Source organism: Nicotiana tomentosiformis, chromosome 3 (genome assembly GCF_000390325.3).
Source record: "Nicotiana tomentosiformis chromosome 3, ASM39032v3, whole genome shotgun sequence".
NCBI classification, from domain to species: Eukaryota; Viridiplantae; Streptophyta; class Magnoliopsida; order Solanales; family Solanaceae; genus Nicotiana; species Nicotiana tomentosiformis.
The window spans coordinates 99,686,597-99,758,685 of record NC_090814.1 but is presented as its reverse complement, the minus strand read 5'-3'; the positions used below and the strand labels follow the sequence as shown (position 1 = coordinate 99,758,685).

General features: G+C 37.5%; 4 protein-coding genes and 1 long non-coding RNA gene across 13 annotated transcripts; 1 reads left to right on the top strand and 4 right to left on the bottom strand.

The window, feature by feature from the left end:
• Window positions 1–28,135: 28,135 nt before the first annotated feature.
• Window positions 28,136–28,495, bottom strand: LOC138908242 (uncharacterized). Its single transcript, XM_070198896.1, has one exon. The coding sequence runs from the start codon at window positions 28,493–28,495 to the stop codon at window positions 28,136–28,138; it is 360 nt and encodes a 119-aa protein (XP_070054997.1).
• A 3,326-nt stretch (window positions 28,496–31,821) lies between these two features.
• LOC138891465 (F-box/kelch-repeat protein At3g23880-like) lies at window positions 31,822–33,367 on the bottom strand. Its single transcript, XM_070198895.1, has one exon. It carries the CDS (start codon window positions 32,938–32,940, stop codon window positions 31,822–31,824), a length of 1,119 nt encoding a protein of 372 aa, XP_070054996.1. The 5' UTR covers window positions 32,941–33,367.
• Window positions 33,368–44,679: 11,312 nt separating this feature from the next.
• On the top strand, window positions 44,680–54,246 carry LOC104103404 (F-box/kelch-repeat protein At3g23880-like). Its single transcript, XM_070198894.1, has 2 exons — window positions 44,680–44,712; window positions 53,149–54,246. Exons 1-2 carry the CDS (start codon window positions 44,680–44,682, stop codon window positions 54,244–54,246), a joined length of 1,131 nt encoding a protein of 376 aa, XP_070054995.1.
• Window positions 45,783–48,302, bottom strand: LOC104098092 (uncharacterized). Its single transcript, XR_686692.4, has 3 exons — window positions 47,896–48,302; window positions 46,646–46,695; window positions 45,783–46,043 (listed from the first exon to the last, which is right to left on the bottom strand). It is a non-coding gene; the product is annotated as an uncharacterized lncRNA (long non-coding RNA).
• Window positions 54,247–55,095: 849 nt separating the features above from the next.
• LOC108945464 (uncharacterized) lies at window positions 55,096–59,798 on the bottom strand. 9 transcript variants are annotated; one of them, XM_070197329.1, is made up of 5 exons: window positions 59,617–59,798; window positions 58,838–58,864; window positions 57,730–57,820; window positions 57,563–57,606; window positions 55,096–57,299 (listed from the first exon to the last, which is right to left on the bottom strand). In XM_070197329.1, exon 5 carries the CDS (start codon window positions 56,770–56,772, stop codon window positions 55,321–55,323), a length of 1,452 nt encoding a protein of 483 aa, XP_070053430.1. In that variant the 5' UTR covers window positions 56,773–57,299; window positions 57,563–57,606; window positions 57,730–57,820; window positions 58,838–58,864; window positions 59,617–59,798; the 3' UTR covers window positions 55,096–55,320. The 9 variants fall into 9 exon arrangements, with proteins under 9 accessions (XP_070053430.1, XP_070053431.1, XP_018626955.1 ...); XM_070197330.1 differs by having other exon boundaries at window positions 58,843–58,864; XM_018771439.3 differs by lacking the exon at window positions 59,617–59,798 and adding an exon at window positions 58,968–59,587.
• Window positions 59,799–72,089: the final 12,291 nt, after the last annotated feature.

The window sequence follows — 72,089 nt, the reverse complement described above, 5'->3', positions numbered from 1 at the left end:
CTACCACGGGCTGGAGCCCTCCCTCGGCCTCTACCTCGGCCTCTAGCAACTGGGAGTAGCTCTTCCCTGGTCTAGAACTTCATTCGAGCGCGTTCTCACCATCTGTGAGAAAATAAGAGAAGGATTTTTAGTGCTACATTAATTGCACAATGGAATGTGAAGAAAAGTAATTTCCTAACACCCTATAGCCTCTCGAAGATAAGTACAGACGTCTTTCTACCGATCCGCAAGACTCTATTAGGTCTGCTCATAACTTGTGAGACCTACGTGAACCTAGTGCTCTGATACCATGTTGTCACGACCCATTCACCTGTAGGTCGTGATGGCACCCAACACTACAGTTTGGCAAGCCAACTAATAAATTAAGCATACATTGATAAAATTTAAAACCAAGAAAATATAAACCCAAACTCTACCAATGTGTGTGCCAAGACCTCATATCACAAGTGAATGAGCATCTAGTAGATTATACAAAACTCCAAATACTGTCTGAAATAAAATAGACAGAATGTAAATATAAGAAGAGACACTGGTAACTGCAGAACGGCTCAGAAAGGCAGCTCACCACTATGCCTCGGGATGACGTGGGTATGTGATGATAGGTCTTCCACTAGTGCTTGTCTCAGATCCTGCACAAAAGGTGCAGCAAGTGTAGTATGAGTACGTAAACAACGTGTACCCAGTAAGTATCAAGCCTAATCTCAAAGTGGTAGAGACGAGATGGCTGACTTCGACACTCACTATGGATCAATAATAACTTAAATAAAACTAGGATATTTAAATCAGCATGATTTACAGAATTTACAATAATTTGTTTAATCAGCGAAAATAATCAAATTCCATTAAATGTAACAATTCTCAATATATTAATTAAATTCCTTGAATTCAAATAATTTCTAATTTATCAAATAAATCTCATTTACAGGAGTAAAAATTAATTCCTTAACGAGCAAGAATAATAATTCATTAAATTCCAAGGATTTTCCAATTTATTAATTAGCTTCACAAGCTGAAATAAATTATTAAAGTATCGTATAATTATTATTATTATTAAGTACGATTTCAGCTGAGGACGTACGGCCTGATCCAGAGTGTCGTGTACACTGCCGAGGGACGTGCAGCGCGATCCATAGATGCATCTATCATGCCGAGGCGTTCGGTCCGCTCCACAAGAAAGGAGGATATTTTCTTATGTGCCTCCGGAAGGAGAGTATATTTATTATAAGATAAATTCGGGAGAAGAATAATTTCTTTTAATAATTAATTGATTTAAACAGAAAATCAAGCCTATGAGATTTTCATCCTTTAATATCTTTACCTAACAATTCACAATATATTCATATATATTAATTAATATTAATTAATCAAAGAATACTATTTATACAAGTAATGCATGCTTTGAGTCCTAAACTACCCGGACTTTAGAATTAATAGTAGCTACGCACGGACTCTCGTCACCTCGTGCGTACGTAGCCCCCACAATTAGCAATAATTATTTAATTTTAATCACCTATGAGGTAATTTTTCCCTCACAAGATTAGACAAGAGACTTACCTCGCCTTGCTCTAATTTAATCCACTATAAGGCCTTTTCCACGATTATCCAACTCTCTCTGGCTCGAATCTAGCCAAAATAATTCGATACAATCACTAAAAATAATAGGAATCAATTCTATAAGAAAATACTACATTTTTTATAAAAATTCTGAAATTAATAAAAAATTCGTCCGTGGGGGCCACGTCTCGGAATCTGGCAAAAGTTACGAAATCCGATAACCCATTCAATTACGAGTCCAACCATACCAGTTTCACTCAAATCCGACTCCGAATCGATACCGAAATCTCAAAAATTCGTTTCTATGTGATTTCTAAAACGTTTTCAAAATCAAATCTCAAAACACTAATTTATGGTGAAAACAATGATATACTTGTATATGTAGACCAAATCCGAGTTAGAATCACTTACCCCAATGTTTTTCCTTGAAAATCTGCCAAAAGTCGCCTCTGCTCAAGCTCAAGTTCGTTAAAAATGGCAAATGGGACGAATGTCCTCTTTTATAAACTACCCAGGCAGCCTTCGGAATTGGGCATCGATCGTGGCTTCGATTGTGGCCCTCGATCCTGGGCTTCGGTCATGGCCTCGATCATGGCCTCAAGCCTGGGACTGGGTCATGGCCTCGATTAGGCCTCGTGTCTGTGACATGGTCATGGCCTCGATCAAGTTCGATCTTGGGTCTTGATCCTGGCCCTCGAGCCTTGCCTTCGATCATGGCCCTCGAGATGGATCTTCGATCGTGGCTTCGATACTGAGCCTCGTCCTTGGCTTCAACTCAAGCCTCGATCGTGGGCTCGATATCTGGGTTCGATCTGGGGCTCGATCACAACCCAGAATATAGAACAGAAAGGAAAATTGCAGCAGCTTTTTAAGTCCAACCTTTGATCCGTTAACCATCCGAAACTCACCCGAGGCCCTCGGGACCTCAACCAAATATACCAACAAGTCCTAAAACATCATACGAACTTAGTCGAACCTCTAAATCACATCAAACAACGCTAAAACCATGAATCATACCCCAATTCAAGCTTAATGAAACTAAGAGTTTTCAATTTCTAGGTTCGACGTCGGAACCTATCAAATCAACTTCGATTGACATCAAATTTTAAACACAAGTCATAAATGACATAACGGAGCTATAAAAATTTTCGGAACTGGATTCCGACTCCAGTATCAAAAAGTCAACTCATCGGTCAAACTTTCAAATTTAAATTCTTATTTTTAGCCATTTCAAGCTAATTTAACTACGGACTTTCAAATAAAATTTAGAACACGCTCCTAAGTCCAAAATCACCATACGGAGCTGTTGGAATCATCAAAATTCTATTCCAGGGTCGTTTCTCAAAATGTTGACCGAAGTCAAACTTAGCACTTTAAGGCCAACTTAAGGAACCAAGTGTTCCGGTTTCATCCCAAACACTTCCAAATCCCGAACCAACCATCCGCGCATGTCATAAATTATTACAAGCACCTACGTAAAGTTTTATTTTAGGGAACGGGGTTCTAAAAGTTAAAATGACTGGTTGAGTCATTACATTTTTGTTAGATTTTCACATGCATGTCAGTGACTTTATCCAATTTGCATACTGGTGAGCTGGGGGTGCTCGATTAAATGACTAAATCAACTGAATTTATTTTAGTTTTCTTATTTTGTTTCTGATCTTATTTTGGTATGTCTTTGTTTCTGGTGAGCTTTCTATTGCTTCTTTTTTCCTCTCTAGTCTCTAACTGTTGTTATAGTTTTGAGTACATTTTTTGGGTAAATTCTATTTGAGTTGAGAGGTACAGAATTTTGATCCTATATCTTCTCCTTTTAAATGTTGTTTACTATTATGCCAACATTTTTCTTTTTGAAATTGGGTGTAATTTTGAGCTTTACTTTCCTCCTGTTCTATTTCTATTTCTACTTCTTTTTGCGTCTTCTTTGGATTTGCTATTTTTTCTCAATTATTCTATCCCCTTCTGCAAATGTATGTTCTGATTTACCACGTATGTTGCAGCTCGCCTATCCAGTAGTTTCGGAGTGTCAATATGTCTTTGCTTTTATTTTCCTCGAGAGTCATTCCACGAAATTGTAGGATTAAGTAGAGGTGTTCATAACACGCAGCGGAAGACAATAATAATCCTAGGCAGAATTTTTCGTGTTTAAAAATTATTTTGCATGTCAAAAATCGGATCTAAGACGTACCTGGTGAAGGGAGTCTTGTTTTATATTTCTTCGATAGTGTGAAGACTCTATGCGTATCCACACCGAGACTGATCCTTGCTATCAACTCTTTGATCAATAAAATTCCGCGAACAAATTGAATGAAAATATTGTGTTGAAATTTTTCTCAGATATCTCAACTCAAAGGTAGAAGAACAAGAAATAATTTTTTTGTACTAGTATTTTCTATCTTGGCTTTGTATTGTACTATTACTTTCTCAAAGCAATTTTCTTCTCATGGTTTTTACAATATGTATAAGATTTATATCACTCTAATTCTTAATTAGGATTCACACACACACACACACACACACACACACACACACACACACACACACATATATATATATATATATATATATATATATATATATACACACACACACACATAATTTTCATTGGAAAATACAAATCACATGCTTTATGGTAAATATTTAAAAAATATGTAACTCATTTATGAAATTCAATTCTAAATTGAATTCTACAACTTAGTTATACTTTTAAAATAAAAACATGTAACTCATTTATGGAATTCAATTCTAAATTGAATTCTATAAATATTAATTATAATTACCAAGTGCATATATATCAACCAAGAGATGTAATTTTAATTTTCTTATTTAAAATAGAAAATTTTAACTTATTCACAATATTAATTATATCCTCTGTGCTAGCAAAGAATATTATAATATTTCATTTGGACTAATAACTAAATTTATTTGACTAATTAAATTCTTTAATTTAATTATCAAATAATAAAGTAATTAATCCTTTAGCAAAGATCAGAACACTCGTTAGTGTGCGATCCCATAGGTTCAATACTAAACCGGTAGTAAATTGATCACATCAATATACTAATCAAGGGTGGCGTCTAGCATGAAGTATACAATTTACTCTCAAGAACCAGTAGAAGAATAATGTATTAATTCCTTCTGTCTTTATAGCTCTGGGTCACCCTAGGATATGGTTCAACTGTCAAATCCTAATAGGCGACCGACTATGTGTTCGTGTAAAAAATAATCGACCATTGAATGACCTAAGAAACTCTTTTCTTCTTTCATTCAATCGCCCTGGCCAGGGTCTTAATTTGGTCGGTTATAATTTATGACAACATGGAGCTTAAAATCATTACCAAGAGTTGACAGATTCTATCTTGATCAATCACTAATTCTACAAGTATTTAATCATACCAATATCCTTTCAACTATCGCCCTAGGGCCATAGGTGTCTAGTATCAAAGCACAATAAATAACTTGTCAATTACTATGATGATATCAGGTCAAAGGAAACTCTTACATCACATTCTTCAAGAAAATATCATATTGATAGTTTATGATAATTCTAACCATTAGGAATTATCCAATGCAAATGTATGTTCTCATTTACCGCGTATGTTGCAGCTCGCCTGTCCAGTAGTTTCGGAGCATCAATATGTCTTTGCTTTTATTTGCCTCGAGATTCGTTCCACGAAATTCCTCAATGGAAGTAACTAAACAAGTATTTTCGCAAAAAGAGTTCGGCTTCAAAGAATTATCAAAGCTAAGCTAAAGAGGTTGGTTACGGCCTCAGTTATTGTGACTATGTGCATATGTCTCAATGGTGTATGATGGTGTTGTTAGGTTAGAAGCTTGTTAACTATGGCGGAAACGACGGAAGAAAACCCTAGAAGGGTTGAGAGAAGAAGAGAGAGAGGAGTGAGTCGGTCAATGTCTAATTGACCAAAACTGATTTTCTTATTTAGTAAAAACTATTTATATTTACAGGTATCAAAAAGGAAAAAATAATTGTGAAAAAATAGTTACATGTCTAAACTATAAGAGTTATAAAAAGGGCCTTCTTCTTTCCCTTATCCGATTGGGCCTGTGACAATTGGGCCTGAGATGTATTTGGGCTGACACCCCCCTCAAGCTTGAGGGTGAGAACACACCAAGCTTGCAAAGTAAACCATGATGAACTTGACCAGGAAGAACTTTGGTCATGATGTCTGCCAACTGGTTGGAGCTGGAGATAAAATGCAAAGAAATCAGACCAGTCTGCAAGCAAGTGCGCACATAATGACAGTCAATCTCAATATGTTTGGTGCGCTCGTGAAAAACTGGGTTTTTGGCAATATGAAGAGCTGCCTGTGTCACAACCTAATTTCACCTATAGGTCGTGATGGCGCCCAACACTACAACTAGGCAAGCCAACTAATAAATTAAACATATATTGATTAAACTTTTAATCCAAGAATAAAATAAAATACCAAATTCTACCAATGTGTGTGCCAAGACCTGGTGTCACAAGTGTATGAGCATCTAGTAGATTATACAAAACTCCAAATACTGTCTAAAATAAAATAGACAGAAATGTAAAATACAAAGAGAGGCACTGGTAACTGCAGGACGGCTAAGAAAGACAGCTCACCACTACGCCTCTGGATAATGAGGATGTGCGATAAAAGGTCCTCCACAAGTATCTGTCTCAGATCCTGCACAAAAAGTGCAGCAAGTGTAGTATGAGTACGTAAACAACGTGTACCCAGTAAGTATCAAGCATAATCTCGAAGCGGTAGAGACGAGATAGTTGACTTTGACACTTACTAAGGGTCAATAATAATAAATAGGATGGAATAGGATTTATTTAATTCAGCATAATTCATAGAGTTAACAAATTGTTTTTTAATCAGCAGAAATAATCAAATTCTTCCAAATGCAACAATTCTCAATGTATTAATTAAATTCCTTCAAGCCTAATAAAATTTTAATTTATCAATTAGCTTCACAAGCTGCAATAAACTATCAAAGTATCGTGTATTTATTATTATTATTATTAAGCACGATTTCTGTCGAGGACGTACGGCCCGATCCAGAGTGTCGTGTACACTACCGAGAGACGTGCGGCATGATCCATAGATGCATCTATCCTGCCGAGGCGTTCGACCCGATCCACAAGAAAGGAAGACATTTTCTTATGTACCTCCGGAATAAGAGTATTTATTGAAAAGTTTATTCGAGAGGATAACAATTTATTTCAATAATTAATTAATCTAAACAAAAATTTAAGCATATGAAAATTTCATCTTTTACTACCTTTCATAACAATTCACAATATATACCTCAAATAATTTAATTAATAAGGAATACAATTTACACAAGTAATTCATGTTTTGAGTCCTAAACTACACAAGTAAATTATGAATTTTTTTAGATAATTCGTCACCTCGTGTGTACGTAGCCCCCGCAATTAGCAATAATTATTTAATTTAATCCTTATGGGGTAAATTTCTCCCTCACAAGATTAGACAAGAGACTTACCTCAATTTGCTCCAATTTAATCCACTAGAAGGCCTTTTTCACGATTTTCCAACTCTGTCTGGCTCGAATCTAGCCAAAATAATTCGATACAATCACTACAAATTATAGGGAATCAATTCTATAAGAAAATACTATATTTTTCAATAAAAATCCGAAATTAATTCAAAAATCGTTCGTGGGGCACACTGTAATGACCCAACCGATCATTTTAACTTTTATAAATCCATTCCCAAAAAGAAATAAAACACCCCGAACATACTTTTATTGATTTATGACTCGCGGGGATGGTTGATTCGGGATTTGGGAGTGTCTGGGTTGAAATCGAAACACTTGGTTCCTTAAGTTGGCTTTAAATGGCCAAGTTTTACTTCGGTCAACAGTTTTAAGAAAACGACCTCGAAATCGGGATATGACTGTTCCAATAGGTTCGTACGATGATTTTGGACTTGGGCATATGTCCGGGTTTTGGATAACCCGGGAGCGTTTTGGCGCTTAATAGTAAAAACTTAATTATTTGAAGGTTTAAACTTCTTTAAATTTGGTTTGGAGTAGGTTTTTGAGTAATTAAAGTCTGTTTGGAGTTATGAGTTTGGGAATAGTTCCGTATAGTGAATTAAAACTTGCACGCAAAATTTCAAGTCATTCCGAGTAGTTTAAATATATTTGGGCGCGTTGGAAGTAAATTGAAAAACTTGAAGTTCTTAAGTTTGAATCAATTTGGTTTGGGGTATGATTATTAGATTTGATGTTGTTTTACACGTTCCGAGACTTCGAGTGAGTGCGTTTTATGATTTCAAACTTGTTGGTATGTTCGGGCAGGGCCCCGGGGGTCCCGAGCTTTAATCGGTCAAGGCTCGGATCAATATTTGAACCTTGGTCACAGCTGAAGCTTTCCGCTTCTGATATTATAGCACCTGCACTTGGCCAGCCGCAGGTGCAAACCTCGCAAGTGCGTGAAGAGCACCGCAGAAGCGGAAAGGGCGCATATGCGCAGGTACAAGCGCAGAAGCGCATCGCAGGTGCGATGTACAAGCCGCATAAGCGGACTCGCAGAAGCGAGCCGCTGACCGCAGGTGCAAACGAAACCGGTAAAGGGAAAATCGCATCTGCGAGGGAATTGCCGCAGATGCGGAGCCGCAGAAGCAGCTTATGAGCCGCAGATGTGATTTTCACTATTGGACAGAATGGTTAAAAGTCGGGGTTCAGACATTTTGAGCCCATTTTCCCTCCATTTTCGGGAGATTTCAGAGCTTTTGAGAGGGGGATTTCGACTAGCAATTTAAGTTAAGTTAATTCTAGACCCCTTGAGTTAAATACATAGATTATGGGTCGATTTTAACTGGTATATCTTAGAAATCAAGAGTTTAGGAGAAAAACCTAGATTTTTATAAAAATGCAATTTTTACCATGAAAATGGTTATGGAATTGGATAAAAATTATATATTTGAGTTCTTGAAATTTTGAGTGACGTTTTCATCCAAATATTTTCAGAATCCGGGCGCATTGGCCCAAGGTGAATTTTAGGAATTTTATCATTTTGGATAGGGTAATTTATTTAATAAATGAATTTCGAGTTATTGAGCATATATTAATTATTTTGTATAATATTTGGATAGTTTCGGATTTTTCGGCGTCAAATCGAGAATTTTACGCGACGCAGTAATCGGAAAGTGGACTTTGAGACAATGTAAGTCTCTTGTCTAATCTTGTGAGGGGAAAATTACCCCATAGGGATTAAATTAAATAATTGTTGCTAATTGCGGGGGGGCTACGTACGCACGAGGTGACGAGAGTCCGTGCGTAGCTACTATTAATGCTAAAGTCCAGGTAGTTTAGGACTCAAAGCATGAATTACTTGTGTAAATTGTATTCTTTATTTATTAAATCATTTGATGTATATATTGTGAATTTTTTAAAAGGTAGAAAAAGATGAAATTTTCATATGCTTAAATTTTGGTTTAAATTAATTAATTGTTGAAATAAATTGTTTATCCTCTCGAATAAATCTTGCAATAAATACTCTCATTCCGGAGGTATATAAGAAAATGTCCTCCTTTCTTGTGGACCGGGCCGAACGCCTCAGAAAGTGGACTTTGAGACAATTTAAGTCTCTTGCCTAATCTTGTGAGGGAAAAATTACCCCATAGGGATTAAATTAAATAATTGTTGCTAATTGCAGGGGGCTCCCATAGGGAAGAGTTGCGGTTTCAGTTTGAGCAGCTCCAGCAGGGTCAGATGTCAGTGACTGATTATGAGGAGAGGTTCTCTGAGTTATCTCGCCATGCACTTATGATACTCCCTACTGAGGCGGAGAGAGTGCAGAGGTTTGTAACTGGTTTACATATTGGCGTTCAGGCCACTACGGCTCGAGAGGTTGAGATAGGTACTTCTTATGAGCTAGTTGTAGAGATAGCCAGAGGATTGAAGGCGTACGTCAGCGGAGCCGAGAGCAGGTTGTGTGAGATAAGCGGTTCAGGAATCCTGGAGAGTTCAGAGGTGCTCTGTCTGGGGGCAGAGGTCAGTTCGTGAGAGGGCAGTCCAGCAGGAACCCATATCCAACACCACCGCCTCCTCGAGGTGCTCCAGTACGACCTTATTTCAGTGCTATACCAGAGAGTTCTTATCGCTCACCGGCTATTCAGGGCTCTTCCAGTCGGTATTCAGGTCCCCAGGGTCAGACTTCTAGTCAGCGGCTTATTGCACCACAGAGTTGTTACGAGTGCGGGGATCCCAGTCACATACGGAGATTCTGTACCAAGCTGCGGGGTAGGCCAGTGCAGCAGGGTCAGCAACCGATGATTACCGCACCAGTCTCTCTACCAGTTGTCCGACCACCAAGAGGTGGAGGAAAGGTGGGTAGAGGCCGTCGTAGAGGTGGAGGTCAGCTAGGTGGAGACCAGCTAGTTGGCGCTCCAGCTCGGTTCTATGCTTTTTCGGTCAGACAAGATGCAGAGGCCTCAGATGCCGTGATTACAGGTATTATTTCTGTTTGCGGCAAAGATGCCTCGGTATTATTTGATCCAGGATCCACGTATTCATATGTGTCATCTCTATTTGCTCCATTCCTGGGTGTTTCTCGTGAGTCCTTGAGTACTCATGTTTATGTGTCCACTCCTGTTGGCGATTATGTTATTGTGAACTGGATCTACCGGTCTTGTATTATTACATTCTGTGGTTATGAAACTAGAGCAGATCTCTTATTGCTCGAGATGACCGATTTTAAAATTATTTTGGGTATGGACTGGTTATCTCCATATCATGCTATTTTATATTGTCATGCCATGACTATTACCTTGGCTATTCCATCTTTGCCTAGGCTGGAGTGGAAGGGTTCGTCTGTTAGTTCATTTAATCGGGTTATTTATTTTATAAAGGCTTAACACATGGTTGAGCAGGGTTGTTTAGCTTATCTAGCTTATGTTCTAGTTACTACTGCAGAGACTCCGACTATTTATTCAGTGCCTGTAGTTCGGGAGTTTACCGATGTATTTCGTTCAGATATTCCAGGCATGCCACATGATCGTGATATTGATTTCTGTATTGACTTGGCTCCAGATACCCAACCTATATCTATCCCATTGTATCGCATGGCTCCGGAAGAATTGAAAGAACAGCTTGAAAAGTTACTAGAAAAAAGGTTCGTCAGACCGAGTGTATCTCCTTGGGGTGCACCGGTATTATTTGTGAAGAAAAAGGATGGCACAATGCGAATGTGTATTGATTATCGCCAATTGAACAAAGTCACTATTAAGAACAAGTACCCGTTGCCGCGTATTGATGATCTATTTGACCAGTTTCAGGGTGCTAGGGTGTTCTCTAAGATCGACTTGAGGTCGGGGTACCATCAGTTGAAGATTCAGTATTTGAATGTTTCGAAGACTGCTTTCCGGACTAGATATGGTCATTATGAGTTTTTGGTGATGTCCTTCGGTTTAACTAATGTCCCAATAACGTTCATGAATTTGATGAACAGGGTATTCAGGACATATATTGATTTATTTGTCATTGCCTTTATTGATGACATTTTGATCTACTCACGCAGTAAGGAGGAGCATGATCAGTTTATGTAAGTAGTGCTTCAGACATTGCGGGAACAAAAGCTATATGCTAATTTCTCCAAATGTGAGTTCTGGCTAGAGTCTGTAGCATTTTTAGGGCATATTGTATCGGGCGAGGGTATAAAGGTTGATCCCAAGAAGATTGAGGCAGTGCAAAATTGGCATCGTCCCACTTCGGCGACTGAGATCAGGAGTTTTCTGGGTTTAGCAGGTTATTATCATCGTTTTGTGGAAGGTTTTTCATCTATTGCAGCGCCTTTGACCAAATTAACTCAGAAGGGCACTCCATTCCGATGGTCCGATGATTGTGAGGTGAGCTTTTAAAAGCTCAAGACAGCATTGACTACAACACTAGTGTTAGTGTTGCCTTCCGATTCGGGGATGTATACAGTGTATTGTGACACTTCACGCGTTGGTTTGGGTTGTGTATTGATGCAGGAAAAGGGAGTTATTGCATATGCTTCACGTCAGCTGAAGCCCCACGAGAAGAATTATCCAGTACATGATTTGGAGTTAGCTGCGATTGTTCACGCTCTTAAGATTTGGAGGCATAATCTTTATGGGGTGTCTTGTGAAGTTTACAGTGATCATCACAGTTTGCAGCATTTGTTCAAGCAGAGGGACCTAAATTTGAGAGAGCGCAGATGGCTTGAGTTACTAAAAGATTATGATATTACTATCCTGTATCATCCGGGTAACGCAAACGTGGTTGCGGACGCCTTGAGTAGGAAGGCAGAGAGTATGGGTAGTTTGGATTTCATTTCAGTAGCGGAAAGGCCATTAGCTTGGGATATTCAGCCCTTGGCTAAAAGGCTTGTACGACTAGATATTTAAGAGCCCAGCCTAGTTCTTGCATGTGTTGTGGCTCAGTCTTCACTATTTGAACATATCAAGGCTCGCCAGTATGATGATCCACACTTAATGGTTCTTCGAGACACGGTACAATGAGGTGGTGCTGAGGAAGTTACTATTGGTACGGATGGTGTTCTGCGACTCCAGGGTCGTCTATGTGTTCCTAATGTGGATGAACTAAGAAAAAAGATCTTAGAGGAGGTACACAGTTCCAGGTATTCTATTCATCCGGGTGCTATGAAGATGTATCGTGATCTAAGGCAGCATTATTGGTGGCGGCGAATGAAAAAGGATATAGTTGAGTTTGTAGCTAGGTGTCTAAATTGTCAGCAAGTTAAATATGAGCACCAGAGGCTAGGTGGCCCACTTCAGCAGATGACCATACCGGAGTGGAAAATGGGAATGCATTACTAAGGACTTTGTAGTTGGGTTGCCGCGGATCTTGAGGAAGTTTGATGTAGTTTGGGTGATTGTTGACAGGTTGACCAAGTCGGCACACTTTATTCCTGTTGTGACTACGTATACTTCAGAGAGGTTGGCCCGGATTAATATTCAGGAGATAGTTCGGTTGCATGGTGTGCCATTTTCCATCATATCGGATAGAGGCTCTCAGTTTACTTCACATTTATGGAGAGCAGTGCAGAGTAAATTGGGGACCCGTGTAGAGCTCAGCATATCTTTTCATCTGCAGACCGACGGGCAGTCAGAGCGGACAATTCAGATTTTGGAGGATATGGTTAGGGCATGTGTGATTGACTTTGGAGGTCAGTGGGATAGTTTCTTGCCTTTGGCCGAGTTTGCTTATAATAACAATTACCAATTTAGCATCGAGATGGCTCCATTTGAGGCTTTATATGGTCGGCGATGTCGTTCGCCCATCGGATAGTTTGAGCCCGGTGAGGCTAAGTTATATGGTACTGATTTAGTAAACGATGCCTTGGAAAAGGTAAAGTTGATTCAGGAACGACTTCGTACAGCATAGTCCAGACATAAGAGTTACGCGGATCAGAAAGCGCGTGATTTATCATTTATGATTGGTGAAAAAGTTCTCTTGAAAGTTTCGCCGATGAAGGGAATCATGAGATTTGGGAAAATCGGGAAATTGAGCCCAAGGTTTGTAGGCCCATTTGAGGTGTCGAGACGAGTTAGGGAGGTGGCTTATGAGCTTGCATTACCTCCCAGTCTATCGGGAGTTCATCCGGTTTTTCATGTATCTATGCTCCGGAAGTATCATGCTGACCTGTCACATGTTTAGACTTCAGCACATTTTAGCTAGATGATAGCTTGGGTTATGAAGAGGAGCCAATTGCCATTGTGGATAAACAGGTTAGCCCGTTGAGGTCCAAGAGGATTTATGCAGTAAATATCTAAACTTATTTAGCACTCCAGGTATTATTCTAAACCTGTTCGAGGATGAACGTTTGTTTAAGAGGTGGAGAATGTAATGACCCAACCGGTCATTTTAATTTTTAGAAATCCGTTCCCAAAAAAAAATAAAACTCCCCAAACATGCTTTTATTGATTTATGACTCGAGGGGATGGTTGGTTCGGGATTTGGAAGTGTCTGGGTTGAAATCGGAACACTTGGTTCCTTAAGTTGGCTTTAAATGGCCAAGTTTTTCTTCGGTCAACAGTTTAAAGAAAATGACTTCGGAATCAGGATTGACGGTTCCAATAGGATCGTACGATGATTTCGGACTTGGGCGTATGCCCGAATCGGGTTTTGGATAATTCGGGAGCGTTTTGGCGCTTAATAGTGAAAAACTAACTATTTAAAGGTTTAAAGTTCTTTAAATTTTGTTTGGAGTAGGTTTTTGAATAATTGAAGTCCGTTTGGAGTTCTCAGTTTTGGAAATAGTTCCGTATAGTGGATTAAGACTAGCACGCAAAATTTCGTGTCATTCCGAGTAGTTTAATTATGTTTCGGCGCGTTGGAAGTAAATAGAAGAACTTGAAGTTCTTAAGTTTGAATCAATTTGGTTTGGGGTATGATTATTTGATTTGATGTTGTTTTACACGTTTCGAGAGTTCGAGCGAGTCCGTTTTATGATTTCAAACTTGTTGGTATATTCGGGCAGGGCCCCGGGGGCCCAGAGCATTAATCGGTAAAGGCTCGGATCAATTTTTGAACCTTGGTCACAGCTGAAGCTTTCAGCTTCTGCTATAACCGCACATGCGCTTGGCCAGCTGCAGGTGCGTGAAGAGCACCGCAAAAGCGCAAAGGGCGCAGATGCGCAGGTACAAGCCGCAAAAGCGGACTCGCAGAAGCGAGCTGCTGACCGCAGATGCGAGCGAAGCCTGCTAAGGGAAAACCGCATCTGTGAGGGAATTTCCGCAGATGCAGAGCCGCAGAAGCAGCTTATGAGCTGCAGATGAGATTTTCACTGTTCGACAGAATGGTTAAAAGTCGGGGCTTAGACATTTTGAGCACATTTTTTCTCTATTTCCGGGCGATTTGAGAGCTTTTGAGAAGGGAATTTCAACTAGCAATTTACGGTAAGTTAATTCTACACCCCTTGAGTTAAATACATAGATTATGGGTCGATTTTAACTGGTAAATCTTAGAAATCAAGGGTTTAGGTGAAAAACCTAGATTTTTATAAAAATACGATTATTACCACGAAAATGGTTATGGAATTGGAGAGAAATTATATATTTGAGTTCTTGAAATTTTGAGTGACGTTTTCATCCAAATATTTTTAGAATCCGGGCGCGTGGGCTCAGGGTAAATTTTAGGAATTTTATCATTTTGGATAGAGTAGTTTATTTAATAGACGAATTTCGAGTTATTGAGCATATATTAATTATTTTGTATAATATTTGGATAGTTTCGGATTTTTCGGTGCCGAATCGAGAATTTTACGCGACACAGTAATTAGAAAGTGGACTTTGAGACAAGGTAAGTCTTTTGTTTAATCTTGTGAGGGGGAAATTATATCATAAGAATTAAATTAAATAATTATTGCTAATTGCGGGGGGCTACGTACGCACGGGGTGATGAGAGTCCGTGTGTAGCTACTATTAATGCTGAAGTGTGGATAGTTTAGGACTCAAAGCATGAATTGCTTGTGTAAATTATATTCTTTATTGATTAAATCATTTGATGTATATATTGTGAATTGTTATAAAAGGTAGAAAAAGTTGAAATTTTCATATGCTTAAATTTTTGTTTAAATTAATTAATTGTTGAAATAATTTTTTTATCCTCTCAAATAAATCTTACAATAAATACTCTCATTCCGGAGGTACATAAGAAAATGTCCTCCTTTCTTGTAGATCAGGCCGAACACCTCGGCAGGATTGATGCATCTATGGATCGTGCCACACGTCCCTCGGCAGTGTACACGACACTCTCGATCGGGCCGTACGTCCTCGGCAAAAATCATGCTTAATAATAATAATTACACGATACTTTGATAGTTTATTGCAGCTTGCGAAGCTAATTGATAAATTGGAAATTTTTGGAAATTTAAAGAATTGTTTTTTCCTGTTTGTTAATGAATTATTATTGTTTCTGAAAATGAGACTAATTGATAAATTGAAAATTTATTAGAATTGAAGGAATTTAATTATTTCTGCTCGTTAAGTAAATTATTGTAAATTCTGTGAATCATGCTGATTTAGATATTCTAGTTTTATTTCAATTATCATTATTGACCCATAGTGACTGTCAAAGTCGGCTATCTCGTCTCTACCACTTCGAGATTAGGCTTGATACTTACTGGTTACACGTTGTTTACGTACTCATACCACACTTCCTTCACTTTTTGTGCAGGATCTGAGACAGGTACTAGTGGAGGACCTATCATCACATATCCACGTCGTCCCGAGGCATAGTGGTGAGCTGCCTTTCTGAACCGTCCTGTAGCTACCTGTGTCTCTTCTTTTATTTCATTTCTGTCTATTTTATTTCAGACAGTATTTGGAGTTTTGTATAATCTACTAGATGCTCATACACTTGTGACACTAGGTCTTAGCATACATATTAGTAGAATTTGATGTTTTTATTATTTTCTTGGATTTAAATCTAATCGATATATGTTTAATTTATTAGTTGGATTGCCTAGTTGTAGTGTTGTGCGCCATCACGACCTTTAGGTGAAATTGGGTTGTGACACCCAGGTCTCGGAATCCGGCAAAAGTTACGAAATATAAACGCTCATTCAACCACGAGTCTACCCATACCAAAAGTATTAAATTCCGATAACAATTCGGCCATCAAATCCTCAAATCTATCCAAGAAGGTTTTCAAACTTTTCCAACTTAATTCACCAATTAAATGATAAAAACGGTGATAGATTCGGGTAACTTAACCAATATTGAGTTAAGAACACTTACCCCGTTGTTTTCTCTGAAAATCTCCCAAATATCGCCTCAATCCGAGCTCCAAATCGTTAAAAATGGAAAATGGAACGAAGTCCTATTTTCAGAACTTAAACTCTCTACCCAGTGATTTCTTCTACGCGACCGCGGACCAACTCATGCCATCGCGTAGCACAAATATTTCTGCCCAGAAAATAACCCTACGCGATCGTGGAAATTCCCATGCGATCGCGTAGCACAGTCTCCGCAAGCCTACGCGTTTGCGAGCCTCCTCACGTGATCGTGATGCAATAAGCGCGTGGTAAGCTTCTGCTTCGTTTCCTCTTCGCGAACGCGGCCTTAGCCACACGTTCGCATAGCACAACTGAATCCAACCTACATGATCGCGAACTTGCCAACGTGATCACATAGAACAAATTTCGAGCTGCCCAACTAAGCCTACGCGATCGCAACCCAGTTCACGCGATCGCGTAGAAGATTAAAAATACCAGAAATCAGCAGCTATCAGCAATGTTCCAAAAGCCAAAAATTATCCGTTAGCCGTCCGAAACTCACCCGAGCCCTTCGAGACCTCAACCAATTATACCAATAAGTCCTAAAACATCATACGAACTTAGTCAGAACCTCAAATCACATCAAACAACGCTAAAACCACGAATCATCCTCCAATTCAAGCTTAATGAAACTTAAATTTTTCAACTTCTACATTCGGTATCGAAACCTATCAAATCAAGTCTGATTGACCTCTAATTTTGCACAGAAGTCATAAATGACATAACGGAGTTATGTAAGTTTTCGAAACTTGATTCCGACCCATATATCAAAAAGTCAACTCCCCGGTCAAACTTTTAAACTTAAATTCTTATTTTAGCCATTTCGAGCCTAATTTAACTACGGGCTTCCAAATAACCTCAAATCAGTTATACCAACAAGTCCTAAAACATCATACGAACTTAGTCAGAACCTCAAATCACATCAAACAACGCTAAAACCACGAATCATCCTCCAATTCAAGCTTAATGAAACTTAAAATTTCCAACCTCTACATTCGGTATCGAAACCTATCAAATCAAGTCCGATTAACCTCAAATTTTGCACAGAAGTCATAAATGACATAACAGAGCTATGTAAGTTTTCGGAACTAGATTCCGACCCCGATATCAAAAAGTCAACTCCCCGATCAAACTTCTAAACTTAAATTCTTATTTTAGCCATTTCGAGCCTAATTTAACTACGGGGTTCCAAATAAAATTCTGAACACGCTCCTTAGTCCAAAATCATCATACGGAGCTATTGGAACCGTCAAATCTCGATTCCGGAGTCGTTTTCTCAAAATGTTGACCGAAGTCAAACTTAGCACTTTAAGGCCAACTTAAGGAACCAAGTATTCTGATTTTAGCCCAAACACTTCCAAATCCCGAACCAACCATCCCCGCAAGTTATAAATCATTAAAATCACGTACGGGGAGTTTTATTTTAGGAAACGGGGTTCTACAAGTAAAAATGAACGGTTGTATTATTACATTCTCCACCTCTTAAACAAACATTCGTCCTCGAACAGGTTTGGAATAATACGTGGAGTGCTGAATAAGTGTGGATACTTGCTCCGCATGTCCTCCTCGGCCTCCCAAGTCGGTTCTTTGACTGGTTGGCCCCTCCACTAGACTTTTACTGCAGAAATCCTCTTGGACCTCAACTGGCGAACCTGTTTATCCACGATGGCAAATGGCTCCTATTCATAACCCAAGCTATCATCTAGCTGAACTGTGCTAAAATCTAACACATGTGACATGTCGGCATGATACTTCCAGAGCATAGATACATGGAAAACCAAATGAACTCCTGATAGACTGGCAATGCAAGCTCATAAGCAACCTCCCCAACTCATCTCAACACCTTAAATGTGCCTATAAACCTTGGGCTCAACTTGCCCTTCTTCCCGAATCTCATAATTCCCTTCATCGGCGAAACATTCAAGAGAACGTTTTCACCTACCATAAATGATAAATCATGCGCTTTTTGATCTGTGCAGCTCTTTTGTCTGGACTGTGCTATACGAAGTCGCTCCTGAATCAACTTTACCTTTTCCAAGGCATCCTTCACCAAATTAGTACCATATAACTTAGCCTCACCGAGCTCAAACCATCCGATGGGCGAACGACATCGCCGGCCATATAAAGCCTCAAATGGAGCCATCTCGATGCTAGATTGGTAACTGTTATTATAAGCAAACTCGGCCAAAGGCAAGAAACGATCCCACTGACCTCCAAAGTCAATCACACATGCCTTGAGCATATCCTCCAAAATCTAAACTGTCCGCTCTGACTGTTCGTCAGTCTGCGGATGAAAAGTTGTGCTGAGCTCTACATGGGTTCCTAACTCACTTTGTACTGCTCTCCATAAATGTGAAGTAAACTGAGGACCTCTATCTGATATGTTGGAAATTGGCACACCGTGCAACCAAACTATCTCCTGAATATATATATCTGGTCCAACCTCTCTGAAGTATACGTAGTCACAACAGGAATAAAATGTGCCGACTTGGTCAACCTGTCAATAATGACCTAAACTGCATCAAACTTCCGCAAGGTTCGCGGCAACCCAACTACAAAGTCCATAGTGATACGTTCCCATTTCCATTCTGGTATAGTCATCTGCTGAAGTAGACCACCTGGCCTCTGGTGCTCACATTTAACCTGCTGGAAATTCAGACACATAGTTACATATTCAACTATATCCTTTTTCATTCGCCGCCACCAATAATGCTGCTTCAAATCACGATACATCTTCTTAGCACCTGGATGAATAGAATACAGAGAACTGTGTGCTTTTTCTAGAATCTTTTTCCTCAGTCCATCCACATTAAGAACACATAGACGATCCTGGAGTCGCAGCACACTGTCCGCACCAATAGTCACTTCCTTGGCACCACCTCGTAGTACCGTTTCTCGAAGAACCATCAAGTGTGGATCATCATACTAGCGAACCTTGATATGCTCAAATAATGAAGACTGGGCCACAACACATGCAAGAACTCGGCTAGGCTCTAAAATATCCAGCCTCACAAGTTTGTTAGTCAAGGACTGAATATCTGAAGCTAATGGCCTTTCCTCTGCTGAAATGAAAGCTAAACTACCCATATTTTCCGCCTTTCTACTCAAGGTGTCTGCAACCATATTTGCTTTGCCTGGATGATACAGGATAGTAATATCATAATCTTTTAGTAACTCCAGCCATCTGTGTTGCCTCAAAATTAGGTCCCTCTGCTTGAACAAATTATGCAAACTGTGATGATCAGTATAAACTTCACAGGACACCCCATAAAGATAATGCCTCCAAATCTTAAGAGCGTGAACAATCGCAGCTAACTCCAAATCATGTAGCGGATAATTCTTCTCGTGGGGCTTCAGCTGACGTGAAGCATATGCAATAACTCGCGTTTCATGCATCAACACACAACCCATACCAACGCGTGAAGCGTCACAATACACTGTATACTTCCCCAAACCGGAAGGCAATACTAGCACTGGTGTTGTGATCAATACTGTCTTGAGCTTCTGAAAGCTCACCTCACAATCATCGGACCATCAGAATGGAGCACCCTTCTGGGCCCATTTGGTCAAAGGCGCTGCAATAGATGAAAAACCTTCCACAAATCGACAACAATAACCTGCTAAACCCAAAAAACTCCCGATCTCAATCGCCGAAGTGGGACGACGCCAATTCTGAACCGCCTCAATCTTTTTGGGATCAACCTTAATACCCTCGCCCGATACAATATGCCCCAATATTGCTACAGACTCTAGCCAGAACTCACATTTGGAGAACTTAGCATATAGCTTTTGTTCCCGCAACGTCTGAAGTACCACTCTCATATGTTGTTCATGCTCCTCCTTACTGCGGGAGTAGATCAATATGCCATCAATAAAGACAATGACAAATGAATTAATATATGGACTGAATACCCTGTTCATCAAATCCATGAATGTTGTCGGGGCATTAGTTAAACCGAAAGACATCACCAGAAACTCATAATGACCATATCTAGTACGGAAATCAGTCTTCGGAACATCCGAATCCGGAATCTTCAATTGATGATACCTCGACCTCAAGTCGATCTTAGAGAACACTCTAGCACCCTGCAAGTGGTCAAATAAATCATCAATACGCGGCAACGGGTACTTGTTCTTAATAGTGACTATGTTCAATTGGCGATAATCAATACACATTCGCATTGTTCTATCCTTCTTCTTCACAAATAATACCCGTGCACTCCAAGGCGATACACTCGGTTTGACGAACCCTTTGGCTAGTAACTCTTCAAGCTATTCTTTCCACTCTTTCAATTCTTTCGGAGCGATACGATACTGTGGGATAGATATAGGCTGAGTGTCTGGAGCCAAGTCAATACAAAAATCAATATCACGATCATGTGAAATACCTGGAAGATCTGAAGGAAATACATCGGAGAACTCCCAAACTAAAGGCACTAAATCAATAGCCTGAGTCTCAGCAGTAGTATCCCGAACATAAGCTAGATAAGTTAAACAACCCTTCTCAACCATGTGTTGAGCCTCTATAAAAGAAATAACCCGATTAAATGAACTAACAGACGAACCCTTCCACTCCAACTCAGGCAACGCTGGAATAGCCAAGGTAACAATCTTGGCATGACAATCTAGAATAGCATGATATGGAGAGAATCATTCCATACCCTGAATAATTTCAAAATCGGTCATCTCGAGCAATAAGAGATCTGTTCTAGTTTCATAACCACATAATATAATAATACAAGACCGGTATATACGGTTCACAATAACAGAATCGTAACATACGACCCATAACATCCTAAAATCCCGGTGCAGATATGAAATCCACCAAAGCTGGCTCTGCTACAGGTACTTCACCCTGCTCCTCAATAATGGGATCCTCTGCTGGACCCACTGGTGGAATAAGTGGGACAGTCCTGGGACATCCTCTACCTCTACCATGGGCTAGAGCCCTCCCTCGGCCTCTGCCTCGGCCTCTAGCAACTGGGGGAGTAGCTCTTCTCTGGTCCGGAACCTCATTAGAGCTCGTTCTCACCATCTGTGAGGGAGTAAGAGAAAGATATTTAGTATTGCATCAATTGCACGATGGAAGATGAAGAAAGGTAGTTTCCTAACACCCTATAGCCTCTCGAAGATAAGTACAGATGTTTCTGTACCGATCCGCAAGACTCTATTAGGCCTTCTCATAACTTGTGAGACCTACGTGAATCTAGTGCTTTGATACCATATTGTCTCGACCCAAATTTCACCTATAGGTCGTGATGGCGCACAACACTACAGCTAGGCAAGCCAACTAATAAATTAAACATATATTGATTAAACTTTTAATCCAATAATAAAATAAAATACCAAATTCTACCAATGTGTGTGCCAAGACCTGGTGTCACAAGTGTATGAACATGTAGTAGATTATACAAAACTCCAAATACTGTCTGAAATGAAATAGACAGAAATGTAAAATACAAAGAGAGGCACTGGTAACTGCAGGACGGCTCAGAAAGGCAGCTCACCACTACGCCTCTCGATAACGAGGATGTGAATAATAGGTCCTCCACAAGTACCTGTCTCAGATCCTGCACAAAAAGTGCAGTAGGTGTAGTATGAGTACGTAAACAACGTGTTAAGTATCAAGCCTAATCTCGAAGCGGTAGAGACGAGATAGTTGATTTTGACACTTACTAAGGGTCAATAATAATAAATAGGATGGAATAGGATTTATTTAATTCAACATGATTCATAGAGTTAACAAATTTTTTTTTAAATCAGCAGAAATAATCAAATTCTTCCAAATGCAACAATTCTCAATTTATTAATTAAATTCCTTCAAGCCTAATAAGTTTTCAATTTATCAATTAGCTTCACAAGCTGCAATAAACTATCAAAGTATCGTGTATTTATTATTATTATTAAGCACGATTTCTGCCGAGGACGTACGGCCCGATCCAGAGTGTCATGTACACTACCGAGAGACGTGCGGCATGATCCATAAATGCATCTATCCTGTCGAGGCGTTCGGCCCGATCCACAAGAAAGGAGGACATTTTCTTATATACCTCCGGAATAAGAGTATTTATTGAAAAGTTTATTCGAGAGGATAACAATTTATTTCAACAATTAATTAATCTAAACAAAAATTTAAGCATATGAAAATTTCATCTTTTACTACCTTTCATAACAATTTACAATATATACCTCAAATAATTTAATTAATAAGGAATACAATTTACACAAGTAATTCATGTTTTGAGTCCTAAACTACCCGGACTTTAGCATTTATAGTAGCTACGCACGGACTCGCGTCACCTCGTGCGTACGTAGCCCCCGCAATTAGCAATAATTATTTAATTTAATCCTTATGGGGTAAATTTTCCCCTCACAAGATTAGACAAGAGACTTACCTCAATTTGCTCTAATTTAATCCACTAAAAGGCCTTTTCCACGATTATCCAACTCTGTCTGGCTCGAATCTAGCCAAAATAATTTTATATAATCACTACAAATTATAGGGAATCAATTCTATAAGAAAATACTACATTTGTCAATAAAAATCCGAAATTAATTCAAACATCGTTCGTGGGGCCCACGTCTCGGAATCCGGCGAAAGTTACGAAATATGAACTCTCATTCAACCACGAGTCTACCCATACCAAAATTACTAAATTTCGATAATAATTCGGCCCTCAAATCCTCGAATTTATCCAAGAGGATTTTCAAACTTTTCCAACTTAATTCACCAATCAAATGATAAAAACGGTGATAGATTTGGGTAACTTAACCAATATTGAGTTAAGATCACTTACCCCATTGTTTTTTCTGAAAATCTCTGAAAAATCGCCTCAATCCGAGCTCCAAATCGTTAAAAATGGAAAATTGTACGTCCCATTTTCAGAACTTAAACTCCATGCCCAGTGATTTCTTCTATGCGATCGCGGACCAACTCACGCGATCGCGTATCACAATTTTTTTCCCTAGAAAATAACCCTACGCAATCGCGAAAATTCCCACGCGATCACGTAGCACAGTCTCCGCAAGCCTACAAGTTCGCGAGCCTCCTCACGAGATCACGAAGCATTAAGCGCGTGGTCATTTTCTGCTTTGTTTCCTCTTCGCGAATGGGGCCTTAGCCACGCGTTCACATTGCACAACTGAATTCAACCTACGCGATCGCGGACTTGCCCACGCGATCACATAGAACAAATTCCGAGTTGCCCAATTAAGCATACGCGATCGCAACCCAGTTCACGCGATCGTGTAGAAGGTTAAAAATACCATAAATTAGGAGCTATCAGCAATGCTCCAAAAGCCAAAAATGATCCGTTAGCAGTCCGAAACTCACCTGAGCCCCTCGGGACCTCAACCAATTATACCAACAAGTCCTAAAATATCATACGAACTTATTCGGAACCTCAAATCACATAAAACAACGTTAAAACCATGAATCATCCTCCAATTTAAGCTTAATGAAACTTAAAATTTCCAACTTCTACATTCGGTACCGAAACCTATCAAATCATGTCCGATTGACCTCAAATGTTGCACACAAGTCATAAATGACATAACGGAGCTATGTAAGTTTTCGGAACTGGATTCCGACCCCGATATCATATAGTCAACTCCTTGGTCAAACTTCTAAACTTAAATTCTTGTTTTAGCCATTTCGAGCCTAATTTAACTACGGGCTTCCAAATAAAATTTCGAACACGCTCCTAAGTCCAAAATTACCATACGGAGCTATTAGAATCCTCAAATCCCGATTCCGAGGTCGTGTTTCTCAAAATGTTGACCGAAGTCAAACTTAGCACTTTAAGGCCAACTCAAGGAACTAAGTATTCCGATTTCAACCCAAACACTTTCAAATCCGGAATCAACCATCCCCGCAAGTCATAAATCATTAAAAACACATACAAGGAGTTTTATTTTAGGGAATGGGGTTCTAAAAATAAAAATGACCGGTTGAGTCATTACAGCCTGGTTGTCACAATAGATTGAAACTGGGCTAGAAATGGACAAACCAAGATCATGCAGTAGTCTGAGCAACCAGGAAACCTCAGCTGAAACTTTGCGAAGTGCTATGTATTCAGCTTCAGCTGAGGACACGGAGATAGTGGGTTGCTTCTTGCTTTTCCAAGAAATTGGGTTGCCACCAAGAGTAATATAATAGCCAATGACAGATTTGCGAGAAATGGCACATGCAGCCGAATTAGAGTCAGAATATGCTGTGAGAGACAAATCAGATGAACTGAAGAGGATCACCCCTTGAGCTGGGTCATTAAGTAAATACCTGAGAACATGCAAAGCTGCCAACATGTGGGGTATTTGTGGCTTTTGAAGAAACTGACTTAAATGTTGAACTGAGAAGGAGATATCAGTCCTAGTATGTTGCAAGAAATTATGCTTCCCAATCAATCTCCTATACAAGCTAGGATCAGAAACATGCTCACCCATGTCTAACACCAGCTTCACAGAAGGATCCAAAGGGGTCATGACAGGAGAGAAATATTGAAAATTAAATTTAAACAAGAGATCAGAAGTGTACTTGTATTGGCTCATCACATAACCTTGAGGAAGAAGAGAAATTTCCAATCCCAGAAAGTAGTGAACTAAGCCCAGGTCTTTGATTTTGAATTGAGCATCCAAGAAGGACTTTAAAGAGTTCATCTCAACAATATCATTACCAGCTAGCAATATGTCATCAACATAGACAGCCAATACAATGAGAGAATCAGAGGACACCTTGGTGAATAAAGAATAATCATTCATGCTGGAAATGTAGCCTCTGGATTGCAAGGCTTCAAACAGTTTTGAGAACCACTGTCTAAAAGCTTGCCTAAGGCCATAGAGGGACTTCTTGAGTCTGCAAACCAGGGGAGGAGAAGAAGAGGGAGCAGACACATCAAGACCAGGTGAGACCTTTGTATAAACCTCTTCATGGAGATCCCCATGAAGGAAGGCATTCTTCACATCAAGTTAAAAAACAGTCCAGCCCCACTTAACAGCCAAAGTGAGTAAGCACTTGATTATGGTCAATTTGACAACAGGGAAAAAAGTTTCAGTAAAATCTATGCCCTCCTTTTGAGTGTCACCCTTAATGACCAACCGGGCCTTATATCTCTCAATAGAACCAACAACCTTTTTTTTTTGATTTTGTAAACCCACTTACAAGGAATAACTTTCTTGTGAGGAGGTAAATGGATAATATCTCAAGTATGGTTTGCCTCAAGGGCTTGGAATTCCTTTAGCATGGCCTCTTGCCAAGCAGGATGTGAGGCAGCCTGCTGGTAGAACTGGGGCTCATGCATGTGGGTGTCAACAGAAGATACTTTGGAAGAGGTAGGAAGAGAATTAGTGGAAGAGACAGAAGAACATACATAGTCTTTGAGATAGGAAGGTTGTTGGACTGTTCTAGTGGATTTCCTCAAAGGTGGAGGAGAAGGGATGAGAAGAGGAGAGGCATAAAGAGGGGAAAGAGAAAGAGTTGATGGAATATGAGCGTCTTGGGATGTGGAAACAACAAGAGTAGGATAAGATGAAGGGAACGAGGTTGTAGGATATACAAAATCTGATATAGAAGAAGAGGGAAAGGTTGAAGGATGATCAGATTTATAGGGAAATATATGTTCATGAAAAACTACATCCCTAGAAAATAAAATGGAATGAGTAGTGAGATTAAGAAGTTTGTAACCCTTTTTGCCAAAGGGGTACCCCAAGAATATAGAAGGAATAGCTCTTGCCTGGAATTTATCTCTGCTAAACTTAGGTGAAGTAGCAAAACATAAACATTCAAAGGATTTCAGGTGATCATAAAGTGGAGGGAAGCCATGAAGTTCTTATAAGGGGAAAGACTCTTCAAAACAACAGAAGGAAGTCTATTGATGAGGTATGTGGAAGTTAGAACACAGTCAACCCAATATTTAAGGGGAAGGTTAGACTGAAAAAGAAGAGCCCTGGATACTTCCAATAAGTGTTTGTGTTTCTTTTAAACCACCCCATTTTGCTGAGGTGTGTGGGGGATAGTTGTCTGATGGAGAATGCCTTGGCTTGAGAAGAACTTGATGGCTTCAGAACTGCCACCAAGTTCAAAGGCATTGTCAGATCTAAAAGTTTGAACAGATGATTTAAAATGAACTTTGACCATGACAGTAAAAGCTTTAAGAAAAGAGAGGGCATTGCTCTTGCAAGAAAGAATGTGAGTCCATGTGGCTCTAGTATAATCATCAACCAAAGTTAGGAAATATCTGAATCCACTATAAGTTCTAGTGTTATATGGACCCCAAATGTTAATATGTACTAATTGAAAAGGGGCAGAAAAGTGTATAACACTTCCAGGAAAATGTAATCTCTGTTGTCTTGCTAGTGGACAAAATGACACACAAAACATTGCTTGGAAGATACTTTATGAGACAAGAAAGAAATAATTTTCATTCTATGATAAGGCATGTGTCCTAATCTTTGATGCCAAAACAAGTCCAATTTATTAAGGCAATGTGACTGATTACAAGCATGAGTACCATTAACATGTGTGACAACATGGCTGGACTTATCAGATACAAGTGAAACAGAATTAGGTATACTACTAGAAGAAGAAACATTCATAGAACCAGATGGAACAGGAAAGAGGTCAGCATCTGGAGGGAGATAGTACAGTTTGCCTGCATATTTACCAATTTTCAGTGGCCTCTTCAGAGAAGGGCCCTGTAAAAAACAAATTATTTTTGTAAAAAGTGCTGAACAATCTAGCTGACAGATAAGCTGATGAACTGATATTAAATTGAAGTGAAAGGATGGCACAAGAAGAACTTGAAGTAAAATTATATCATGTCTAAGATACAAAGATCTAGTTGATATAACTTTAGCTTTATATCCATTAGGTAGGGTGACAAGAAAGGGCTTGATTAATGGTTGGACATTAAAAAGAAGATGTTTGTGTGGAGTCATGTGATTAGTAGCCCCTGTATCTAAGATCCAAGGAGTGACACCTAATTGAGAGGATGCATACACATGAGAAGCCTAAGAATCTACAGCATACTTACTGAACAAACCTGCAAAGTGTGACAAAGCAGATTGATCCACAGTAGAGGCATCATAGGTGGAAGTATTGGATATCTGAGATTGTTGGAACAAGGTCAACAGGTGTTGATACTGCTCCTTGGTGAACCCATGGGCTGAAGAATCAGCATGCTAAGAAGTGGAAGTGACAGCAGTAGCGGGTGGAGTTTCAGTCTGGACACAAGAAGCATACTTCTTATTCTTGGTGAATTTAAAATCAGTAGGGAACCCATGAAGTCTATAACACTTGTCTACAGTGTGGCCAGGCTTCTTGCAGTACTTGCAAGAAACATTTGGAGTAGTTTTCCTGGCCTCAAAATTCACCTTTTGACTGAAGTTCCTATTTGTGGTAGGAGTACCAGGGGACACCAAGAAAGAGGTGGCATCACCAGAGAAGTTAAGAGTAGCAGAGTGAGCTTCTCTTTGACTCTCATCTTGCTGTAGAAGACTATAAGCTTTGCTGATTGGTGGAAGAGGATTCATTAACATAATGGCACTCTTAACAGTTGTGTAAGACTCATTGAGACTATTGAGAAATTGAAACAACTGTTGATCCTCTATGAATTTCGATAATGCACCACATGAACAAGTAGGACCTACATATGATGAATTTAGCTCATCCCACAAACTCCTCATTTTGGTGAAGTAAGAAGCTATATTAGAGGAGCTTTGAGTAGTAGAGCTGATCTTCCTTTGTATTTGGATGTATTTAGACTCGTTTGACTGACCAAACCTTTTATTTATATCTTTCTAGACTTCCTTAGCAGTTTTAAAATACATCACACTAACAACTATTTCTCTAGATACTGAATTAGTTATCGAGGCTTTAACCATATCATTGCACCTTTCCCAACATGGATAATAAGGAGAGTCAGGAGTGGGTTGGTTGACTCTGCCATCTAATAGACTAAGCTTGTTCTTTGCGGAGAGGGAATTGAGCATACTGTTACGCCATAACATAAACCCACAACCACTGAATGGTACAGATACCAGTTGACTTCCAGGATTATTCGAGGGATGAATATAGAAGGGATGTGAGGGATCCAAGGAAAATGAAGCAAAACCGTTGGAAGGTGAAGGAGAGTTAACATCATCTATTACAGTACCCATTTTCAGCAGTGACTAAAGCTAACACTAAGAAACTACAATAGTATGTTAAAATAATCAGAGACAAATCCAAATCAAGTACATGCAATGAACATCAACAACAAAGGAATACCAAAGCTTGTGATTAGGAGTGACCACGATACCGTCCTTCTTCTGAAAACCCGAAGAAGTGAGGTCTTGTTCAGCCATGGACCCTAGGTAGAGAAAAACTACTGAGTAAGTTGAAGATTATTGACGATTCAAGCAATACAAGTCGAATATACGCGGAGATTGAAGGAAGCCCCAAATTTCACGAATGTATTCTGAACGTCGCCGATCAGATTCAATTCCTGACGATTTCAAACAAGGTTACCATCGGAAGAAAGCTTGTGACGAGAGGAATCTATATTCCTGCTCTGATACCATGTTAGGTTAGAAGCTTGTTAGCTATGGAGGAAACGACGGAAGAAAACCCTAGAAGGGTTGAGAGAAGAAGAGAGAGACGAGTGAGTCGGTCAAAGTCTAATTGACCAAAACTGATTTTCTTATTTAGTAGAAATTATTTATATTTACAGGTATCAAAAAGGAAAAAATAATTGTGAAAAAATATTTACATGTCTAAACTATAAGAGTTATAAAAGGGTTTCTTCTTTCCCTTATTCGATTGGCCTGAGATGTATCTGGGCTAACAAGTGTTTACAAAGGGGTTGTACTAGCCAACTTGATGAATTGGCCACCAAGACTTTTGCTGCCTTGATTATTTCGCACCCTCACAATGCATGTGTAAGTCTCAATTTGTTGTGCCATTTTTGTTGATGTGAGTTTCAGAAATTATTTTTATTGTGCTACTTTTTTAGATGCTTCAGTTTAGGTTCTGGGTTAATTTTCAAGGATTGCGAAGTTGAGTATTTGATCAATTTGCTACGTGATATAAATGAATTTTTCTTTTCTATTTCTTGAAGCTATACTACATCAGTTTCAGTTCGTTCCTTTTTGGCTTTAGGTATAAAGCTTTCTTGAAATGTGTGGTTTTGTATGGACAGTGTTTGAATATCGATCTAGATTAAAATTTACGCCAATTAAGTTTTAAGCCTCTAAGAAGAGAATAAAGATATAAGACAAACATGGTAAAAGAAATGGAGTGGTGAGGAAAAATATTCATTTACCTTCAAGAATCAAGATAGGTTAAGCTTATTTTGGAAATCCTAGGTTTTGGATTTTGTGGAGAAACTCTCTCAAACTTGTGTCAAGTTTCTTACTCTATCTATATGTGAATTAGTATATCTTTTGTATGGTGAATTTTAGTCATTTAAAATCAGAAATTTAATCCCGTTAATTGTGCAGCAGTTACTATTTTGGGCATAACGTTTTCTCTAAATATCGGATTGGGGTGATTCAAAAGGCTATATAAAGATAAGAGATATATCTACAATTGTTATAAAGACTAAGTTGTCCAGTTCTGTGATTTACTGCCTCAAAATATCTGCTGTAATACAGTGCAGAGCTACTGCCCAGATTTTCTCCTTAAGAATTGTGAATTGTGGAGACCATTTAGACCCCAATTTTGTTTATATAGTGATGAGTCTTGCTCAATTACTCTGGGAGGAAAAATAAAATTTAAGAGGAAATATAGTGATCCGTGTGTGCTGAAATATTATGGTAAAGTTTTGCTAAGCACTTTAAATGTTGGTACTGCTATACGAATGCTAGGTAAATATGTGCCATTGTGTTCGAAGCTGAATGTTCTTTTTTTTTTATATGCAAAATTGATATTGGAAGTGACTGTATAAAGACAATTAATCATATAAAATCACTTTTTTTTTTGTGGTAAAGATGAAACCATGTTCGTTAAGCTAAAAGGTGTGTATAAGAAATTTCTCCATTGTCCTTTTACTCTTTTGATGAAAGTGTCCTATTGTTTTCTGTTATCTTACTCTGTCTCTAAAGTTACCTTACATTCGTAACAGATACTTCAAATGGCCAGGCTCAGGCTCAGTACATTTAAAATTTGACTATCAGAATCTAAAGGTAATATCATGTAAGTTTATTTTTCTTCATTTGGGTATCAAATTCACTTTCTTTTAGTTTTTTGCAAAAAACTTTCTATATTGGGTTGATGTGAAGATTTGTGTATGACTAGTAATTTTTGATTTTGAGGATAAGTAGAGTCACTTGTCGATGAGTATCAGTTCAAGATCTCCTTATATATCACTAAACTAAAGAATGCCTTTCTTGTGAAAAGTATTACTATAATAAGACGAGACACAAAAGGTAACTATATTTTTGTGCTATAACACTAAAAGGCAACATTGTTTTCGGTTGCATGGTACCCCATTTATAGGATACCCGATGGCAATTTGCGTGCTGCTTTCTTGACTTATCATTCGCTTGGCCATTTTATTCATGGAAACCAGACACTAAAACCCCGAAGTGTGGATTTCAATAGAATTTCGTACACTTTTGTTTTCGCGGATCAATAATAAATGGAGTCAATTTCCTTTTGACTAGGGATTTAATAAGATTACTTGAAACACTGAAATTCAATTCCAAGTGGTGATTCTGTAAATAAAATAATCTCTATCCAAAATTGTCTTGAAAAATCCTTTTAACCCACTATATATATATATATATATATATATATATATATATATATATATATATATATATATATATATATATAAAGCTAGGTTGGTGAATTAAATCTAAATTATTAGCATTAAATGAGAAATGTGTCACTCATCCTAATAAGAGCGTAATAAAAACGAGAGGAAACGAGGAGCCAAATCCTTTTCCCAACAAATAACGAAATTCTCAATCACCCAATAGTTAATTTCCCAAGTTAATTCCCCCGCATTCAACTAAGAGCATTAAGTTCACTCAACTATGGCTACAAGAACGGATGATGTTTATCCCTAGAATTATATTGCAGATTAAATTAATTCCTTATATTGTTCAAACTCTTGTTGATTAATCTAAAGTCATTCCTAATTTCTCCTTTGAAGCTCAAATCAAGTAAACGGGGGATTCTTTTATGCCACTGAGCAATCTCGAACTTTCCGCTTAAGTCAAGGTGCATCTGCCTTGTCTGTAATTAACTAATTACTAAATCTAACTTTTACAATAAATGGTTTTCTATCTTTGGAAAATCTTACTGTTCTGGAAGGATTTTATATGTTCTGAACGAGTGGTTTATTATATCGTACACGAGTCATCCCCAACTATAATATAAAATAAAAGGTAAATCAAACTTGAAACCTCCAAAAACTCGCAAGAATAAATAAACTTAAGAGAATATGAGTTTGCAACATGATTTAACATGTAGAGTATATACTACTACTAAGCAATGCGAATTAACGAAGCTTATTAGTGATTGCCTTTGGAGACATCAAGCTCTGGGTATAAACGTATACATCGAGAATGGAATCTTCATTGATGTCATCACGGACCAGATCGGGCCATTCAATAAATGGTCCTTTCGATGTCCTAAATACAGTCCTTTCAGAATATTCACAATATAGTAGCACTTCACCATCAGCAAATATGTATTTTGGTATAGTTAAAGGAACCCCAATAGCAGGTATAGTAAGCATTTTAGACCAAGATTCTTTGACACCATAAAGTTTCATCACCCATAAATTAAATGTGCTCCCGTCATGATAAGTAGAATAAACGCATAACATTCCTTTCAACACTGATACAACTGACTCTCTCACTGTCATCGTCAAGCACACTGGCTCTGGCAACGGTTCATTTCTGTACGTTTCATTTGAAATATTAAACGAGATCACAATAAACTCTGGGAGCTGAATACGTCCTAGCCAATGAAATGCTCCATGTACAAATGCCAAATCCATATGCATAAACAAGCATGATACGTTATTTCTACAGCTTTTATTAGCAAGTTTTCTCCAAGAACCACTTTTAACTGAGAGAATTTCATTGAGGGTGTCATCCTCGTTATTAACCTTAAGGACCTTATAGTCATTACTACTTGAGTCAAAACCCAATCCAAAAGTGTATCTATTTCTGTCCACGGTGGAGTAATCTGAATGAGGAAGTACTATTGTTTCTCTTGTGGAGGGATTCCATAGCAATAATATCGAAGGATCTCTCTTAGGTGTATTCTGAAGCCCGACTAAAAACAAGCCATCACAACAACAATATATTCTGCCATACTTTGGTTCATAGTTTAATGGGCAATCAAGTTTTCGTACGACTTGAATATTCAAAGATAAAGAAGAAAAAGAGATGCTGGTATTAGCTTCACCATCCTTATAAGATATTTGGCTAATAAGCAATTTTTGAAGGTTTTGGTTCCTGCTGGCAATATTGAGATGCTTCGTCCTAAAGTAACATGATGAGATTAATGTATTCCAAGATCCAGAAACACACTTAAATCGCATAAGAGACTCAACAGGTAACCTGCTGAGGATATCGACAATTATTTCCTCTTGGACGTGAGTTCCCATTCCTACATACGACAAGGCAAGTACTTTTAATTATTAATCCACAGGTTGAACACCTTTATGTTGAGCAGAAATTGAAGAAGAAACCTACAACAATTAGAGAATACTATTAGTTAGAATATATTTTCAAATACATCTTACTTGAGTAATATGTTAGAGGAGGCCGACAACTACGCTGTTGCAAAATAACCGAATACACAACCATGTTTGTTCAATTGTGTATGTCTTTATGATTTTTCTTTTTGCTAAAAATATAGTTTGTCATATATTTATGTAAAAATCAAAATTGATAGAAACGCCTAAACAATATATGTTAGGTTAACGGCCCGACAGGTAGCATAACCCTAGCAAGAGCACGTAAACAGTAAAACAAAGACTATACACAATTGTGAAAAATACAATATGCAGATGAATATTCGCAGAAAAAAAAAACCCAGAAATATTCAACCATTAGATATGCTTCTTTTTTAAAATATGGATGATTTTGCTAAGCCAAGTTTATTAAGGAAAGCTTCAAGCCTTCAACCTACATATCAACACATAGTTTCACCTTGACTATAATACAATAAATACAAAGTATAATAAATAAGAAAAACAACAAAGCAACACTACATGAAGAATAAGTTAATGTAAAAAACATCGAGAGAAAAGAACTTACACCTTATCCCAAAGAAGCAAAAGAGTAAAGAAGTTGATGCGTTGCTTAATTGAAAGAACAAGTTAGCCGTAGGCTTTATAGATAAGGGGTGAGGATTATATGTTACCAATACAGAGTCAAAATGGGTTTGACATGGTAGGACAGCCCAACCCAAGCTGCTAGTTAGATGTGGTTGGATTATGATTTTCAGCCCATTCGTGAAAGTACCCTTATTTTAAGGGCAAAAACGTAAATATGCAAGAATTAAGAAATTTTTAATGAATCTTAGCAGCATTCGTTAATTAACAAAATATGTCAACGAAAGATTTACTTTCCTTAACAAAAACTTATAAAACTGGAATAACCATCTATGATCTATCCACCAATTTCTCACCCCTCAAAATTAAGAATCATGCATTAAATCAACTAGAAATTTTGAATGATTAAATCTTTACTTATTTGAATTATAGAAGTACTAATATTTAAGACTTTAAAATAAATATTGTTTGGGAGAACTAGGAGTATCACGTTTTCTTTTCCTTATATTTGCTAATGGAAATTTCCATGTGAAATAAGTTTGATACTTAATTCTTCTTATAGGGATCTTATCCGAGATATTTTTATACGTTGTTACTATTAAAGTGAGAGGTTTGTATTTAATATCTTTTAGCAAGAAAAAGAAACAATGTGGCCTAAAGTTTTTTCTAATTGGAATTTAAATTAGGATAATATACATTCTATTTAAACATGTACATTTGTAACTACCCAAGCATCTCTTCTCTTTTTCTTGCTAAAAGATATTGTCTTTCTATATTATTTTTGCTTTTGTATCATTTAAAGAATATGAAACTAATAAATCTAGAATATATAGTGTATAATAATATATAGATGAAAACCAAATAATTATAAAAGGATATTAAATATTACTATTATATATTGACTATCACAGTTAAAATAATAGTACTAAAATAAAATATTGAATATATCATCTATTTCTTGAAAAGTTACAGTGAAATGTTGATATTATCTCCTAATAACAATAATATACACTAATTATTTAATGTACATTATTATGAAATATGCATTATATTTTATGCATAGACATCGAAAAGTTGAAAAATATTTCATGTCAAATATACATAAAATATATTCAGATTTTACCAAGAGTACATAAATTATACATTAAATATACCTAATACATATATCAAATATGTGCATTTACTTATAGGTCATATATACAAAAATATAAATTAAAAATATAACTTATAGGTCATATATTCACCCCAAACACTTCTAAATCCCGAACCAACCATCCCCGCAAGTCATAAATCATCACAAGCACCTACGAGAAGTTTTATTTTAGGGAATGAGGTTCTAAAAGTTAAAATGACCGGTTGGGTCATTACATTCTCCACAGCTTAAACAAACGTTCGTCCTCGAACGGGTTTAGAATTATACCTGGAGTGCTGAATAAGTGTAGATATCTGCTCCGCATGTCTTCTTCGGCCTCCCAAGTCGCTTCCTCGACTGGTTGGCCCCTCCACTGGACTTTTACTGCAGAAATCCTCTTGGACCTCAACTGGCGAACTTGTTTATCAACAATGGCAATTGGCTCCTCTTCATAACCCAAGCTATTATCTAGTTGGACTGTGCTGAAGTCTAACACATGTGATAGGTCGGCATGATACTTCCGGAGCATAGATACGTGAAAAACCGGATGAACTCCCGATAGGCTGGGAGGCAATGCAAGCTCATAAGCAACCTTCCCAACTCGTTTCAACACTTCAAATGGGCCTATAAACCTTGGGCTCAACTTGTCCTTCTTCCCGAATCTCATAATTCCCTTCATCGGCGAAACCTTCAAAAGAACTTTTTCACCTACCATAAATGATATATCACGCGCTTTCTAATCCGCGTAACTCTTTTGTCTGGACTGTGCTGTACGAAGTCGCTCCTGAATCAACTTTACCTTTTCCAAGGCATCCCTTACCAAATCAGTACCATATAACTTAACCTCACCTGGCTCAAACCATCCGATAGGTGAACGACATCACCGACTATATAAAGCCTCAAATGGAGCGATCTCGATGTTGGATTGGTAACTGTTATTATATGCAAACTCGGCCAAAGGCAGGAAACGATCCCACTGACCTCTAAAGTCGATCACACATGCCCTGAGCATATCCTCCAAAATCTGAATTGTCCTCTCTGACTGTCCATCGGTATGCGGATGAAAGGCTGTGCTGAGCTCTACACCGGTCCCCAACTCACTCTGTACTGCTCTCCAGAAATGTGAAGTAAACTGAGGGCCTCTATCTGATATGATGGAAATTGGAACACCGTGCAACCGAACTATCTCCTGAATATAAATCTGGGCCAACCTCTCTGAAGTATACGTAGTCACAACAGGAATAAAATGTGTCGACTTAGTCAACCTGTCAACAATCACCCAAACTGTATCAAACTTCCTCAAGGTCCGCGGCAACCCAACTACAAAGTCCATAGTAATTCGTTCCCATTTCCACTCTGGTATAGTCATCTGCTGAAGTAGGCCACCTGGCCTCTGGTGCTCATATTTAACTTGCTGGCAATTTAGACACCTAGATACATACTCAACTATGTCCTTTTTCATTCGTCGCCACCAATAATGTTATCTCAAGTCACGATACATCTTAGTAGCACCTGGATGAACAGAATACCGAGAACTGTGTGCTTCTTCCAGGATCTTTTTCCTCAGTCCATCCACATTAGGAACACATAGACGATCCTGGAGTCGCAGAACACCATCCTCTCTAATAGTAACTTCCTTGGCACCACCTCGTAGTACCGTTTAACGAAGAACCATAAAGTATGGGTCATCATATTGGCGAGCCTTGATCTGCTTAAATAGTGAAGATTGGGCCACCACACATGCAAGAACTTGGTTGGGCTCTAAAATATCCAGCCTCACAAGTTTGTTAGCCAAGGACTGAATATCCGAGGCTAATGTCCTTTCCTCTGCTGAAATGAAAGCCAAACTACCCATACTCTCCGCCTTCCTGCTCAAGGCATCTGCAACCACATTTGCTTTGCCCGGATGGTACAAGATAGTAATATCATAATCTTTTAGTAACTCCAGCCATCTGCGCTGCCTCAAATTTAGATCCCTCTGCTTGAACAAATGATGCAAACTGCGATGATCAGTGTAAACTTCACAAGACACCCCATAAAGATAATGCCTCCAAATCTTTAGAGCGTGAACAATCGCAACTAACTCCAAATCATGTACTGAATAATTCTTCTCGTGGGGCTTCAGCTGACGTGAATCATATGCAATAACTCGCCTTTCCTGCATCAATACACAACCCAAGCCAACGCGTGACGCATCGCAATACACTGTATATATTCCCTAACCAGATGGTAACACTAACACGAGTGTTGTAGTCAATGCTGTCTTGAGCTTCTGAAAGCTTGACTCACAATCATCAGACCATCGGAAATGAACACCCTTCTGGGTTAATTTGGTCAAAGGTGCTGCAATAGATGAAAAACCTTCCACGAACCGACGATAATAACCTGCTAAACCCAGAAAACTCCTGATCTCAGTCGCCGAAGTGGGACGATGCCAATTCTGAACTGCCTCAATCTTTTTGGGATCAACTTTAATACCTTTGCCCGATACAATATGTCCCAAAAATGCTACAAACTCAAGCCAAAACTCACATTTAGAGAACTTAGCATATAGCTTTTGTTCCCGCAATGTCTAAAGCACTACTCTCATATGTTGCTCATGTTCCTCCTTACTGCGTGAATAGATTAATATGTCATCAATGAAGACAATGAAAAACGAATCAATATATGGCATGAATACCCTGTTCATCAGAACGCTGTCGGGGCATTAGTTAAACCGAAGGACATCACCAGAAACTCATAATGACCATATCTAGTCCGAAAAGCAGTCTTTGGAACATCCGAATCCCGAATCTTCAACTGATAGTACCCCGACCTTAAGTCGATCTTAGAGAATACCCTAGCACCCTGCAACTGGTCAAATAGATCATCAATACGCGGCAACGGGTACTTGTTCTTAATAGTGACTTTATTCAATTGGCGATAATCAATACATATCTGCATTGTTCCATCCTTCTTTTTCACAAATAATACTAGTGTACCCCAAGGCGATACACTCGGTCTGACGAACCCTTTGGTTAGTAACTCTTCAAGATGTTCTTTCAATTCTTTCAATTCCGTGCGATACGGTGGGATAGATATAGGTTGGGTATCTGAAGCCAAGTCAATACATAAATCAATATCACGATCAGGTGGCATACCTAGAAGATCTGACGGAAATACATCGGGGAACTCCCGAACTACAGGCACTGAATCAATAGCCGGAGTCTCTACAGTAGTATCCCGAACATAGGCTAGATAAGCCAAACAACCCTTATCAACCATGTGTTGAGCCTTTATAAAAGAAATAACTCGATTAAATGAACTAACAAGTGAACCCTTCCACTCCAGCTTAGGCAATGCTAGAATAGCCAAGGTAACAGTCTTGGCATGACAATCTAGAATAGCATGATATGGAGATACCGGTCCATGCCCAGAATAATTTCAAAATCGGTCATCTCAAGCAATATGAGATATGCTCTGGTTTCATAACCACAGAATGTAATAATACAGGACTGGTAGATCCAGTTCACAACAACAGAATCGCCCACAGGAGTGGACACATAAACAGGAGTACTCAAGGACTCACGAGAAACACCCAGGAATGGAGTAAATAGAGATGACACATATGAATACGTAGATCCTTGATCAAATAATACTGAGGCATTTTTGCCACAAACAGAAATAATACCTGTAATCACGGCATCTGAGACTTCTACATCTGGTCTAGCTAGAAAAGCATTAGAACCGAGCTGGAGCGCCAACTGTCTGGCCTCCGCATGGCTGACCTCCACCTCTAGGACGACCCCTACCCACCTGTCCTCCACCTCTGGGTGGTCGGACTACTAGTAGAGCAACTGGTCCGGTAAGCATAGGCTGCTGACCCTGCTGTACTGGTCTACCCCGAAGCCTGGGGCAAAACCTCCGCATATGACTGGGATCCCTGCACTCGTAACAACTTTTCGGTGCGATGGGCTACAGACTAAGTGTCTGGCCCTGGAGACATGAATATCCACTGGGAGGACTCTGAATAGCTGGTGGGCGGTAAGAACTCTCTGGGATAGCACTGAGATAAGGTCGCACTGGAGCACCTCGAGGAGGTGGTGGTTCTGGATATGGGGGTCTGCTGGACTGCCCCCTCACGAACTGACCTCTGCCCCCGGACGGAGCACCTCTGAACTCTCCAGAGTACCTGAACTGTTTATCTCTCATAATCTTCTCTCGGCTCCACTGACGTACACCCTCAATCCTCCGGGCTATCTCCACAACTTGCTCACAAGAAGTACCCATCTCAACCTCTCGAGCCATAGTGGCCTGAATACCAGTATGTAAACCGGCTACAAACCTTCGCACTCTCTCCGCCTCAGTAGGGAGTATCATTAGTGCATGGCGAGATAATTCAGAAAACCTCGCCTCATAATTAGTCACTGACATCTGACCCTGCTGGAGCTGCTCAAACTGAAACCGCAACTCTTCCCTCCGGGAGGGTGGAATATACATTTCCAAGAAGAAACGGGTGAACCTGTCCCAAGTCATGGGAGGAGAATCTGTTGATCTGCCAGGAGCATAAGACTGCCACCATCTACGGGCTCTACCCTCTAGGTGAAAAGTAGCGAAATCAACCCCATGGGATTCCAATATCCTCATGTTGTACAGTCTATCCTTGCAACGATCAATGAAATCCTGTGGATCCTCATGTCGCTCACCCCCGAAGACAGGAGGATGTAGTCTAGTCCATCTGTCCAATAGTATCTGAGGATCGGCGGCTACAGCTGGCCTGGGCTCAGGTGTAGCTGCTGCCACTGGCTAGGCTCCACCCATGGGTAGTGCGTCCTGGGTCTGATATACAACAGTTGCCTGTCCATGAGCCTACGCGGTAGGGGTCTATGCTCCCCCGCCCGCCTGATATGTGGCTGGGTCTGCCGGAAATAAACCGGCCTAAGTCATATTGTCCATGAATCGCAGCATACGACCCATGACATCCTGAAATCCCGGTGTAAATGTGAAGTCCACCGGAGCTGGCTCTGGCACCTCACCCTGCTCCTCAATAATGGGATTCTCTGCTGGATCCACTAGTGTCATAACTGGAATAGTCCTGGGACGTCCTCGCCCTCTACCACGGGCTGGAGCCCTCCCTCGGCCTCTAACAACTGGGGGAGTAGCTCTACCCTAGTCTAGAACTTCATTCGAGCGCGTTCTCACCATCTGTTAGAAAATAAGAGAAGGATTTTTAGTGCTACATTAATTGCACGATGGAATGTGAAGAAAGGTAATTTCCTAACACCCTATAGCCTCTCGAAGATAAGTACAGATGTCTCCATACCGATCTGCAAGACTCTATTAGGTCTGCTCATAACTTGTGAGACCTACGTGAACCTAGTGCTCTGATACCATGTTGTCACGACCCATTCACCTGTAGGTCGTGATGGCGCCCAATACTACAGCTTGGCAAGCCAACTAATAAATTAAGCATACATTGATAAAATTAAAAATCAAAAAAATATAAACCCAAACTCTACCAATGTGTGTGCCAAGACCTGGTATCACAAGTGAATGAGCATATAGTAGATTATACAAAACTCCAAATACTGTCTGAAATGAAATAGACAGAATGTAAATATAAGAAGAGACACTGGTAGCTGCAGAACGGCTCAGAAAGGCAGCTCACCACTATGCCTCGGGATGACGTGGGTATGTGATGATAGGTCCTCCACTAGTACCTGTCTCAGATCCTGCACAAAAGGTGCAGCAAGTGTAGTATGAGTACGTAAACAACATGTACCCAGTAAGTATCAAGCCTAATCTCGAAGTGGTAGAGACGAGATGGCCGACTTTGACACTCACTATGGGTCAATAATAACTGAAATAAAACTAGGATATTTAAATCAGCATGATTTACAGAATTTACAATAATTTATTTAATCAGCGGAAATAATCAAATTCCATCAAATGTAACAATTCTCAATATATTAATTAAATTCTTTCAATTCAAATAATTTCTAATTTATCAATTAAATCTCATTTACAGGAGTAACAATTAATTCATTAACAAGCAAGAATAATAATTCATTAAATTTCAAGGATTTTCTAATTTATTAATTAGCTTCACAAGCTGAAATAAATTATTAAAATATCGTATAATAATTATTATTATTAAGCACGATTTCAGCTGAGGACGTACGACCCGATCCAGAATGTTGTGTACACTGCCGAGGGACGTGCGGCGCGATCCATAAATGCATCTATCCTGCCAAGGCGTTCGGCCCGCTCCACAAGAAAGGAGGAAATTTTCTTATGTGCCTCCGTAAGGAGAGTATATTTATTATAAGATTAATTCGGGAGGAGAACAATTTCTTTTAACAATTAATTGATTTAAACAGAAAATCAAGCCTATGAGATTTCCATCATTTAATATCTTTACCTAATAATTCACAATATATTCATATATATCAATTAATATTAATTAATTAAAGAATACTATTTATACAAGTAATGCATGCTTTGAGTCCTAAACTACCCGGACTTTAGCATTAATAGTAGCTACGCACGGACTCTCGTCACCTCGTGCATACGTAGCCCCCACAATTAGCAATAATTATTTAATTTTAATCACCTATGATTTAATTTCTCCCTCACAAGATTAGACAAGAGACTTACCTCGTCTTGCTCCAATTTAATCAACAATAAGGGCTTTTCCACGATTATCCAACTCTGTCTGGCTCGAATCTAGCCAAAATAATTCGATACAATCACCAAAAATTATAAGAATCAATTATATAAGAAAATACTATATTTTTAATAAAAATTCCGAAATTAATTAAAAATTCGTCTGTGGGGCCCACGTCTCGGAATCCGGAAAAAGTTACGAAATCTGACAACCCATTCAATTATGAGTCCAACCATACCAGTTTCACTCAAATCGACTCTGAATCGATACCGAAATGTCAAAAATGCGTTTCTATGAGATTTCTAAAAGATTTTTAAATTCAAATCTCAAAACACTAATTTATGGTGAAAACAATGATATACTTGTATATGTAGACCAAATCCGAGTTAGAATCACTTACTCCAATATTTTTCCTTGAAAATCTGCCAAAAGTCGCCTCTGCTCAAGCTCAAGTTTGTCAAAAATGGCAAATGGGACGAATGTCCTCTTTTATAAACTCCCTAGGCAGCCTTCGGAATTCTGCCTCGATCGTGGCTTCGATTGTGGCCCTCGAGCCTGGGCTTCGGTCATGGCCTCGATCATGTCCTCGAACTTGGGACTGGGTCATGGCCTCGATTAGGCCTCGTGCCTAGGACATGGTCATGGCCTCGATCAAGTTCGATCTTGGGTCTTGATCCTGGCCCTCGAGCCTTGCCTTCGATCATGGCCCTCGAGCTGGACCTTCGATCGTGGCTTCGATACTGAGCCTCGTCCTTGGCTTTGACTCAAGCCTCGATCGTGGGCTCGATATCTGGGTTCGATCACAACCCAGAATATAGAACAGAAAGGAAAATTGCAGCAGCTTTTTAAGTCCAACCTTTGATCCGTTAACCATCCGAAACTCACCCGAGGCCCTCGGGACCTCAATCAAATATACCAAGAAGTCCTAAAACATCATACGAACTTAGTCGAACCTCTAAATCACATCAAACAACGCTAAAACCATGAATCATACCCCAATTCAAGCTTAATGAAACTAAGAGTTTTCAATTTCTAGGTTCGACGTCGGAACCTATCAAATCAACTCCGATTGACCTCAAATTTTACACACAAGTCATAAATGACATAACGGAGCTATGGAAATTTTTGGAACTGGATTCTGACTCATGTATCAAAAAGTCAACTCATCGGTCAAACTTCCAAATTTAAATTCTTGTTTTTAGCCATTTCAAGCCTAATTTAACTACGGACTTCCAAATATATTTTCGAACACGCTCCTAAGTGCAAAATCACCATACGGAGCTGTTGGAATCATCAAAATTTTATTCCGGGGTCGTTTTGTCAAAATGTTGACCGAAGTCAAACTTAGCACTTTAAGGCCAACTTAAGGAACCAAGTGTTCCGGTTTAATCCCAAACACTTCCAAATCCCGAACCAACCATCCTCGCAAGTCATAAATCATTACAAGTACCTACGGGAAGTTTTATTTTAGGAAACGGAGTTCTAAAAGTTAAAATGACCGGTTAGGTCATTACATTTTTGTTAGATTTTCACATGCATGTCGGTGACTTTATCCAATTTGCATACTGGTGAGCTGAGGGTGCTCGATTAAATGACTAAATCAACTGAATTTCTTTTAATTTTCTTATTTTGTTTTTGATCTTATTTTGGTATGTCTTTGTTTCTGGTGAGCTTTCTATTGCTTCTTTTTTCCTCTTCAGTCTCTAACTGTTGTTATAATTTTGAGTACATTTTTTGGGTAAATTCTATTTGAGTTGAGAGGTACAGAATTTTGATCCTATATCTTCTCCTTTTAAATGTTGTTTACTATTATGCCAACGTTTTTCTTTTTGAAATTGGGTGCAATTTTGAGCTTTACTTTCCTCCTGTTCTATTTCTATTTCTACTTCTTTTTGCGTCTTCTTTGGATTTGCTATTTTTTCTCAATTATTCTATACCCTTCTGCAAATGTATGTTCTGATTTACCACGTATGTTGCAGCTCGCCTATCCAGTAGTTTCGGAGCGTCAATATGTCTTTGCTTTTATTTGCCTCAAGAGTCGTTCCACGAAATTATAGGATTGAGTAGAGGTGTTCATAACACGCAGCGGAAGACAATAATAATTCTAGGTAGAATTTTTCGTGTTTAAAAATTATTTTGCATGTCAAAAATCGGATCTAAGACGTACCTGGTGAAATGAGTCTTATTTTAAATTTCTTCGATAGTGTGAAGACTCTATTCGTATCCACACCGAGACTGATCCTTACTATCAACTCTTTGATCAATAAAATTCCGCGAACAAATTGAATGAAAATATTGTGTTGAAATTTTTCTCAGATATCTCAACTCAAAGGTAGAAGAACAAGAAATAATTTTTTTGTACTAGTATTTTCTATCTTGGCTTTGTATTGCATTATTACTTTCCCAAAGCAATTTTCTTCTCATGATTTTTACAATATGTATAAGATTTATATCACCCTAATTCTTAATTAGGATTCACACACACACACACACACACACACACACACACACACACACACACATATATATATATATATATATATATATATATATATATATATATATATATACACATAATTTTCATTGGAAAAATACAAATCACATGCTTTATGATAAATATTTAAAAAACATGTAACTCATTTATGGAATTCAATTCTAAATTGAATTCTACAACTTAGTTATACTTTAAAATAAAAACATGTAACTCATTTATGGAATTAAATTCTTAATTGAATTCTATAAATATTAATTATAATTACCAAGTGCATATATATCAACGAAGAGATGTAATTTTAATTTTCTTATTTAAAATAGAAAATTTTAACTTGTTCACAATATTAATTATATCCTCTGTGCTAGCAAAGAATATAATAATATTTTATTTGGACTAATAACTAAATTTATTTGACTAATTAAATTCTTTAATTTAATTATCAAATAATAAAGTAATTAATCCTTTAGCAAAGATCAGAACACTCGTTAGTGTGCGACCTCATAGGTTCAATACTAAACCGGTAGTAAATTGATCACATCAGTATACTAATCAAGGGTGGCGTCTAGCATGAAGTATACAATTTACTCTCAAGAATCAGTAGAAGAATAATGTATTAATTCCTTCTGTCTTTATAGCTCTGGGTCACCCTAGGATATGGTTCAACTATCAAATCCTAATAGGCGACCGACTATGTGTTCGTGTAAAACGTAATCGACCATTGAATGACCTAAGAAACTCTTTGCTTCTTTCATTCAATTGCCTTGGCCAAGGTCTTAATTTGGTCGGTTATAATTTATGACAACATGGAGCTTAAACTCATTACCAAGAGTTGACAGATTCTATCTTGATCAATCACTAATTCTACAAGTATTTAATCGTACCAATATTCTTTCAACTATCGACCTAGGGCCATAGGTGTCTAGTATCAAAGCACAATAAATAACTTTTCAATTACTATGATGATATCAGGCCAAAGGAAACTCTTACATCACATTCTTCAAGAAAATATCATATTGACAGTTTATGGTAATTCTAACCATTAGGAATTATCCAATGCAAATGTATGTTCTCATTTACCACGTATGTTGCAACTCGCATGTCCAGTAGTTTCGGAGCGTCAATATGTCTTTGCTTTTATTTGCCTCGAGAGTCGTTCCATGAAATTCCTCAATGGAAGTAACTAAACAAGTATTTTGCAAAAAGAGTTGGGCTTCAAAAAATTATCAAAGCTAAGCTAAAGAGGTTGGTTACGGCCTCAGTTATTGTGACTATGTGCATATGTCTCAATGGTGTATGATGGTGTTGTTAGGCTAGAAGCTTGTTACCTATAGCGGAAACGACGGAAGAAAACCCTAGAAGGGTTGAGAAAAGAAGAGTGAGACGAGTGAGTCGGTCAAAGTCTAATTGACCAAAACTGATTTTCTTATTTAGTAAAAACTATTTATATTTACAGGTATCAAAAAGGGAAAAATAATTGTGAAAAAATAGTTACATGTCTAAACTATAAGAGTCATAAAAACGGCCTTCTTCTTTCCCTTATCCGATTGGGCCTGTGACAATTAGGCCTGAGATGTATCTGGGCGGACACCCCTCTCAAGCTTAAGGGTGAGAACACACCAAGCTTGCAAAGTAAACCATGATGAACTTGACCAGGAAGAACTTTGGTCATGATGTCTACCAACTGGTTGGAGATGGAGATAAAATGCAAAGAAATCAGACCAGTCTGCAAGCAAGTGCGTACATAATGACAGTCAATCTCAATATGTTTGGTGCGCTCGTAAAAAAATGGGTTTTTGGCAATATGAAGAGCTGCCTATGTCACAACCCAATTTCACCTATAGGTCGTGATGGCGCCCAACACTACAACTAGACAAGTCAACTAATAAATTAAACATATATTGATTAAACTTTTAATCCAAGAATAAAATAAAATACCAAATTCTACCAATGTGTGTGCCAAGACCTGGTGTCACAAGTGTATGAGCATCTAGTAGATTATACAAAACTCCAAATATTATCTAAAATGAAATAGACAGAAATGTAAAATACAAAGAGAGGCATTGGTAACTGGAGGACGGCTCAGAAAGGCAGCTCACCACTACGCCTCTCGATAACGAGGATGTGAATAATAGGTCCTCCACAAGTACATGTCTCAGATCCTGCACAAAAAGTGCAGCATGTGTAGTATGAGTACGTAAACAACGTATACCCAGTAAGTATCAAGCCTAATCTCGAAGCGGTAGAGACGAGATAGTTGACTTTGACACTTACTAAGGGTCAATAATAATAAATAGGATGGAATAGGATTTATTTAATTCAACATGATTCATAGAGTTAACAATTTTTTTTTTAAATCAGCAGAATTATTAGCGAAGGTTTTATACAACTATTCTTTGTTTTGGTCAATTAGTGTGAGTAATCAATTCCTATCTGGTTTTTGAAACCTGTACATCTTCCAAACTTGTTTCACATGAATATATCTGTTAGCTTAGTGTTATAGCACAAAAATATAGTTACCTTTAGTGTCTCATCTTATTATAGTAATACTTTTCACAAGAAAGGCATTCATCAGTTTAGTGATATATAATGAGATCTTGAACTGATACTCATCGAGAAGTGACTCTACTTATCCTCAAAATTAAAAATTACCAGTCATACACAAATCTTCACATCAACCCAATATAGAAAGTTTATTGCAAAAAAACTAAAAGAAAGTGAATTTGAAACCCAAATGAAGAAAAATAAACTTACATGATATTACCTTCAGATTAGTCAAATTTTAAACGTACTGAGCCTGGCCATTTGAAGTATCTGTTATGAATATAAGGTAACTTTAGAGACAGATTAAGATAACAGAAAATAATAAGACACTTTCATCAAAAGAGTAAAAGGACAATGGAGAAGATTCTTATACACACCTTTTAACTTAACGAACATGGTTTCATCTTTACCACAAAAGAAAATGTGATTTTATTTGATTAATTGTCTTTATACAGTCACTTTCGAGAGCAATCTTGCATATATTTTTTTAAAAATATATTCAGCTTCGAACACAATGGCACATATTTACCTAGCAGTCGTGTAGCAGTACCAACATTTAAAGTGCTTAGTGATTTCAAAACTTCATCATAATTTTTCAGCACACACGGATCACTATATTTCCTCTTAAACAACTTTATTTTTATTGTCCTCTCAGAGTAATTGAGCAAGACTCATCACTATATAAACAAAATTGGGGTTTAAATGGTCTCCACAATTCACAATTCTTAAGGAGAAAATCTGGGCAACAGCTCTGCGCTGTATTGCAGTATATTTTTTGAGGCAGTAAACCACAGAACTGGACATCTTGGTCTTTATAACAATTGTAGATATATCTCTTATCTTTTTATAGCCTTTTGAATTACCCCAACCCGATTTTTAGAAAAAAAGTTATTCCCAAAATAGTAACTGCTGTCCAATTCACGGGATTAAATTTCTGATTTTAAATGACTAAAAGTCACCATACAAAAGATATACTAATTCACATATAGATAGAGTAAGAAACTTACCCCAAGTTTGAGAGAGTTTCTCCACAAAATTCAAAACCTAGGATTTCCAAAATAAGCTCAACCTATCTCGATTCTTGAAGGTAAATGAATATTTTGCCTCACCACTCCATTACTTTTACCCTGTTTGTCTTATATCTTTATTCTCTTCTTAGAGGCTTATAACTTAATTGGCGTAAATTTTAATCTAGATCGATATTCAAACATTGTGCATACAAACCCACACATTTCAAGAAAGCTTTAAACCTAAAGCCAAAAAGGTACTAACTGAAACTGATGTAATATAGCTTCAAGAAATAGAAAAGAAAAATTCATTTATATCACGTAGCAAATTGATCAAATACTCAATTTTTCAATCCTTGAAAATTAACCCAGAACCTAAAATGAAGCATCTAAAAAAATAGCACAATAAAAATAATTCCTGAAAGTCACATCAACAAAAATGGCACAACAAATTGAGACTTACACATGCATAGTCAGGGTGCGCAGTAATCATGGCAGCATAAGTCTTGGTGGCCAATTCATCAAGCTGGCTAGTACAATCCCTTTGTAAACACTATCATACACCATTGAGACATAAGCACATGGTCACAATAACTGAGGCCGTAACCAACCTCTTTAACTTAGCTTTGATAATTCTTTGAAGCCCAACTCTTTTGCGAAATACTTGTTTAGTTACTTTCATTGAGGAATTTCGTGGAACGATTACTGTACAAATTAACAAAAGAAAAATATTAAAAACACCAAAATGAGGTATTGATAGAGGAGTGGTTTTCTCTGATGATATCAACTGAATATGAAGCATGAAGCCCTAAGTAGAAGGCAGGTGTAGAAGTGGAATATTGAAAACGGAGATGAACTGATAGACACAAAAGGAGAAGGAAACAGGCGATAAAATTCTAGACAATGAATGTCAAATAAATGAGGCGGCGATTGCTTTGGATGACACGTAAGTCTATAATACGAAATGTCAATACTGCCCTTATAATTGAATTGAATTGAATTCCTGGAAGCTGCCAGGTCGAAACCCCGGCTCTTATGTAACTAGTCTTAGGTGAACACTATATCAATTAATATATAATTTTTAAAAATTACACAAAAATTATTTAATAATGTGAGTTATATTGAACAAATATTAAAGAAAAAAATATAAGTTCTTAAACATGAAAACCATTGCTCTCATTTAGCTAGTTTGCTCGATAAATAAATAATAATACAAAATCTTACAAAAATACTTTAATGTTAGAGTTAATACTTTATAAAAAATAACCTAAATATAGGGATTTGTCATTTGTTGGAATGATTAAAAAAAGATAGAAAATAATAATGACATTTTTAATACATTTTGTCTTATGTTGTTACATTCTTATTGTTTCAAGTTTGCATATTTAGTATTTGACTTTTACTATAACCGATTTTGCTCTATTTTCTTATTTCTTTCACTAAACCTATACTTTTATTGTGAAAATTAATTTATGTGCCTTAAAAGATTTTTCAACTTGAAAAATAATTTTACTTACACGATAATTTTATAAAAGAATTGAATTTATGTTTTTGCTAATTACTTAATTCAAAGATTTAATTATTTTTTCTTACCATTTAAAATATTTATTTTTTTCGCATCGTTGCTTCGTGCTTTTATAATAATATAGAAAATTAAATAATTCATGAACTCCTTTCCTACTCGAATAATTTTTATCGATTTTTTGTGTAATATTTAAAAATTACATTCAATAATTAGAATAAATATTTAATTAAATACAAACCTCTCACTTTAATAGTAACAACGTATAAAAATATCTCGGATAAGATCCCTATAAGAAGAATTAAGTGTCAAACTTATTTCACATGGAAATTTCCATTAGCAAATATAAGGAAAAGAAAACATGATACTCCTAGTTGATTTGTCGACATTGAAATATCTCTTGCGCCATGCACTTTTCACAACTTTTACTTTTATTTAATGATGAAAGTATTTTTCTTATTAAGCGATATTCACCAAAATTATTACTAAAGGGTCATATTATTTTTTACTATATGCTTTTCTCCATTTACGGCACGAAGCAAAAAATGACTGAATGCTGAATGCTGAATCTGTTCTTGTTCTCATGTTTCTTGTTAGATGAATCTTTGTTATTTTAGGTAATAAGTATTTTTTTACCAAGTTAGCATTTACAATCTTTGTTCGATTTAGGACTAATGGTAGTATTTGAAGAGTATAAATAGTTTCCTAGAGAGCATGAGCAAGAGTGCTGGAAAATATGATTTAGCTAAACGGATATCATAATGTACTTTAGTGTGCACGTTGTGTAAGAAAACAACGTTGATAATATGGATGAATCGTTTGAAACATGTGCTTTTGGAAAACGGACATGTGCTTTTGAAACGTTACGGATGACATATTTTCGTAATATATACCCCACAGTTTTCTAACGTCGGTTGAACACTTGAACTACAATGTACCAATATAGTTGCAAATAACTTCGGAGAGCTGATGGCGTCTTGAAGAGAACTTCCTCGTGTAAGCATTCCGAAATATTGTTATCTCATTCTAATATCCCTCATTCTTTTGCAACTTCCTTATATGTCTCACACCATCTTCCATTAACCATGAATACATCTTCAAATGAATATGGTCCTCTGACATACTTCAACAATAATATCAAATAGTACATTTCATCTTCTCTACTATTCAAGAAAAGAGTATAAATAGATACAAATTTATAAAATATATTAAAGAAATTCTTTTGAAGTGTAAATATTAAATTTCTTATCAGTACAATTCGATTAATTACATTTTTTTTGTCCATGTCTTCGATAGGCTGAGGGTTCCGAATATAATACTCTGCAGTATGTACTGAAATACTCAGTGAACATAGAATGGTTGATATTGTCCGACTCAAGATACTTAACATATTTGTGCCACCAAAGCCAACGACTTACGAATGTTTATGTTTTCTTGTCGTGTTTGATTCTTTCTCATTCTCTTTTAGAATATCTCCATCTTGCTTCTCATCGTTCAAAAATCCCTAGTCTTATACCTTATATATGTGTTCCAGTCTATACGGTGGCCCTAATAACCTATTCTAATCTCTACAAGCGTGTGCGTCCTCTAACACTCTACTAAACCCCCTTCTCAGTTATTCGATGGCAAAGTAAATAATTTGCATTTGTTATAGCATACTCTAATAAATAAAAAATTATCAAAAATATCATTATAGTCATTCACGTTGACGTGAAAGCAGTATAGTAAGATTTCATAAAGCAGTTAAAATTATAGATATATTTAAGAATTTACTCATTGTATTCAAAATGAAATAGGATTAGAAACTTTAATCAATCATCTATACAAAATATAAAAAGTTAAAATTTATAGAAGAATTACACACAAAAAGAAACACGATGTAAGACAGTTGCGAATTTGACATGGAAAAGTACATGAGACAAATCTTTTGAATGATGAAAATCAGTATTATATTACACTAACATTGGTCTTGAATGTAAAATAAACCATTGATCTCTTAATATATAAAATTTAGAGTAAAATACTACGTTAATGTATAAGATTTTGATATTCAAAACTAAAAACTATGGCCATTATTTACTTGAACTCCAAAAATGTTATCCCCGTTACGATACAACAGCTACAACTACAAACATTAACATGTCATTATTTTACTTTTACCTTTTGTAGGTGAATAACTTCAGTCGTGCATGATATACATGTAAATGGCTATAATACCTAAAAGTAAATTTTATGCAAGTCATAAAAGAATAGAATATAATTTCTAGAATTTAATTTGGAATGTTAAGATGGAAAAAATCTTCCTACACAAATGTTTTATATCTGTCAATCTAAACCAAATAGAATAGAATTTCTAGAACATGTTATTTTTGTTAAACCAAACAAAATCGGAACACAAAAAGGAAATTAGTAATATTACCAATTATATCCGGTATTATAATTATATTTAAGGTTATTTTTGTCCATCAACATTGTATTCATGCTTTTATAATATATATATTTTTTAATTTATATTTCTGTATATATGACCTATAAGTAAATGCACATATTTGATATATGTATTAGGCATATTTAATGTATAATTTATGTACTCTTGGTAAAATCTGAATATATTTTATGTATATTTGACATGAAATATTTTTCAACTTTTCGATGTCTATGCATAAAATATAATGCATATTTCATAATAATGTACATTAAATAATTAGTGTATATTATTGTTATTAGGAGATAATATCAACATTTCACTGTAACTTTTCAAGAAATAGATGATATATTCAATATTTTATTTTAGTACTATTATTTTAACTGTGATAGTCAATATATAATAGTAATATTTAATATCCTTTTATAATTATTTGGTTTTCATCTATATATTATTATACACTATATATTCTAGATTTATTAGTTTCATATTCTTTAAATGATACAAAAGAAAAAATAATATAGAAAGACAATATCTTTTAGCAAGAAAAAGAGAAGAGATGCTTGGGTAGTTACAAATGTACATGTTTAAATAGAATGTATATTATCCTAATTTAAATTCCAATTAGAAAAAACTTTAGGCCACATTGTTTCTTTTTCTTAAGGGAAAAGAGTTAAACAGATCCTTAAAATTAGCATGCATGATTCTTAATTTTGAGGGGTGAGAAATTGGTGGATAGATCATAGATGGTTATTCCAGTTTTATAAGTTTTTGTTAAGGAAAGTAAATCTTTCGTTGACATATTTTGTTAATTAACGAATGCTGCTAAGATTCATTAAAAATTTCTTAATTCTTGCATATTTACGTTTTTGCCCTTAAAATAAGGGTACTTTCACGAATGGGCTGAAAATCATAATCCAACCTCATCTAACTAGCAGCTTGGGTTGGGCTGTCCTACCATGTCAAACCCATTTTGACTCTGTATTGGTAACATATAATCCTCACCCCTTATCTATAAAGCCTACGGCTAACTTGTTCTTTCAATTAAGCAACGCATCAACTTCTTTACTCTTTTGCTTCTTTGGGATAAGGTGTAAGTTCTTTTCTCTCGATGTTTTTTACATTAACTTATTCTTCATGTAGTGTTGCTTTGTTGTTTTTCTTATTTATTATACTTTGTATTTATTGTATTATAGTCAAGGTGAAACTATGTGTTGATATGTAGGTTGAAGGCTTGAAGCTTTCCTTAATAAACTTGGCTTAGCAAAATCATCCATATTTTAAAAAAGAAGCATATCTAATGGTTGAATATTTCTGGGTTTTTTTTTTCTGCGAATATTCATCTGCATATTGTATTTTTCACAATTGTGTATAGTTTTTGTTTTACTGCTTACGTGCTCTTGCTAGGGTTATGCTACCTGTCGGGCCGTTAACCTAACATATATTGTTTAGGCGTTTCTATCAATTTTGATTTTTACATAAATATATGACAAACTATATTTTTAGCAAAAAGAAAAATCATAAAGACATACACAATTGAACAAACATGGTTGTGTATTCGGTTATTTTGCAACAGCGTAGTTGTCGGCCTCCTCTAACATATTACTCAAGTAAGATGTATTTGAAAATATATTCTAACTAATAGTATTCTCTAATTGTTGTAGGTTTCTTCTTCAATTTCTGCTCAACATAAAGGTGTTCAACCTGTGGATTAATAATTAAAAGTACTTGCCTTGTCGTATGTAGGAATGGGAACTCACGTCCAAGAGGAAATAATTGTCGATATCCTCAGCAGGTTACCTGTTGAGTCTCTTATGCGATTTAAGTGTGTTTCTGGATCTTGGAATACATTAATCTCATCATGTTACTTTAGGACGAAGCATCTCAATATTGCCAGCAGGAACCAAAACCTTCAAAAATTGCTTATTAGCCAAATATCTTATAAGGATGGTGAAGCTAATACCAGCATCTCTTTTTCTTCTTTATCTTTGAATATTCAAGTCGTACGAAAACTTGATTGCCCGTTAAACTATGAACCAAAGTATGGCAGAATATATTGTTGTTGTGATGGCTTGTTTTTAGTCGGGCTTCAGAATACACCTAAGAGAGATCCTTCGATATTATTGCTATGGAATCCCTCCACAAGAGAAACAATAGTACTTCCTCATTCAGATTACTCCACCGTGGACAGAAATAGATACACTTTTGGATTGGGTTTTGACTCAAGTAGTAATGACTATAAGGTCCTTAAGGTTAATAACGAGGATGACACCCTCAATGAAATTCTCTCAGTTAAAAGTGGTTCTTGGAGAAAACTTGCTAATAAAAGCTGTAGAAATAACGTATCATGCTTGTTTATGCATATGGATTTGGCATTTGTACATGGAGCATTTCATTGGCTAGGACGTATTCAGCTCCCAGAGTTTATTGTGATCTCGTTTAATATTTCAAATGAAACGTACAGAGATGAACCGTTGCCAGAGCCAATGTGCTTGACGATGACAGTGAGAGAGTCAGTTGTATCAGTGTTGAAAGGAATGTTATGCGTTTATTCTACTTATCATGACGGGAGCACATTTAATTTATGGGTGATGAAACTTTATGGTGTCAAAGAATCTTGGTCTAAAATGCTTACTATACCTGCTATTGGGGTTCCTTTAACTATACCAAAATACATATTTGCTGATGGTGAAGTGCTACTATGTTGTGAATATTCTGAAAGGACTGTATTTAGGACATCGAAAGGACCATTTATTGAATGGCCCGATCTGGTCCGTGATGACATCAATGAAGATTCCATTCTCGATGTATACGTTTATACCCAGAGCTTGATGTCTCCAAAGGCAATCACTAATAAGCTTCGTTAATTCGCATTGCTTAGTAGTAGTATATACTCTACATGTTAAATCATGTTGCAAACTCATATTCTCTTAAAGTTTATTTATTCTTGCGAGTTTTTGGAGGTTTCAAGTTTGATTTACCTTTTATTTTATATTATAGTTGGGGATGACTCGTGTACGATATAATAAACCACTCGTTCAGAACATATAAAATCCTTCCAGAACAGTAAGATTTTCCAAAGATAGAAAACCATTTATTGTAAAAGTTAGATTTAGTAATTAGTTAATTACAGACAAGGCAGATGCACCTTGACTTAAGCGGAAAGTTCGAGATTGCTCAGTGGCATAAAAGAATCCCCCGTTTACTTGATTTGAGCTTCAAAGGAGAAATTAGGAATGACTTTAGATTAATCAACAAGAGTTTGAACAATATAAGGAATTAATCTGCAATATAATTCTAGAGATAAACATCATCCGTTCTTGTAGCCATAGTTGAGTGAACTTAATGCTCTTAGTTGAATGCGGGGGAATTAACTAGGACAGAGTTGTTAATTGTTGGGAAATTAACTATTGGGTGATTGAGAATTTCATTATTTGTTGGGAAAAGGATTTGGCTCCTCGTTTCCTCTCGTTTTTATTACGCTCTTATTAAGATGAGTGACACATTTCTCATTTAATGTTTATAATTTAGATTTAATTCACCAACCTAGCTTTATATATATATATATATATATATATATATATATATATATATATATATATAATAGTGGGTTAAAAGGATTTTCCAAGACAATTTTGGATAGAGATTATTTTATTTACAGAGTCACCACTTAGAATTGAATTTCAGTGTTCCAAGTAACCTTATTAAATCCCTAGTCAAAAGGAAATTGACTCCATTTATTATTGATCCGCGAAAACAAAAGTGTACGAAATTCTATTGAAATCCACACTTCGGGGTTTTAGTGTCTGGTTTCCATGAATAAAATGGCCAAGCGAATGATAAGTCAAGAAAGCAGCACGCAAATTGCCATCGGGTATCCTATAAAATGGCCAACCGAAAACAATGTTGCTCTGGAACTGGATGTAGATATGCATTGCGCCTCATGTTTTTACTTCTAAACCATGGCTCCCATGTTTCTCATACCACTGCCACAAGTTCTCCAAAGAGATATTCGATATCTCATGTCTGCATAGAGGATCATTAGTAGCTTGACTGCAGAGGCAAGCCCGACAAGTCCGAATACTAACAGATGGGCATATAAATGGAGAGGCAGAATTAAGAAGTTTCTCAAACTCGGCAGCAGGATAGCCATTACCGATCTCAATGGCTTTAGAGGCTAGCTGTGCCCTATGGGCATCATTCACTGCCTGAGAAATGTTTCTCCAATCATTTTCAAGACTATGAAAGGTTTGGATTTTAGCTTCAGGAACGAAGAACTTCGCCGTAGCAGCATTGTCGTAGCCCTGCTCTAGAGTGCATGTGTTATGATTTCTCAACTTCCCAAACTGAGTATCACCAGGTAAAGCTTTTATATTTTCTGAATTTTGACCTACATTTATCACTCTGACATTCACTGAGGAAGAAACAGGAGCTTGACATTTAGAAGCCAGTTGCTCATGTGTAACATTTTGACCAGGAGGAGAAACTTCTTTGTCCGCTTTGTCACCCTCTCCATCCACAGCAGGAAGCTCCTGCCGCCGCGCTGTTAGGTCATCGAACTTCTCTGATCTAGATAACAAGTCAAATTGATGTTCAACCATTTGATCATCCACGTTGGATACAACAATCGGGACATCTCCTGTTGCTTCCACATTACGGGAACAAGCTTTGGGATTCGGGATTGGTTTAAGGGAAACATATTGAACATTCCTTTTCTTGTATCTAGCCCTGAAAGAACTTGTTCCAGTTCGAGAATCTGCAACATTAATTGATCTTTTTGCTGAAGCTATTTGAGTAGCTGAACCAAATACATCATCTGATTGCGTGTTAGTCTTCAAACAAACATTTGAAGAGGCTCCATTAACTGGAGATCCTTTCTGACATTGACTTTCATTCTCCTCCAGTGGATCTAAACACTTATTTCTCCTGGGATTTTTTGGAAATTTGAGCTTTTCCTGATTTTCATGTGCGGATTGTGATAATATAATAGAATCATTAGGAAGCTCTTTCTTCAATGTACTCTTTTTCAACCTATCATCAAACAGTGAGAAACCTAAGTTCAATTTTTCCAAGTCACAGTTGCTTACATCAGCATCATTCTTCTGGACCCTTTTCCAAATACAATGATAATTTTCCTTTCTCGCATGGCTATTCTGGTTTCCAGTACTACTTGCATAGACATTTGAGTATTTCGGAACTCTTCTAAAATACTTATCCTTCTTTTCTGTTACATAAGGATTCCCAAGATGCTGCTTTGAACGCTTTTTCCTCTCACCAGCACTGTTTAAGATGTATCCAGCATAAGAAACCTCTGTACTTGCAGGTGATTTACATCCACCCGAACTACATCTTTCATCACTCCTTGAGCCAAGAGCAATAGAGCTCACGGTCATGGCATCTTTGTATCACAGCTTGAGTTATTGAACATCCAACTGCAGATTGCAGCTCATTTAGGCCATTACTGCACTTGAGATTTCTATTCCGCTTCCCCTTCTTTCTAGGTTTTTTCCTTGAGTATCTGTCTGTGGATCTATTTTCCTTAGGGTCATGAATATCCATATTTTCTACACTATTGGCATCAGATCCCCGGGAGATGGTTCCAGGAAATTCACATTCGATAATTGGATTTTGACCAGAAGGAATGATTGATAACATGTCCCATTTCTTTAGATTGCTGAAAGCACCTCCATCGTGTAGAGAGCTTCTAGACGAGATTGATTCAAGAGGAGAGCCAATATTAAAAACTCTTTGAATTTTCTCTCTACCAAACAAGAAAGAAGTTAATGGCAACAACGAACCAACTTGAATTCTATTTACATTTGATTGAAGTGATCTCCGACGGTAGAGATATTGTTGTGGAAGAACAAGAACTCTCCATAGTCCATTGGATTCCAAGACAAAGAATGTGACATCTGTAGACCTGCAAAATGATTCATATGTTAACATATGAACATTGTTAAGCTTAAACCAATATCATGTGAAAAGATATAGGGCCAACTGTTGGTATCTGATGCGATATTTCAATTTATAAGAAAAGCTATAAATGTGGTATATGACGTCAATTCCACTTCCCAACGACGTAGTTGGTATATAGTGACAAGCTACAGAAAATGAACTTCAACAATAATACACAAATACAAAAATATATGTAGCTCATCGATAGTACCAAGAAGCTGTCTTTACCTACAATTGCAAAATCTCCAAATAACAGAAGATACTCCATAGTCCTAGAAGAAAGTACCACAATACATGTCAGAACTAATCCAGATGAATGACAAAGAGTTAGTACATCCATGTGATTTGCAGCAATTAATATACACAACCATAGAACATGAACTGAACTTATGCACCTCTAGAGATTTCAGGGACAATGTACTGTCATCCATATCTGGATCTTTCTGAATGATGCTACCTGATCACCTAAGGATACAATGCATTTTTCTGCAACGTAAAGAGAGCACATGGAGATCACCATATGTGCTACTTCAGTAGTCTTCAACTTCAGGGAAATGCATATTGACATATATCAAAGAATGAAATTCAAGATGCAAGGCTGCCTAAAATTTTGCATAACCTATTACTTCTTCCAGAAAAGCTATGCCTACTATCTTGTTCGTATACCCCAAAAACTTGACTTAGAATTTAAATGCTTAAAAGTTTTCCTTCTTAAAAGAGAAGAATTCAAATAAATATAAACTAGTACCATTATATGTTATTTAAACCTGATGTGACATTTGAAAACAATGTTTTCAAACTTTGTTTACCTAAATTCCATGCTTGCCAAAGTAGGTACATACTAGAATTAAGGAGGTTCAATTGCACTCGCATATACCTAGTGAATCAATGAACTTCTAAATAAATGGAGCTCCATTTAGAAAGAACATGGCCAAGCAAAGCAAGAAGAAGGTTAAGAACAATGAGGTCCAATACATTACGAGCAGTAAAGGTTGATTTTTGGATGAATATGATCGTGCAAACTTACATCAGAGCTGCTTATGTTCAGTGTTAGGAAAAACAACTACCAGGAGTAGTTAGAAGAAGAAGGTTTACAGGGTATAAAAGTGACAAAGTAAAGAAATTTCACATGGTTTTTATAGGTCATTTAGTTCTCAAAAATTACATTGTGATAGATGCTCAATTCTATGGCCTTTAAAATTACATTCCGAGGTAATAATAGGAGGAAAGCTTACTGATTTACAACGAAAAAAGTTATGAAAATATCACTAATATAATAGTATAAAATACGCCAGCTTGAATAAGGAAAACCAGAGATTTGAATGACACCTAAATTTCCAGTCAAATAGTATCCACAAGATTAGCGGACAGGGGATGGACAGATAATTAGACTTTAAAGGATCACGTCAAACGTCAGAACCGATTTACAATTCATTTTCTCTTACATTTACAATAACATTTCTCTTTATAACTTAAAACATGAACCTGTAGATGAACAAATACCTGACCTCAAGACCTCAGCAATTATCTCTGCATGAAAAATGAATGCACATAATAAAATTAAATGTTCAAAATCCAAAAAATTGAACATTACAAGGGGAAAAGGATAAAAAAGAGAGGCAAAAATTTATACCAGTCAAGCAATTAAAGATGACAAAAACATTATGTTGCAAGTAATGCTTTAAGACAAAGGAATGAAAGTCAGTAGAAAATAAAAAATAAAAAGAGAGAAGAACCCTGTGAGCATGTGAAACTCAAGTTGGGCACTTCTCTTCCTGGTGCAGAAACTGAAATCAAAGAGGCCACAAATATTTACCCAAACCGAATTTAATTTTAGTCTTAATCACTACTTTTTTGTTGTGTGGATAAATTAGCAACCAAATACAACACTCATAGCCACAAAATAGAAACAACCAAGAAAGAGAAACATAGACAAAACATGGATTATTACTGATCTACATGTAAATACCGTAATCCAATCGCAAACCCAAAATCACAAAGCTTAATACTTTAACAAAAAACAAAAAAAACAGTAATTCAAGGTTCCTGGAATTTAGGAAATGACTGCTATATATTTTGTAGGTCAAGAATAGTCCTTTTTCTCAAACTTCAACCATTCACCCATGTACAACACCAAAGAAAATAGAAAATAAAAATTATTATCACCTAAGAAAAATATGGCTACGAAATTATTAACTTTCTTTTTCTTCTTGTCCTTTCTGGGTTTTGAGGCCCTCAAAAAACGTACAGAATGAGTTCAAGAAAAGATTACAAAAACTTGCCTTTAGAATGAAGAACGAGCTATAAGATTTAAAAAAACAGCAAAAGTTCAAAGAATCATGGCAGTGTTTATGTATGAAATTATGTTTAAGGAAGTAGCAACAAAGTGGGTTTTTTTGTTTCTTTTTTCCCATTTGGTGTTTTCTTCTTTGTTTCCTTGGGGTGGGAGTGTTGGGGTGGGGGTCAGACCCATTTTGAGTCTGTATTGGTAACATATAATTCTCACCCCTCATCTATAAAGCCTACGGCTAACTTGTTCTTTCAATTAAGTAACGCATCATTTTCTTCGCTCTTTGCTTCTTTGGGATAAGGTTTAAGTTCTTTTCTCTCTATGTTTTTTACATTAACTTATTCTTCATGTAGTGTTGCTTTGTTATTTTTCTTATTTATTATACTTTGTATTTATTGTGTTATAGTCAAGGAAAACTATGTGTTGATATGTAGGTTGAATGCTTGAAGCTTTCCTTAATAAACTTGGCTTAGCAAAATCATTCATATTTAAAAAAAAAAGAAGCATATCCGATGGTTGAATATTTCTGTTATGTTTTTTTCTCTGCGAATATTCATCTACATATTATATTTTTCACAATTGTGTATAGTCTTTGTGTTTACTGCCTACGTGCTCTTGCTAGGGTTATGCTACATGTTGGGCCGTTAACCTAACATATATTGTTTAGGCGTTTCTATAAATTTTGATTTTTACATAAATATGTGACAAACTATATTTTTAGCAAAATGAAAAATCATAAAGACATACACAATTGAAGCCAACTTAAGGAACCAAGTGTTCCGATTTCAACCCAAACACTTTCAAATCCCGAACCAACCATCCCCGTAAATCATAAATTATTAAAAGCACATGCGAAAAGTTTTATTTTAGGGAACGGGGTTCTAAAAATCAAAATGACCGGTTGGGTCATTACAAGTTTAGTGTTATAGCACAAAAATATAGTTACCTTTTGTGTCTCGTCTTATTATAGTAATACTTTTCACAAGAAAGGCATTCTTTAGTTCAGTGATATATAAGGAGATCTTGAACTGATACTCATCGACAAGTAACTCTACTTATCCTCAAAATCAAAAATTACTAGTCATACACAAATCTTCACATCAACCCAATATAGAAAGTTTTTTGCAAAAAAACTAAAAGAAAGTGAATTTGATACCCAAATGAAGAAAAATAAACTTACATGATATTACCTTTAGATTCTGATAGTCAAATTTTAAATGTACTGAGCCTGAGCCTGGTCATTTGAAGTATATGTTACGAATGTAAGGTAACTTTAGAGACAGAGTAAGATAACAGAAAACAATAGGACACTTTCATCAAAAGAGTAAAAGGACAATGGAGAAATTTCTTATACACACCTTTTAGCTTAACGAACATGGTTTCATCTTTACCACAAAAAAAAAGTGATTTTATATGATTAATTGTCTTTATACAGTCACTTCCAATAGCAATCTTGCATATAAAAAAAAAAAGAACATTCAGCTTCGAACACAATGGCACATATTTACCTAGCATTCGTATAGCAGTACCAACATTTAAAGTGCTTAGCAAAACTTCACCATAATATTTCAGCACACACGGATCACTATATTTCCTCTTAAATTTTATTTTTCCTCCCAGAGTAATTGAGCAAGACTCATCACTATATAAACAAAATTGGGGTCTAAATGGTCTCCACAATTCACAATTCTTAAGGAGAAAATCTGGGCAGTAGCTCTGCACTGTATTACAGCAGATATTTTGAGGCAGTAAATCACAGAACTGGACAACTTGGTCTTTATAACAATTGTAGATATATCTCTTATCTTTTTATAGCCTTTTGAATTACCCCAATCCGATTTTTAAAAAAAAAATTATGCCCAAAATAGTAACTGTTGTCCAATTCACGGGATTAAATTTCTGATTTTAAATGACTAAAAGTCACCATACAAAAGATATACTAATTCACATATAGATAGAGTAAGAAACTTACCCCAAGTTTGAGAGAGTTTCTCCATAAAATTCAAAACCTAGGATTTCCAAAATAAGCTACACCTATCTTGATTCTTGAAGGTAAATGAATATTTTTCCTCACTACTTCATTACTTTTACCCCGTTTGTCTTATATCTTTATTCTCTTCTTAGAGGCTTAAAACTTAATTGGTGTAAATTTTAATCTAGATCGATATTCAAACACTGTCCATACAAACCCACACATTTCAAGAAAGCTTTATACCTAAAGCCAAAAAGGAACGAACTGAAACTGATGTAGTATAGCTTCAAGAAATAGAAAAGAAAAATTCATTTATATCACGTAGAAAATTGATCAAATACTCAACTTCGCAATCCTTGAAAATTAACCCAGAACCTAAACTGAAGCATCTAAAAAAGTAGCACAATAAAAATAATTCCTGAAACTCACATCAACAAAAATGGCACAACAAATTGAGACTTACACATGCATTGTCAGGGTGCGCAGTAATCAAGGCAGCAAAAGTCTTGATGGCCAATTCATCAAGCTGGCTAGTACAACCCTTTTGTAAACACCTGTTAGCCCAGATACATCTCAGGTCAATCGGATAAGGGAAAGAAGAAGCCCTTTTATAACTCTTATAGTTTAGACATGTAAATGTTTTTTCACAATTATTTTTCCCTTTTTGATACCTGTAAATATAAATAATTTTTACTAAATAAGAAAATCAGTTTTGGTCAATTAGACTTTGACCGACTCACTCGTCTCTCTCTTCTTCTCTCAACCCTTCTAGGGTTTTCTTCCGTCGTTTCCGCCATAGCTAACAAGCTTCTAAACTAACATGGTATCAGAGAAGGAATATAGATTCCTCTCGTCACAAGCTTTCTTCCGATGGTAACCTTGTTTGAAATCGTCAGGGATTGAATCTGATCGGCGACGTTCAGAATACATTCGTGAAATTTGGGGCTTCCTTCAATATCCGCGTATATTCGACTTGTATTGCTTGAATCGTCAATAATCTTCAACTTACTCAGTAGTTTTTCTCTACCTAGGGTCCATGGCTGAACAAGACCTCACTTCTTCGGGTTTTCAAAAGAAGGACGGTATCGTGGTCACTCCTAATCACAAGATTTGTTATTCCTTTGTTGTTGATGTTCATTGCATGTACTTGATTTGGATTTGTCTCTGATTATTTTAATATACTATTGTAGTTTCTTAGTGTTAGCTTTAGTCACTGCTGAAAATGGGTATTGTAATAGATGATGTTAACTTTCCTTCATCTTCCAATGGTTTTGCTTCGTTTTCCTTGGATCCCTCACATCCCTTCTATATTCATCCCTCGAATAATCCTGGAAGTCAACTGGTATCCGTACCATTCAGTGGTTGTGCGTTTATGTTATGGCGTAACAGTATGCTCACTTCCCTCTCCGCAAAGAACAAGCTTAGTCTATTAGATGGCAGAGTCAACCAACCCACTCCTGACTCTCCTTATTATCCATGTTGGGAAAGGTGCAATGATATGGTTAAAGCCTGGATAACTAATTCAGTATCTAGAGAAATAGTTGTTAGCGTGATGTATTTTAAAACTGCTAAGGAAGTCTAGAAAGATATAAATAAAAGGTTTGGTCAGTCAAATGAGTCTAAATACATCCAAATACAAAGGGAGATCAGCTGTACTACTCAAGTCTCCTCTGATATAGCTTATTACTTCACCAAAATGAGGAGTTTGTGGGATGAGCTGAATTCATCATATGTAGGTCCTACTTGTTCATGTGGTGCATTACCGAAATTCATAGAGGATCAACAGTTGTTTCAACTTCTCAATAGTCTCAATGAGTTTTACACAACTGTTAAGAGTGCCATTATATTAATGAATCCTCTTCCACCAATCAACAAAGCTTATAGTCTTCTACAGCAAGATGAGAGTCAAAGAGAAGCTCACTCTGCTACTCTTAACTTCTCTGGTGATGCCACCTCTTTCTTGGTGTCCCCTGGTACTCCTACCATAAATAGGAACTTCAGTCAAAAGGTGAATTTTGAGGCCAGGAAAACTACTTCAAATGTTTCTTGCAAGAAGCCTGGCCACACTGTAGACAAGTGCTATAGACTTCATGGGTTCCCTACTGATTTTAAATTCACCAAGAATAAGAAGTATGCTTCTTGTGTCCAGACTGAAACTTCACCCTCTACTGCTGTCACTTCCACTTATCAGCATGCTGATTCTTCAGCCCATGGGTTCACCAAAGAGCAGTATCAACACCTGTTGACCTTGTTCTAACAAGCTCAGATGTCCAATACTTCCACCTATGATGCCTCCAATGTGGATCAATCTTCTTTGTCACACTTTGCAGGTTTGTTCAGTAAGTATGCTGTAGATTCTGAGGCTTCTCATGTGTACGCATCCTCTCAATTAGGTGTCACTCCTTGGATCTTAGATACAGGGGCTACTAATCACATGACTCCACACAAACATCTTCTTTTTAATGTCCAACCATTAATCAAGCCCTTTCTTGTCACCCTACCTAATGGATATAAAGCTAAAGTTATATCAACTGGATCTTTGTATCTTAGACATGATATAATTTTACTTCATGTTGTTCTTGTGCCATCCTTTCACTTCAATTTAATATCAGTTCATCAGCTTATCTGTCAGCTAGATTGTTCAGCACTTTTTACCAAAATAATTTGTTTTTTACAGGGCCCTTCTCTGAAGAGGCCACTGGAAATTGGTAAATATGCAGGAAAACTGTACTATCTCCATCCAGATGTTGACCTCTTTCCTGTTCCATCTGGTTCTATGAATGTTTCTTCTTCTAGTAGTATACCTAATTCTGTTTCACTTGTATCTGATAAGTCCAGCCATGTTGTCACACATGTTAATGGTACTCATGCTTGTAATCAGTCACATTGCCTTAATAAATTGGACTTGTTTTGGCATCAAAGATTAGGACACATGCCTTATCATAGAATAAAAATTATTCCTTTCTTGTCTGATAAAGTATCTTCCAAGCAAAGTTTTATGTATCATTTTGTCCACTAGCAAGACAACAGAGATTACATTTTCCTGGAATTGTTATACACTTTTTTGCCCCTTTTCAATTAGTACATATTGACATTTGGGTCCATATAACACTAGAACTTATAGTGGAACTTATATAGCCACATGGACTCACATTCTTTCTTGCAAGAGCAATGCTCTCTCTGTCCTTAAAGCTTTTACTGTCATGGTCAAAGTTCATTTTAAATCATCTGTTCAAACTTTTAGGTCTGACAATGCCTTTGAACTTGGTGGCAGTTCTGAAGCCACCAAGTTCTTCTCAAGCGAAGGCATTCTCCATCAGACCACTATCCCTCACACCCCTCAGCAAAATAGGGTGGTTGAAAGGAAACACAAACACTTATTGGAAGTATCTAGGGCTCTTCTTTTTCAATCTAACCTTCCCCTTAAATATTGGGTTGACTGTGTTCTAACTGCCACTTACCTCATCAATAGACTTCCTTCTGTTGTTTTGAAGAGTCTTTCCCCTTATGAGAAACTTCATGGCTTCCCTCCACTTTATGATCACCTGAAATCCTTTGAATGTTTATGTTTTGCTACTTCACCTAAGTTTAGCAGAGATAAATTCCAGGCAAGAGCTACTCCTTCTATATTCTTGGGTACCCCTTTGGCAAAAAGGGTTAAAAACTTCTTAATCTCACTACTCATTCCATTTTCTTTTCTAGGGATGTAGTTTTTCATGAACATATATTTCCCTATAAATCTGATCACCCTTCTACCTTTTCCTCTTCTTCTATATCAGATTTTGTAGATCCTACAACCTCGTTCCCTTCATCTTCTCCTACTCTTGCTGTTTCCACATCCCAAGACTCTCTTATTCCATCAACTCTTTCTCTTTCCCCTCTTTATGCCTCTCCTCTTGTCATCCCTTCTCCTCCACCTTTGAGGAAATCCACCAAAATAGTCCAACAACCTTCCTATCTCAAAGACTATGTATGTTCTTGTGTCTCTTCCCCTAATTCTCTTCCTACCTCTTCCAAAGTATCTTCTGTTGACATCCACATGCATGAGCCCCAGTTCTACCAGCAGGCTGCCTCACATCCTTCTTGGCAAGAGACTATGCTAAAGGAATTCTAAGCCCTTGAGGCAAACCATACTTGAGATATTATCCCTTTACCTCCTCACAAGAAAGTTATTCCTTGTAAGTGGGTTTACAAAATCAAACAAAAGGGTGATGGTTCTATTGAGAGATATAAGGCCCGGTTGGTCATTAGGGGTGACACTCAAAAAGAGGGCATTGATTTTACTGAAACTTTTTTCCATGTTGTCAAATTGACCATTATCAAGTGCTTACTCACTTTGGCTGCTAAGTGGGGCTGGACTGTTTTTTAACTTGATGTGAATAATGCCTTCCTTCATGGGGATCTCCATGAAGAGGTTTATATAAAGGTCCCACCTGGTCTTGATGTGTCTGCTTCCTCTTCTCCTCCCCTGGTTTGTAGACTCAAGAAGTCCCTCTATGGCCTTAGGCAAGCTTCTGGACAGTGGTTCTCAAAACTGTTTGAAGCCTTGCAATCTAGAGGCTACATTTCCATCATGAACGATTATTCTTTATTCACCAAGGTCTCCTCTGATTCTCTCATTGTCTTGGCTGTCTATGTTGATGACATATTGCTAGCTGGTAATGATATTGTTGAGATGAACTCTTTAAAGTCCTTCTTGGATGCTCAATTCAAAATCAAAGACCTGGGCTCAGTTCACTACTTTCTGGGATTGGAAATTTCTCTTCTTCCTCAAGGTTATGTGATGAGCCAATACAAGTACACTTCTGATCTCTTGTTTGAATTTAATTTTCAACATTTCTCTCATGTCATGACCCCTTTGGATCCTTCTGTGAAACTGGTGTTAGACATGGATGAGCATGTTTCTGATCCTAGCTTGTATAGGAGATTGATTGGGAAGCATAATTTCTTGCAACATACTAGGACTGATATCTCCTTCTCAGTTCAACATTTAAGTCAGTTTCTTCAAAAGCCACAAATACCCCACATGTTGGCAGCCTTGCATGTTCTCAGGTATTTACTTAATGACCCAGCTCAAGGGGTGATCCTCTTCAGTTCATCTGATTTGTCTCTCACAGCATATTCTGACTCTGATTTGGTTGCATCTTCCATTTCTCGCAAATCTGTCATTGGCTATTATATTACTCTTGGTGGCAGCCCAATTTCTTGGAAAAGCAAGAAACAGCCCACTATCTCCTTGTCCTCAGCTGAAGCTGAATGCAGAGCACTTCACAAAGTTTCAGCTGAGGTTTCCTGGTTGCTCCGACTACTGCATGATCTTGGTTTGTCCATTCTAACCCAGTTTCAATCTATTGTGACAACCAGGCTGTAATGACTCAACCGGTCATTTTTACTTTTAGAACCTCATTCCCTAAAATAAAACTCCCTGTATGTGCTTTTAATGATTTATGACTTGCGGGGATGGTTGATTCCGGATTTGGAAGTGTTTGGGTTGAAATCGGAATACTTGGTTCCTTGAGTTGGCCTTAAAGTGCTAAGTTTGACTTCGGTCAACATTTTAAGAAAAACGACCCCGAAATCAGGATTTGACGGTTCCAATAGCTCCGTATGGTGATTTTTGACTTAGGAGCATTTTCGGAATTTTATTTGGAAGCCCGTAGTTAAATTAGGCTCGAAATGGCTAAAACAAGAATTTAAGTTTAGAAGTTTGACCGAGGAGTTGACTATATGATATCGGGGTCGGAATCTAGTTCCGAAAACTTACATAGCTCCGTTATGTCATTTATAACTTGTGTGCAACATTTGAGGTCAACCAGACATGATTTGATAGGTTTCAGTACCGAATGTAGAAGTTGGAAATTTTAAGTTTCATTAAGCTTGAATTGGAGGATGATTCATGGTTTTAACGTTGTTTTATGTGATTTGAGGTTCCGAATAAGTTCGTATGATATTTTAGGACTTGTTGGTATAATTGGTTGAGGTCCCGAGGGGCTCGGGTAAGTTTCGGACGGCTAACAGATCGTTTTTGGCTTTTGGAGCATTGCTGATAGCTGCTGATTTCTAGTATTTTTAACCTTCTACACGATCGCGTGAACTGGGTTGCGATCGTGTATGCTTAATTGGGCAGCTCGGAATTTGTTCTATGTGATCGCGTGGGCAAGTCCGCGATCGCGTAGGTTGAATTCAGTTGTGCTATGTGAACGCGTGGCTAAGGCCCCATTCGCGAAAAGGAAACAAAGCAGATGATGACCACGCGCTTAATGCTTCGCGATCTCGTGAGGAGGCTCGCGAACTTGTAGGCTTGCAGAGACTGTGCTACGTGATCGCGTGGGAGTTTCCGCGATTGCGTAGGGTTATTTTCATTTGATTAGTGAATTAAGTTGAAAAAGTTTGAAAATCCTCTTGGATAAATTTGAGGATTTGAGGGCCGAATTATTATCGAAATTTAGTAATTTTGATATGGGTAGACTCGTGGTTGAATGAGCGTTCATATTTCGTAACTTTCGTCGGATTCCGAGACGTGGGCCCCACGAACGATGTTTGAATTAATTTCGGATTTTTATTGACAAATGTAGTATTTTCTTATAGAATTGATTCCCTATAATTTGTAGTGATTGTATCAAATTATTTTAGCTAGATTCGAGCCAGACAGAGTTGGATAATCGTGGAAAAGGCCTTTTAGTGGATTAAATTGGAGCAAATTGAGGTAAGTCTCTTGTCTAATCTTGTGAGGGGAAACTTTACCCCATAGGGATTAAATTAAATAATTATTGCTAATTGCGGGGGCTACGTACGCACGAGGTGACGAGAGTCCGTGCGTAGCTACTATAAATGCTAAAGTCCGGGTAGTTTAGGACTCAAAGCATGAATTACTTGTATAAATTGTATTCCTTATTAATTAAATTATTTGAGGTATATATTGTGAATTTTTATGAAAGGTAGTAAAAGATAAAATTTTCATATGCTTAAATTTTTGTTTAGATTAATTAATTGTTGAAATAAATTGTTATCCTCTCGAATAAACTTTTCAATAAATACTCTTATTCCGGAGGTACATAAGAAAATGTCCTCCTTTCTTGTGGATCGGGCCGAACGCCTCGGCAGGATATATGCATCTATGGATCATGCCGCACGTCTCTCGGCAGTGTATACGACACTCTAGATCGGGTCGTACGTCCTCGGCAGAAATCGTGCTTAATAATAATAATAAATACACTATACTTTGATAGTTTATTGCAACTTGTGAAGCTAATTGATAAATTGAAAATTTATTAGGCTTGAAGGAATTTAATTAATAAATTGAGAATTGTTGCATTTGGAAGAATTTGATTATTTCTGCTGATTTAAAAAAATAATTGTTAACTCTATGAATCATGCTGAATTAAATAAATCCTATTCCATTCTATTTATTATTATTGACCCTTAGTAAGTGTCAAAGTCAACTATCTCGTCTCTACCGCTTCGAGATTAGGCTTGATACTTACTGGGTACACGTTGTTTACGTACTCATACTACACCTGCTGCACTTTTTGTGTAGGATCTGAGACAGGTACTTGTGGAGGACCTATTATTCACATCCTCGTTATCGAGAGGCGTAGTGGTGAGCTGCCTTTCTGAGCCGTCCTGCAGTTACCAGTGCCTCTCTTTGTATTTTACATTTCTGTCTATTTCATTTCAGACAATATTTGGAGTTTTGTATAATCTACTACATGTTCATACACTTGTGACACCAGGTCTTGGCACACACATTGGTAGAATTTGGTATTTTATTTTATTATTGGATTAAAAGTTTAATCAATATATGTTTAATTTATTAGTTGGCTTGCCTAGCTATAGTGTTGTGCGCCATCACGACCTATAGGTGAAATTGGGTCGTGACAACATGGTATCAAAGCACTAGGTTCACGTAGGTCTCACAAGTTATGAGAAGGCCTAATAGAGTCTTGCGGATCTGTACGGAAACATCTGTACTTATCTTTGAGAGGCTATAGGGTGTTAGGGAACTACCTTTCTTCATCTTCCATCGTGCAATTGATACAATACTAAATATCTTTCTCTTACTCCCTCACAGATGGTGAGAACGAGCTCTAATGAGGTTCCAGACCAGGGAAGAGCTACTTCCCCAGTTGCTAGAGGCCGAGGGAGGGCTCTAGCCCATGGTAGATGTAGAGGATGTCCCAGGATTGTCCCACTTATTCCACTAGTGGGTCCAGCAGAGGATCCCATTATTGAGGAGCAGGGTGAAGTACCTGTAGCAGAGCCAGCTCTGGTGGATTTCACATCTGCACCGGGATTTCAAGATGTTATGGGTCATATGTTACGATTCATGGACACTATGACTCAAGACGGTTTATTTTCGGTAGAGCCAGCCACATCTCAGGCGGGGGGGAGGGGGGGAGGGGGGAGCACATACTTCGATTGCACAGGCTCATGGACATGTAGCTACAGTATATCAGACCCAGGGTGCACTACCCGTGGGTGGAGCCCAGCCAGTGGCAGCAGCTACACCTGAGCCCAGGCCAGCTGCAGCCGCTGATCCTCAGAAACTATTGGACAGATGGACTAGACTACATCCTCCTGTCTTTGGGGGTGAGCGACATAAGGATCTACAAGACTTCATTGATCGGTGCAGGGACAGACTGCACAATATAAGGATATTTGAATCTCATAGGGTTGACTTTGCTACTTTCTAGCTAGAGGGCAGGGCCCGTAGATAGTGGAAGTCTTATGTTCTTTGCAGACCAGCAGATTCTCCTCCCATAACTTGGGATAGGTTCACCCGTAACTTTCTAGACAGGTATATTCCACCCTCCCAGAGGAAAGAGTTGCGTTTTCTGTTTGAGAAGCTCCAGCTGGGTCAGATGTCAGTGGCCGATTATGAGGCGAGATTCTCTGAGTTATCTCGCCATGCACTTATGACACTCCCTACTGAGGCGGAGAGAGTGCGGAGGTTTGTAGCTGGTTTAGATACTGTCATTCAGGCCACTATGGCTCGAGAAATTGAGATGGGTACTTCTTATGAGCTAGTCGTGGAGATAGCCCGGAGAATTGAGGGTGTACGTTAGCAGAGCCGAGAGCAGGTTATGAGAGATAAGAGGTTCAGGTATTCTGGAGAGTTCAGAGGTGCTCCGTCTGGGGACAAAGGTCAGTTTATGAGATGGCAGTCCAGCAGGCCCCCATATCCAGCACCACTGCCTCCTCGGGGGTGCTCCAGTACGACCTTACTTCAATGCTATACCAGAGATTTCTTAGGGCCCATCGGCTATTCAGGTTTCTTCCAGTGGGTATTCAGGTCCCCAGGGCCAGAATTCTAGTCAGCGGCTTATTGCACCGCACAGTTGTTACGAGTGCGGGGATCCTAGTCACATACGGAGATTCTACCCTAAGCTGCAGGGTAAACTAGTGCAGCAGGGTCAGCAGCTTACGATTACCGCACAAGTTGCTCCACCAGTCGTCCGACCACCTAGAGGTGGAGGACAGGTGGGTAGAGGCCATCCTAGAGGTGGAGGTCAGCCAGGTGGAGGCCAGCCAGGTGGCGCTCCATCTCGGTTCTATGCTTTTACGGCCAGACCAGATGCAGAGGCCTCAGATGTCATGATTATAGGTATTATTTCTGTTTGCGGCAAAGATGCCTCGGTATTATTTGATCCAGGATCTACGTATTCATATGTGTCATCTCTATTCGCTCCATTCCTGGGTGTTTCTTGTGAGTCCTTGAGTACTCATGTTTATGTGTCCACTCCTGTGGGCGATTCTGTTATTGTGAACCGTATATACTTGTCTTGTATTATTACATTATTTGGTTATGAAACTAGAGCAGATCTCTTATTGCTCGAGATGACCGATTTTGAAATTATTCTGGGTATGGACTGGCTATCTCCATATCATGCTATTCTAGATTGTCATACCAATATTGTTACCTTGGCTATTCCAGCGTTGCCTAAGTTGGAGTGGAAGGGTTCGTGTGTTAGTTCATTTAATTGGGTTATTTCTTTTATAAAGGCTCAACACATGGTTGAGAAGGGTTGTTTAGCTTATCTAGCTTATGTTCGGGACACTACTGCTGAGACTCAGGCTATTGATTTAGTGCCTTTAGTTTGGGAGTTCTCCGATGTATTTCCTTCAGATCTTCCAGGTATGCCACATGATCGTGATATTGATTTTTGTATTGACTTGGCTCTAGACACTAAACCTATATCTATCCCACAGTATCGTATCGCTCCGAAAGAATTGAAAGAGTGGAAAGAACAGCTTGAAGAGTTACTAGCCAAAGGGTTCATCAAACCGAGTGTATCGCCTTGGGGTGCACGAGTATCATTTATGAAGAAGAAGGATAGAACAATGCGAATGTGTATTGATTATCGCCAATTAAACAGAGTCACTATTAAGAACAAGTACCCGTTGCTGCATATTGATGATTTATTTGACCAGTTGCAAGGTGCTAGGGTGTTCTCTAAGATCGACTTGAGGTCGAGGTATCATCAATTGAAGAT

Bases quoted from the DNA above. Each gene is read 5' to 3' on its own strand.
- LOC138908242 (XM_070198896.1), bottom strand. From the start codon at position 28,495: ATGGGTACTGTAATAGATGATGTTAACTCTCCTTCACCTTCCAACGGT.
- LOC138891465 (XM_070198895.1), bottom strand. From the start codon at position 32,940: ATGGGAACTCACGTCCAAGAGGAAATAATTGTCGATATCCTCAGCAGG.
- LOC104103404 (XM_070198894.1), top strand. From the start codon at position 44,680: ATGACAACATGGAGCTTAAACTCATTACCAAGA. The intron at 44,713-53,148 runs GTTGACAGATTC...CACGTCCAAGAG, and splicing joins GCTTAAACTCATTACCAAGA to GAAATAATTGTCGATATCCT.
- LOC108945464 (XM_070197329.1), bottom strand. From the start codon at position 56,772: ATGACCGTGAGCTCTATTGCTCTTGGCTCAAGGAGTGATGAAAGATGT.